At 35.3% G+C, this 62,185-nt stretch overlaps 2 protein-coding genes across 2 annotated transcripts; one reads left to right on the forward strand and one right to left on the reverse strand.

The window, feature by feature from the left end:
* Positions 1-7,358: 7,358 nt before the first annotated feature.
* LOC138312479 (uncharacterized) lies at positions 7,359-8,822 on the reverse strand. The gene is made up of 2 exons (XM_069253338.1): positions 8,436-8,822; positions 7,359-8,207 (listed from the first exon to the last, which is right to left on the reverse strand). The coding sequence occupies exons 1-2, from the start codon at positions 8,820-8,822 to the stop codon at positions 7,359-7,361; spliced, it is 1,236 nt and encodes a 411-aa protein (XP_069109439.1).
* A 14,912-nt stretch (positions 8,823-23,734) lies between these two features.
* On the forward strand, positions 23,735-57,257 carry LOC138312478 (uncharacterized). The gene is made up of 3 exons (XM_069253337.1): positions 23,735-24,014; positions 47,393-47,425; positions 55,603-57,257. Exons 1-3 carry the CDS (start codon positions 23,735-23,737, stop codon positions 56,205-56,207), a joined length of 918 nt encoding a protein of 305 aa, XP_069109438.1. The 3' UTR covers positions 56,208-57,257.
* The last annotated feature ends 4,928 nt before the right edge of the window (positions 57,258-62,185 follow it).

The raw sequence follows: 62,185 nt of genomic DNA on the forward strand, positions 1-62,185 counted from the left end.
ACTATCAAAACAAGAGCAGACGATTTTAGTATTTTTCTTCGGGTACAAAAAGTTACTTTACATCATTACCACCATTAAAAAGTTTGAGCTTCTAATTTTACTTCAAGTTAAAACTATGAAAAAATAATTAATTGCATCCCGAAAAAAATTCCGTGGCACTATATCTTACATGGAATGAAGTAATGATTGCGCATGCACCAAAGGCGAAATAAATTATTTCACATTATTTTTTGTGTTAATTAGGCATATATATACACGATTAAACATCAATTATTGTTCAAATGATGAATATCATTTTTATGCTCTGTCGGCGGGTGGAGCATCTTTTAAATATTACCCTTTCAAAAACTTTCCCAACGGTAGAAAAAGAAGAGCAATGGGATGATAGTTTTATATAGAATGTCTATCTCCTTTTTTAAAGAGAGGCATAACTTTAGCCATTTTCCATACATTTGGAAATATATACAGGTACATTGTAGATAGAGAAAAATTAAAAAGAACCTCAAGAGGTTTACAAACTGGATCAGTCGTGTATTTAAGCATATGGTGACTTTATACCATATTCACCTGAAGCTTTTCCAAGCTTTAAATTAATTAAAACATCACACAAGGACCTCTTTCACGAACAATGGAAATTTGCCCATGTGTTTAGAAAATTCAAAAGGTCCCAGGGGCCTGTGCTGTTGCCCAGTAGAGGTGTATGACAGGGTTCCCTTTTTGATCCAAAAAGGTATCAAAATAATGTTTAATGTCATAAAACTGTATTATTTTCTGAAAAATATAAATAATTACATATTATGATTACAAATATGTAGGCAAAATGTAACAAATAAAATTTTGGTTACATTTTTAAGACAGAAAATGTCGAAATTTTGAGGACATAGTTTGTTTTTTTAAACATAATATTGATATGATTGGAAAGGCTTACAAATTATATAATGTAATGTTGAGTATTAAAAGGAATATATCATATGTGCTAACTACTTAAATCAGATGACACATATACATTTTTGTATGTATTCATTGTTGTATGTATCACTGGACATGATTATTAATTGCTTTTTGAAGGATATTTTCTTAAGTTTCAAGTTCCCACAGCGAAATTTGGCTAAGGTTTGTCGATGTTTATAGTTCATTATTAACGTCACATATGGTTCCGGAGCAAGATTATTTTTATACGTTCGGTAGGTCCTAAGTTTATTTCCTGTTGTCTTGACCAGAGTCGTTCCACATTTGTCTATACCAGTTAGTTACATCCTCCTGTTTGAATACTAGTTTTGCATTATTGAGACCTGATATATAACAAGGGGTAGGTTCTAATAGAGAGTTCAAGTTCCGTATATTTAACATGGGTTCCACTCGTTTATCCCAGCTTCTTCCTCGAGAGAGTGACCAGATATGAATTGTTTTATGAGACGCCGGGGTTCACATCACTTGAGTTTTAGCCAAAGCCTACATACTTCTATTTTCTGTTTCGTTGCACACGAGTTCCACCCAAGGTCGCCTCTTGTCGCCAGGTTTGAAGCATTTTTTCGGAGCCAAGGAAGTAGCGCCCGGCCTTGTTTTGCACGGTTTGAACAAAACGGTAAGAGTTAATTCCCCATATACCGGCACAGTAGAAAAGTACGGGCTCCACTAACGATTCATAAAGGTTCTTAAAAACACCAAACGACATGCCACCCGCGAATCTAAATTTGCTGTATAGTGCGCCGAGTGCTCGACTTGCTGATTTCGCTAGTTCCTTGACAGTAAGCTCCATGTCTAAGTGTTCAAGTATTTATAGCGATCGGTAGTCTGGATATTAAGATCGCCACATGTGAACTGGAAATTCGATTTTGGTACACTTTTGTTTCTAAAGTGAATAAATATGACATATGATACACCACTCTGGTTTTGTGAAAAAATAATCAAATCTTAATGATGAATATTTGACCAATCCATATAAAAACATCAAGCTGTTAGGCAGATGCCCAATTCTGCAGAAAACAGATACTGTAGGTCCTGGAAAATTAAGTTTAATTGAAGGCTTAATTTGCATATCTATCAGCAGTCTAATGTCTGGTGGTCGGGTGACTGACTTTGATATCTGCAATTATTTCAAGAATATTCAACTAATGTATATAATTTGTTTGACATTCTTCTTAATTAAAATTCCTACATAAATTCAACAATTACAAAATAAAGAAAGCATTTAAGTATATATTATATTCATTAAAAATGAGTTTTTGTCCTACACTCTTGACTCTTGTGTTGCACAGTTATATATGTATAGTGAAACCATGCACACATGAGGGCAGCCTTATGAATAATCATTTTAAAACATAACTATAATGTACACAGAAAGAAACTCAGATAAGTTTATTTTTAACTCTAAGAGCTGTAAGCCTTAAGTAATTCCAATTTGTATTTTCATTAACAGTGTTTATGTAAGTTGGACAGAGGAGTGTATATTCTACACAGAGGCTGTGTGAATTCCACCAATCAGAAAGCAGGCTTCCCATGACTGCATACACACAAATGCAGTAATGGGAATGTCACATTTTGATTGGTCCGAAGGAATATTGTTTGACATTCTTTTTAATTAAAAATCCCTACATAAAATAAACAATTTCAAAGTAAAGAAAGCATTTAAGACTTATATTCATTAGATCCCAGAGGGATCTTGGCGCCCACCAAAGAATGATCTATGTCTGACAATGGAAAGAGGGATCTTTTCCCTGCTTTTCAAACTTTTTCAAACACACTACATATAAAATTTGAGACAGATTGCTATAGTACTTTCTAAGAAATAGTGGTAACAAACTTCAACAATGAAATCTAAGATGGTGGCCGGTTGACCATCTTGTTTACCGATCAGACCGAAAGGTATTATGGATCAGTCCTAAAAGGTACTATGCACAACTAGGGTACAAGGGGAAACAACGCATGGAATTTGAGAAAGATACCTTCAGTATTTTCTGAGAAATAGCGATAACAAACTTTAACTATCAAAATCCAAGATGGCCGTCAGTCGGTCATCTTTTTTTTTTTTTTTACCGATCGGTCCCAAAATGCAATATTCACAACTAGGGTCCTAGGGGAACCTGTATATGAAATTTGAGAAAGATCCCTTTCGCACTTTTAGAGAAATAGCGGTAACAAACTTTAACTATCAAAATCCAATATGGCCGCCTGTCGGCCATCTTGTTGACCGATCTGTCCCAAAATGCAATATGCACAACTAGGGTCCTAGGGGAACCTGTTTATGAAATTTGAGAAAGATCCCTTCAGCACTTATTGAGAAATAGCGGTAACAAACTTTAACTATCAAAAATCCAAGATGGCCACCTGTCGGCCATCTTGTTGACCGATCGGTCCCAAAATGCAAATATGCATAACTAGGGTCCTAGGGGAACCTGTATATGAAATTTGAGAAAGATCCCTTGAGCACTTATTGAGAAATAGTGGTAACAAACTTAAACTATCAAAATCCAAGATGGCGCCTGTCGGCCATCTTGTTGACCGATCGGTCCCAAAATGCAATATGCACAACTAGGGTCCTAGGGGAACCTACATATGAAATTTTGAGAAAGATCCCTTTGATACTTTCTGAGAAATAGTGGTAACAAGAATTGTTAACGGACGGACGGACGGACGGACCACGGACCACGGTTTTGGTTTGGTTTATTTTTTACGTCCTATTAACAGCCAGGGTCATGTAAGGACGTGCCAGGTTTGTTATGGTGGAGGAAAGGCCGGAGTACCCGGGAAGTAAAAACCATCGGGACCAGCGGTCAGTACCTGGAAACTGCCCCACATGGGATTCGAACAGGCATCCCAGAGGTGGAGGGCTTGTGGTAATATGTCGGGGACATCTTAACCACTCGGCCACCGCGGCCCCATGAACCACGGACCACGGACGAAAGGCGATTTGAATAGCCCACCATCTGATGATGGTGGGCTAAAAAGAATTTTTGTCCTACACTCTTGACTCGTGTTGCACACTTATGATGTAGGTAAAACCATGCACACATGTGAGATAAGCAGCCTTATCAAATAATCATTTTAAAGAATTATTATGATGTACACAGAAAGAAGCTCTGAAACTGTTTACTTTTTAACTCTGAGGTTCTATAAGTCTTATATATTTATCTCAATTTGTATTATCATTAACAGTTTATATAAGTTGGAGCAAGAGGAGTCACAACCAGATGTTGATTGTATGAACATGTATACATATGTAGATTCTACAGAGGATTTGATTGTGAAATGTACATGTATGTATACACATGTTATTGGAGTATGTGGATTTCCACCAATCATAAGGCAAGCTTCCCATGACCAGCATGACATGCATTAATAGGGAATGCAACATTTTGATTGGTCAAAAAGGAATATTGTTTCAATAAATAATGGATTTTACATGAATGGAAGTTTATGAATTGAAAATGGTTTAAGAGGTCACCACTAGATTGTCATTGTGGGGCACAGGGTTCCTACTCAGTAACAAACACATTATCGATAAACCGGGTAGCATGTAATACAAAACGCCTAAGTCGAGTTGTATTAAAAAATTGGTGTATCATTAATGTTTTTTGTACACACAGAATATTTAACATTAAAATAACATGAAATAAATCTAAACTTTACAACTTGTTTTTTTTTTTTTTTATTTATTTCTAGATATTACACAATTCATTATTTTGAAACATTTTGTGAAATATATTTACATCATTTCTAATGTATATCACTCATTAGCATCGGTGATTTCGATTGTGGATAAATCTCTGATTGTCTTTCACAAAGCTGTTACAAACATATCAGGATACTGTAACGAAGTGAATTGTAGATCATCATACGTGATGAAGTTAGTTGGACTTTTGTTAAAATTTGGTTTATTATATTCAATTTTATAGTTGTAAAAGATCAGATCATTGCTTTGAACATTAAAACGTAAGTTTTAGTACTATAACGATGTGTTATAAGAATCAAAGATCCACATTTCGTTATACTGACGAAGGGACCCTACGACAGCTATGACGGAGGCGGAAATCGTTACAATACATATGAAAGTTTAAGCTTTTATACATAGAATTTACGGCATACATGCATTTTTTCGTATTGAAACTGTTTAACACAAGCCATAAATGAGATACTCGCTTGTGTATAGAAAGAATTTGGAAAGACAGCAAAGACTAGAGATGAGAACACATACACTAACAGGATGCTGACAGGAAAAAATCAACGTAACTGTTACAAGCTGATGCTATATAGCCTAGATGGATATACGCGGGTATTTCATTTCTACGACTGTTTTATGTATTAAAAATCGACGGATTATTGTGCACAAATGTTTTTTATTAATATTTGATAATTTCGAAATTCCGTCAACCTATTATGCTTGCACCAAAACAACAGTGCTGTATCTACGTTTACTCGTTTTTATCTAGTATATAGTGATTTGGACTCGGGACGCAATGTAGACATATATTTATGATTTCAGCAAGGCTTTTGACAAGGTATGTACTGCACAAACTACGACAATATGGGATTGGAGGAAAACTACTAGCCTGGATTAAAGCCTTTTTGGAGGACTAACTAAACAGAGAGTTAAGATTAATGAAAGCTTGTCTGACCCCTTACCGGTGACTAGCGGGTACCCAGGGAAGTGTCCTCGGACCGACACTTTTTTCTTGTCTATGTGAATGACATGCCAGACATTGATCAACTTGTACCATCAAACTATTCGCAGATGACACAAAACTGTCAAAAGGAATCCACTCAGACCTTGATAGACTAAATCTCCAAGATAACATCAATATAATTGTGTGAATGGACACAAACTTGGTTGATGAAACTGAACATATCAAAATGCAAATACATGTATCTGGAAGTAGGTACCACTCAGGGGAAACCATCAATACCAGCTCCAGCAGGACGGGACCACCTCTCTGATACAAAAAGTGTCGTCAGAGAAAGACCTGGGAGTCTACATGGACCATTCCCTTCAATTCTCAGTTCATGCTAACCAAGCCAGCACCAAAGCAAATATGATGATCGGACTTGTTTTCAGAACATTTTCCAATATGAGCCCTGAAATTTTTCCTGACCTTATATAAAACGCTCATTAGACCACACCTTGAGTATGCCACGCCAGTAACATCTCCTATACTTCAAAAGGACAAAATTACCATCAAAATGTTCAAAGAAGTCCCACAATAAGAATACCCACATTAAAAGATCTCTCATATGAAGAAAGATTAAAAAGACTTGGACTTCCTACTTTGGAATATCACAGGATGAGAGCGGATATTAATCCAAAACATTCAAAATCTCTGAAAGGTGAACTAGATATGCCTAGTTGTTGACAAGCTCTTCCAGGAAACAGGTCAAAGAATAACAAGGGGGCACCTTCCATGGAAAATATATTAAAAAACAACGGTCGGATTACAAAGAACTGATCACTTTTTCAGTAATAGAATTGAGTGAACACTTGAGAATTCATTGCCCCAGAAAAGACAGTCCACATTCTACCTCCGTCCTACAGCATCAAATAAACTAAAAGCCTTAAAAAAGTGCATGGCCATCCAGCACAAAGTTAAATTTAAAACCCTCTTTCACAATAGGAAGGCTGACTAGCTGTTTGAAAATTTATAAATTACAATGTAAGCATGAAGATTGTCTAGTAACATACATCGTATGTATGGACTATAGACTTAAATATGTTTACATCATCTCCTTGGATGATATCACTATAACCATCAATGAACAAGCATGGAATAAGCCTGCAAAAGAAGTGAAGAAGTACCTTACAGTGTTTTTCTTTTTAATCACAAGAACTGTACATATATTGTATATATTTATTTTTATCGAGCAACCGGAAGTCCATTCCTAAAGGGCATTTATCAGGACATCTCGGCACTTGGAGACCTCATTCATTTCTAAGTACGCGTTGTACGCTATGCATTAGTAAAGGGAAAGAACTATTAACACATCTAAACAAGTGACATTAAACACTTTGTACCTTGAGCGAATCTTGAGCGAATCTAAAACTCTGAGATGGGAACTGTGATGTTGGAAGAATAACTCTCTCTCAAGATGGCTGTCACATAACTGATTTATTGCATTTACGCGGGAGTCGCTTATGAACACAAAAACAAAACAATGACAGGGCCGCTTAGGCGCTTAAAAAATAGAAGTCAATATGTTACATCTCCCTTTTTAGCACTTCAGTCTGTAATTAAACAGTTAACCATAAATGCAATTACTTTATACGTTTTGTGAACCATTTAAGGAACATTTTAGCACTTTAAGAACCCTTTTAACACAATTCTAACTTTAACGAGAAAAAAGAAAACACTTTTTCTTAACACTGTCAGTCAGTTAGCAAGATCATAGCCATCTAGGTGCTTTGGCGTGTGGATAACCCTTCCAGATCTAGTCGTCCTGGTGGTAGGTCCTTGGGGTGCCGGTGCTGGTGGTTCACAGCATTGATCATCAGATTCGAACTGACATTCCGGAGTGTTAGAGTCAATGTTCGGATTTTTGGACACAATTGGAGTGTTGGTGTCCAAATACGCTTCAGAGTCATTAGAGACTTGCGGCGTGATGCTGACGTTAGACTTCCGCAGGAATTTACGATTGCGACGGATTGCGCGTGGCGTTTTTACCAGATATGACCGTGGTGTCTTATCAACACCTTCGACGATTGCCGGCGACCATCCTTCGTCGGTTTTCAACTGAATCGTCTCCCCTGGTTTTAGCTCGGGTAACACTTTCGACTGACGATCATAATATTTCTTCTGAGTCATTTGTCGTTGCATTAGGGACGACTGTTGATTTGTAGGTTTGACCGATGGATCTAGAATGTTCGTGGCCATGGGGATGGTTCCCCGTAATTGACGATTCATCGCCAGTTGAGCTGGCGACAAGCCTATTCCCTCGATCGGTGAAGCGCGGTAGTCCAAAAGTGCAAGACTCATGTCAATCTTACTGTCCTCTGCCTTTTTCATAAGATTTTTGATGGTTTGGACACATCGTTCAGCTTGACCGTTTGATTGGGGGTATTTAGGACTTGAGGTCCTGTGTTCAAATCCCCACTCAGTGGCGAAATCTGCGAACGTTCGTGATGAAAATTGAGGACCATTGTCGGAGAATACGATTTCCGGGATTCCGTGCCTTGCGAATATGGACTTGAGAGCGGCAACTGTAGCACTGCTCTCTGTAGGCTATGTAGATGAACAACCTCCGGAAACTTTGAATAGTAGTCCACACAGAGGAGATAGTTCTTCTCGTGAAACTCAAACAGATCTACACCAACCTTCATGAATGGACGTGACGGTGGTTCATGAGGGATAAGTGGTTCCTTCGTGTTCGCCTTTTGGTATTTGGCGCAAATTTCACATCGCAACACAATATCTTCGATTTCGGAGTTGAGTCCGGGCCAGAATACTAACTCGCGAGCACGCTGTTTGCATTTCACAACACCTAGGTGTGATTCGTGAATTTTCAGTAACAGTCTCGCGTCGTAGGGTTTTTGGAATGACAATTCGCTGCCCTCGGTACACTAATCCATCGATTACGCTCAACTCGTCGCTGAATGTTGAATACGGCGACAGCTCGGGCTGTTTTTCGTTTCCGGCCATCCGTTGTTCTATTGCAAGTATGAGTCTCTGGAGAGTCTCATCCTTCGCTGTCTCAGATTTTAGCTGCGTCAGCTTTTCTGGTTGTAACACACTTAATGTTGTGCGGATTTCGAGTGTTGCGACTTCGAGTTCCTCGTCAATGAGGTTTTCAGGCATTTCTGGGAGGTAAGCTCTACTGAGAGCATCAGAGATGTACATTTCTCTGCCAGCTTGTAGACTAGTTCTATGTCATACCGTTGCAGGCGCATAAGCATGCGTTGCAGACGAGGAGTTGTCATATGAATCGGCTTTTTATGTATCGCGACGAGGGGCTTGTGGTCTGTTTCGACTGTCACTTTTCGACCAAAGATGTAGTGATGAAATTTTTCGCATCCATATAACAACCGCTAACATTTCACGCTCTATCTGTGCATAACGTGTTTGTGTTTCAGTGAGGGCTCGAGATCCATACGCGACCGGTTGACCTGACTGAAGTAGGGACTGCGCCAAGCCCTTTTGAGCTGGCGTCAACATTGATGGTGACCTCTTCTCTGACATCGTAGAATTTAAGAACAGGTGCCTGTGTAACGAGAGTTTGTAAGTGTTTTATAGGCTTTTTTCCTGCTCTGGGCCCCAGTTGAATTCAATGTCGTTTCGGAGTAGAAATCCTCAATGGCGCGGAAACTTCGGATTTGGTTAGGAATAAATTTTCCAAGATACTGCACCGCTCCTAAGAATCGCCTTACACCATTTTTGTCGACTGGTCTGGGCATTTCCTTTATTGCCCTGACCTTCTCGGGATCAACTTTCAAGCCGTCCTTACTGATTGTGTGTCCCACATACCTCACCTCGGTTTTACGGAGTTCACATTTCAATTTGTTTGAGTTTTAAGTTACGTTCACACGTGCTCGATGTAACATTAAACGTACGCGTTTCGTCGTGTTGTTTGTCATCCTCGCCCCATACCAGGATATCATCAACAACGCACTCTACACCTGGGATACCTTCGAAGATTTCTTTCATTTTCTTGCAGAAAACTTCACTCGAACTGTTAATGCCGAAAGGCAGGCGGCAGTATCTGTAACGCCCAAAGGGAGTGTTAAATGTTAATAGCTTTGAGCTCTCCTCATCAAGCTCGATTTGCCAGAAACCGTTTGTCGCATCAAATTTGGAGAAAACCTTCGCGTTAGGTAGTCGGGCTACCACATCTTCGATAGTCTCCATGGGGTAATGTTCCCTCTTTATAGCCATGTTCAAATCACGTGGATCTATGCACACACGCGTTTTTTCAGGTTTGAGAACGACGACCATACTGTGAACCCAATCAGTGGGCTCATCTTCCTTAACGAGAACACCTAAACCCTCCATGCGTTCTAGTTCTGTTTTTACTCTCTGGCGGAGTGGCTCTGCTACTTTCCTCGGTGGGTGTACACTTGGTGTAACGTTTGGGTCAGTTTTTATGTGATATTTACCTGCGATCTTTCCAAGACCTTCGAAAACATCTCCAAACTCATCCAAAATGTCATTTTTGGAAAGCGGTGCGCTTACAGGTTTCGATTCGACTGTGTGAATTCGTTGAATCGTACCGAGAGAACAACATGCCTTTTTGCCGAGTATAGCCGGACAGTCATTATCGACGACATGGAATTTCAGTGAAAATTCCTGCTCGCGAAACCTTACTGGTAATTGCGCTGTACCGAGTGGTTTTATACGATGACCTCCAAAACCGACTAAACCGTCCCGAGTGGGCTTTAACGATGTTTCACAGTTCATTTTTGTCCATTACGCGTTTAGGTATGACATTGGCGTCCGCCCCTGTGTCCAACTTGAATTTTACAAACTGATTACCAAACTGTAATGTTTCGAACCACTCATTGTCACGTGCCCCTGTGCTCGAGATTGTGCCTAAGAATAAATCCTTTGAATAACTTTTCGTCACAACTAACAGTGTGTAGTTTCTTCTGTCGAGTGTTATTGTGGCTATTATTGCCAGACCTACATAAGTTGGCGAAATGGTTCATACGGCCACACGTGTTGTGACATTCTTTACCGAAAGCTGGGCAAACGGCAGAGCTACGTTCATGTTCATGTCCACAGTTTCGACAATTAACGAGCGAAAGTTTGTTTTGTCGTGCTTGTGGTTGTTGTTGTTGTTGTTGGGCTGGGGTTGGGGTTGTTTTGTCTTTTTATTTCCATACTGTTTACGGCGAGGGCCAGATTGTTTATGTACTGTGTGTACGGAAGCTTCATCCGCTTGTGGATTTTTAAGCATGCTGACCTGGGCACTGCTTATTTCCTGAGCTCTACAGAAATCAACGGCTTTTGTGAGTGGAAGATCAGTCTCACGAAGTAATCTGACACGTGTACCTTCGTCTCGGATGCCACAAACGATCCTATCCCTAATGAGACTGTCTGTAAGCTCGTTGAAATCACAGTTCTTGGCCTTGTTTTTGAGATCTGTGACGAACGAGTCAATCGTTTCATTTACACTTGAGATCGAGTGAAAAACAATGTCTGAGGTATGTTAAATTTTTGCGAGGTTCACAATACTCATAAAACTTTGTTTTTAGTACATCGAGTTTTTCTTTGTCACCTTCAGCGATCGTGAAAGTGTTTATACACACGGCGGGCTTCAATTCCAGCTACGTGGAGAAATGTCTCGACTTGGACTTTACCCGACTTTTCCTCTATACCTGAGGCAGTCATGTACAATTCAAACCCTTGTACCCATTCTTTCCAATTTTCGGACAAGTTTCCTTCTAAATTTAGGGCTCCTGGAGGCTTAAGTTGCTCCATATTTCTTCTTTGACACCATGTGATGATGGAAGAATAACTCTCTCTCAAGATGGCTGTCACATAAAACTGATTTATTGCATTTACGCGGGAGTCGCTTATGAACACAAAACAAAACAATGACAGGGCCGCTTAGGCGCTTAAAAATAGAAGTCAATATGTTACAGGAACTTAGTTTACATGTACCAAACAACCGGAACTCCTGTTGCGCGCTAGGCATTATGGGATATTGTAATCTCGAGTATGACCAGTCCATCGTACTGTACATGTACATTGCTATCTCGACAAGGAAGTGTTTTACGTTAAGACCATAATAGTCCAATGCAAACCGCCAAGAATGGAAAGTTTGGTATCTGTTGTATTTCTACTTGGAGTGCTACTAGGTAAGTTATGTATAACATGGTGTTGTGGTCATAGTATTGTTTCATCTGTTCTATATACTCCAACAATGTTAGAGGTATAGCACGACGAGACACTTTTGGAACATTACGGTCGTGTCTAACCTCTAACTTCCGATAGGCCATTTACCCGATGCTGAGGGTAACATTTTCAAAGTTTGGATTGTGACAATAAAAACATTTAAATCATATATAAATCGTCATCAATGTCAAATACCTACCTCTTTTTCATAAATCAACAAGTATTTTTGACAAAATCAGCAGTAAAATCCATCTAAAACAAATCTCCTAACGTAAACTTTCATGACCCAGACAAAACTTCATGATGAAAGCGATCCGACCGGTAAATAGAAAAAACGAATTGCAAAGTCCCAAAACGCTTGATCTGCCTTTACTTTTACTTGCATGCTGCCCGCTTGAATTCACGTTCCGTTTTTAGCTCACTTGGCCCAAAGGGCCGGTGAGCTTAAATGTCATGGTGCGGCGTCCGTCGTCCGTCGTCCATCTGTCCGTCAACATTTCCTTTAAATCGCTACTAGTCATAGAGTTCTGCATGGATTGTAACCAAAATTTGGCCAGAAAACATCCTAGGGGGAAGGGGAACAGAACTTGTATAAATTTTTGCTCTGACCCCCTGGGGGGCAGGAGGGGCGGGGCCCAATAGGGGAAATAGAGGTAAATCCTATAAATCACTACTTGTCCTAGAGTTCTGCATGGATTGTAACCAAATTTGGCCAGAAACATTCTTAGGGGAATAGGAACAGAACTTATATAAATTTTGGCTCTGACCCCCCAGGGGCAGGAGGGGCGGGGCCCAATAGGGGAAATAGAGGTAAATCCTATAAATCGCTTCTTGTCCTAGAGTTCTGCATGGATTGAAACCAAATTTGGCCAGAAACATCCTTGGGGAAGGAGAATAGAACTTGTATAAATTTTGGCTCTGACCCCCTGGGGGCAGGAGGGGCGGGGCCCAATAGGGAAATTTAGGTAAATCCTATAAATCGCTACTAGTCTTAGAGTTCTGCTTGGAGTTTAACCAAATTTGGCCCAGAAACATCCTTGGGGTTAACAGAATTCCTATAATTTTTGGCTCTGACCCCCTTGAGCAGAAAGAGTGGGGCCCAATAGGGGGAATTAGAGGTAAATATTCAAATTCCTTCAGAAAAGAAACAATGAACCTTACTAGGCATTACAAACCAGGTGAGCGATACAGGCCCTCTGGGCCTCTTGTTTTGTAGTAAGTAGCCCGCCATATTTAAAACTAGGTCAAAATGTTCCGGAAGAGATTCATCATATCTAATCTGCTAAAATACTATTTTATGAGGCCCCAAGTTATGGTTTTCCTAGATAAATGGGATAATTAATACATAACTGTAAGTACACGTCAATGTGTATCACACTGTATAGAGCAAGAGTAATAAATGATTTATTGCACTTTTCATTCCGCCTTCATCTGACGTCAGGAAGCTGCATCAAAGAAATAGGCGGGCTTCGGAAATGAGAGTCAGGCTAGACACAGAAACGTACTCTCTTGGCTGACCATGCATCGACTCTCATGAAAAGTTATGGGTAGTACTGTTTCATAGTACATGTACATGTAACCTAAGTTAGGCCTACTCCAACGTTAGGACAGGTTAGGGCTCAAACCCTCGCTCATATGGGTAACAGTTATGTTACCCATTTGAGAGTCACAGATACCTGTTTGCAGTACATCAATAAGTTACCGCAAATTGAGTACTTATGTGAAAAGAAAACGCATAATGTTGCGCCGTGTGTTTTAAAAATTATTATCAAAAAAAGGGCACGTCATAATTTTTAGAATGCATTACAACTGATCAAAGACTCTTATGTTTCTGTGGGTGAAATATCAAATTCTGTTGTCTAACTTTGTTTTAAGATGACAATTTAGGTGCTCTCCATTGACTTCAGTGTATAGTCTAGCACGGAAATTCAGTGCAAATGTCATGGTTGTAATGAGTTTTACCTGTTTTCTATTTTTAGCACCATAGTAAGCAATGGAGGTGGTTTTTTTTGTTGACTTTTTACCAAAATTGAGACAATGAAGTTTGTCCTATTTTGATTAATAATATAGTCTACTATGTTGTGTTTTACTAATGGTGCCATGTCAAAATTATTACGCCTTTTTTTGTGATAAAAAAGTTTAAAACAACTTCAATGCATTTTCTTACAAAATATTCCTCATTTGGGTAACTTAATTGATTTACTCAAACAGGTAACTGTTACTTTCAAATGGGTAACTGTTACCCATATTGCATTGCAGGGTTGTGCCCAACCTGCTTAATCTAACAAAATCTAAATTTCAACCAATCAGATGCCTCCATTAGGTAACCATGGTACAGCCCACAGCTTTTTTTAAACTGATTCCATTTGATAAGGCATACCTGAAAAAACCCAAGGTACCAGATTTCGTCAGCTTATTCCTGACAACACATTTTAATTAATTTCGACCAATATCAGAAAGGCCTTTATTTCGTTACCATGTGCAATACTGAACTTTTCGAAAAGGCTGCCAGGTTATTCGACATACCTTTAAAATCCCTCATGTACTAATTTTTTCAGCTTAATCGAACAAAATTGTAAAATATCAAACCACATACGAGGCCTCCATTCAGGTTAACGCCATGACAACACTCAGCCGTTTTCAGACTGTGTTGCCATGTCGATAAGCAAACTCTCATAATCGCATGTGTAGCCAATTTTAATCTGATTGCTGAATCAATAACTTAAATTTTGAACCCTATATAGTCCTAAATTGATTATTATATAGTCTACTCAAGTTGAGTTACTAAGGTGTCTCTGCCATGTCTGAAATTAATTATGCGCTTCTTTTTTGTTCGATAAATGAAGTTTTAAAACAATCTTTCATCGCATTTTTCTTACAGTAATAATTCCCCTCATTTGGAGGTAACAAAATTGATTACTCAAACAGGTAAACCAGTTTTACTATAGAATGGGTAACAGATACCAATATGCATTGCAGTGTTTTAGCTCCGTACCTGCTTAATCTAACTCATAAATCTAAAATTTTCAACCAATATTTCAAGTTGACCTCCATTATGGTAACCAAGCACAGCTACAGGCTGTTGTTATTAACTGAATCCATCGTTTGATTAAGCATAACTCCAAAACCCCAAATGTTATGTGCAATTTTATAGATTATTCTGGACAACAATTTTAATTTCGACCTAATCAGATGTCCCTATTTATTTCGTTACTGTCGGCAACTTGAAATTTTCGAATAGCTGCCAGGTTATTCGCACAAGATCTTTAACCCCCCCTTGATACTAATATTTCCATTGGCTTAATCGTAACAAAAGTTTTAAATTTTCAAACCAATAAACGATGCCTCCATTAGTGTATACCATGATTCAACACTGCTTCTCACAAACCTGTTGGCCGATGTCCGATAATCATGAAATAAATAAATTCCCTGTGTTTTGTTACCAATTGTTTAAGCTTGATTCTGACAGCACCTATCTTAATTTTTGAAACCAATCCATGAGGCCCTTTATTTCGTTCTCTCATCGGCAACTGGTATGCTTTTTGAAATAATGCTGCCTATGTGAACATGTGCTCATTCGGCTGACCCACAAATAAACAACATATAAAGACTTAATTTTCATCCGCAAATCTCCAACTCCAAAATCTCAAAACCGGAAATTGGGCTCTGCGCGCACATTCCTTGGACTATCCTGATTAGGAAAAAAAAAAAAATTAATGCCAATCACAAATCCCACACCCTAATGAAGTATGTATGGTGAAGGTTTCGCTGGATAACCTCGGCAAAGTAATTTCAGAAGAAACATGCATGCGGAAAACAATGAGTGCGGAAAGGAAAAGTGGAAGAGAAATACCAGAATAAAAATAATTAATAAAACCTACATAGTATATACCTTGGTCTCATTTAACTAACATAAATAGTGCTAGTTATAAAGGTAATAGAGTACGAATAGACTACTTAGGAGCCAAAGGCCTAAACTGGTTCATTTGTACCTAGAAGCTAAAAGAAACGGAACTTGTTGAAATCAACGCGGGGCAGCTATGCAATAGTTAAAGCAGTAAATGCAGAACAAGCGTTTTGGGACACTTTGCCAATTCTGATTTTGTCTATATACCGCGGTCCGTTAACGCTTTACATCATGATAAGTATTGTCCTGCGGTTCATGAAAGATAAGCCTGGCAAAAATCATAATATAGCGAATTAAGTTGTAGATATAGTCTTGAAATGGTTAGAGCAGTCTCTTCGATTGAGGAGTGCAACCTAGATAAGTAAGTCCATCATCTATGACGTGGACATTTGTTCAGGAACATTTCATGCAAGTTGAGTTTCATGCCAAATCGCACCGGTAAAGATCTTGTGTGTAAGAGTCAAAAAAGTGTGGTTTTATCAAGATGGCATGCTGTTGTGGTTGGCCATCTAGGAATTTAGATCAATCCCGATTAAAAGGCAACACTTTGGGTGTATTGTCCGGACCATGTCAGTATACAGTTTCCATGCGTAGTTGATGTAGCCATAATATTGCACCGTGCCCCCTACCCCCCCCCGAACTTGCATAAGGGGATGTTCATAAATGTATTTTCAAGGAAGGCGACTCGTGGGCGGCCAGCTCCTAGAGAATATTCCGGATGACAAATGCCCGGAAGAGAATAACAACACATTAGTCTTGGTACCATTGTATGGTAATCCGATTTCATGTGGCCTTTAAGACCTAAAATCTGCGACGCTTTAGACACTTGAGAAGAATGTTCAATATGTGTTGTTCAAAGATGCGCGAGCTGTTGTGGCTCATATTTCTCGGTGTATATTGTTGCATGTTTTGAACTTTCCGAAATAAGAACAACACTTTGTCTGGACTCGAATTGTTTACGGAATCGATATCATGAATCGAGTTATAGGGCAAATTCTCTGTCACGATTAGAACGTAGAGCATATAGTATCGAAATATTTGTGTTTCCAAGATATTTTCCCCCCCCCCCCCCCCCCCCCCCCCCCCCCCCCCCCCCCCCCCCCCCCCCCCCCCCTTCTGTCTGTGGCTAGCCATCTTGGATTTCGGGATCGATCCTGAAAAAAATAAGAAACACTTCCCGGTCTAGTGGACCGATCACCATGGATCATTATTACAGTTGAGTATATCAAGTCACTCAAATCCCACTCGGTCAAACTTAGAGAGAGAGAGATTGAAAATGTTGTTGAATAAAGTGTTTCGGTACGGTTGGAATCGGAGATCACAGACAACGGCACCAACTTGGTGACGACGTGCATCATACGAAGAATGTAAGACTAATAGGGATTAGGGTTAGGTGTTTATGATTTAATTCGCTGATCTTGGCGAAGATCAGAGAATGAGTATTATTTGGTGTTGTTCCATGACAAAATTAATGATCTTTTAATTTAGCATACCTTTTAGTGATACAAATCAACTTTTTTATGCTCATCGCTGAAATCCGAAATGCATATAAATTCATACTTGGAATGTGTTTAACACTACTGGTGTTGTGATTCTCGCGTTGAATAACCTATAGCGCCGGATATGGGTGGTGCCATGTAGTTCATATAATATTTGTCATTGTCTTTGATTTCAAGTTATGTGGTATTCTTTTGATATTTTAATATATAGGTTACTATAATCACAAGGTCATCAATATACACTAAGTCGTGTTTGTACATGTGAGATCCAAAGATTTAATTTGAACAATTTCCACAGTGATCATCGGCAGCGTCATATGGAACCGTACTATCACTTCGTTACATAGAAACGTCCTTTTTTGGGGACGTGGATGTGGCCCACATTGAGTAGAAGGCGCAGCTATGTTTTGCTATGTCACAAGGGGGGCACACAGAGCTCATAAATATGTGTATTAATTCGCTTGTTGTTTACAATTGTTGTTTATTTCTGATAGTTTTAAACAGAATACTGTATAACATGTTCGTTTGTTGAGGTGTTTGGTTAGTAAACTATACTTCTTACTCATCGTGTGTCACTAATAATTGTTTGATGTCCAAATGCATGCTTACAATACAATATAGACTGAAGGCGTGTTCGCTCAATTGCTGTCAGCATTTCATGATTATCAATTTTAGACTTGGGCATAACTATTCATAGGAACTTCCTGGTATAATAAAACACGACGTTGTTGAAACTTGTTGGTGTACCCAATCAAAAATGAAATGAAAATGAATCGAACATATTGTTGAACGGGACTATATGAGTGGTGGGTTATTTCTTTCGGGTGCATGTATGGAAAGGGTCAGACATCATGACTGCCACAACCACCATAGACTTGCGAAACAACAAATTTTGAACTTTGGCTGAAAACTGTACTACTTAAAGATGCTCCCGACCGCTGACAAATAGATATTTAGTTCACTATCAAAAACCAGGAGCAGACGATTAAGTATATTTCCGTTACAGTAACAAAAGTTATTTACATATGACACCAATACGCCAAATTGAGAAGTTTCAGCATTTTAAATTTTTTGCTTCTCAAGTTAAATATATTGAACAAATAAATAAATTGATCTCCGGAATAAAATTTCCCATGGCACACGTCTATATACTACGGTATATGGAATGGAAGTACTGATTGCGCCCTGCACCAATAGGCAAAATAATCTTTTTGATTGTTATTTTTATGTGTTTAATTAGGACATAATACACACCTATTAATCACACAGATTATTGCCTTCAAATGAATTAATATGCATTTAAATTTATGCTGGTGGGCGGAGGTGGAGCTATGTTCTTTAAATGATTCCTGACATGGCCAGATACGAAAGTGTTGTAAATATTCAGGTCCGAACCGAAATATTTAATATGGCGTGTTGCTGCATGCAACCAACTGCTATATTGAGTCATACCATTTTTGAACTTTCTTCTCTAGTTCAACCAAGTGCGATTTTGGCTGAAAATCTTGGCCTGAGAGTTTATCCTCGCTCCCTGGGGTTCCGATGAGTGAGTTTGGCTAAAGAGTTTCAGCGCAAATGTCAGCTTGGTAGAAAACCTTGGTGAGCTTTTGCAATCATCTTGGATTTTGGGATTTGACTTCCTTGCCAATAATAAACAGCAATGCTGATTGTTAGAGGCATACACGTGTTTGTTAGAAACACGTGCGCTAATCCATGGGGATGTGTGTATGTTTATAGAACTTCAAATCCGCTCTCTGTATGCAGATAAAGGTACGATAGCGATTTAATAGCGGGCAATGGGAGCTAATTACGGGCAAAGATTTCTTTGTGGTTATATATGACTATATTAAAATGGCATAATGCAAACGATAAAGTTAAATGTGTACATGTTCAAATCGCATCAGGTAATTGTGTGTGCTATAAAATATAACAATTTTGAATTAGCGCTGGATATCATGTTGGTATCTGGTAAGTATAACATACACGATTATAGTTTGTGAGTGGTAGATCACTTAAAAAGAAGGCTACACACATGCATTGTGCACGTACATACACTTTTGCCATATCTTAGTATCCCATTTTGATCCCTGCGTCTAGACAGTGGTATTTTGATAGTGTCTTCTGGCTACGGTAATGGCAGAGAGATTGAATTTCAACCATTTTTGAAAAATAAAATCATGGACTGACGGTGGGATACACTAATTCACAGTTTGATATAAATTAGACTAAACCAGGAGTGTAACAGTGATGCAGGCACCTGTTTGTATAGACACGCAGTTGGTGTTGGTGTTCCAGCTGGGAATGGTAGTAGTCAGGGCTCATCTCGCAAGATATGACCAATCGGGTCAGCTACATTTAGGTAATTTGCTTCAGTTACGTCTCCGATCACTTACACGTTACCTGAAGGGTTGTTATGGACAAGGATAAGTGGACCATGGTAGTATAAGGTGTTAATTGTGAAATAACTCAACAATTACAAGTGTTAATAAGTTAAGTGTATATGCATAATGAATAAAGTGTAGTCAATTTTAATTGAATAAGCAGCTAGTCAATAGTAATTAGTAATATATATAAATTAATGTAAATTAACCCCTTGCACATCCCCTCTAAAAATGTCCTCTCTAATCTCCCATCCCCCCTCCTCCCACCCCCCCCCCTCTGTGGAAATGCGGGAAAAGTGTAAATTGGTGGGTGAAGAAAATAAGAAAAAAATTCAGAGCTAAAATATAGTAATATGCAGGAAGTCATACAAACGTGATCGCTCATTACATAATCCGCCTTTTGCTCCAGTTCGTCGTCTTTCTGTCTTTACTGAGCCAAAAAAATGTAAAATATACAATGTTTGCAACATCATGATCCAAAATGGCTCTGGTAGGAAATTTTGCATTGCAATGAAATTTTGTGCAGAGCGACCATCCATGTCCATGTGAAGTGTCAACAATGATAATTTGTATGAATAATTTATGGTCTCCGTAGGCCCCCAAGGAGCCTGTAGTGTGGATGGGTCAAAAAGGGGTCAATATAACTGGTTAAAACTTCAAAAAACCTTCTTTTGAAATTTCCAGAAATGTGGGGTTTATGGTTTACTAGAAAAGGTCAAGTTTATCAAAATACTGTTCTCTATAGATGAGAAAAGGTTATTGATGTGTTCCTTTAACAAGTAACATTCGTAGAATTATATTACCCCTGGTGTCTATCAGCGTGTTCCCTCTTGGATTGAGGGATGGTGTAAAGTTGTTTACCTCAGTAGTTATATTATTATAAAGCTTCGCGGAAATCAACTATTTTTGAGTCAGTTATTCTGGTCCACCTTGGTATGAATATGATATAAGTGGTAAGTCAAATGTTGTCCCAGCAATTATGATCAGTATGTCAAGGCTCACTTTGAATCCTATTATACAATTTTTTCCAGGTGAGCGTCCACTAGCTGACCCCATGACCAGGGCCTGGAGGTTGCGTGCGTACCAAATATTGTGGGTCGCGACTGTATTTAGGTGTGATAAAAACTACAAATATCTTCTTCTGAAATATCCAGTAAATTGATTAGATAGAAGACAAATACTTACAAGCAAAGAGTGGAAAGCGTCTTAATGTGACAATGTTTAATCCAGATAGTTTTTATAGGATAAAAAAAAATAAAATATGAAATGCGAGCATTGTTTTGCTACAATTATCTAATATGATATTGATTCGTCATACTAAGTTAAGAATTATATTAGCCTTAGGTATAGTAATTATGTGATAATGTCATTATACTCTATATTTGGTCATATCTTGTACCCGCTGGATGTCACTCCAAGGGGAGAGGCCTAAAATGGGATCCATAATATATGATTTTTAATTCGCGCCATTTCTCAAACCGGATACGAATTGAATAAAATATAAGTCATTTCTGTGAAAAATAATAAAAATTCTGATCCATACCCAGTAATTGACTGAACCAGTCTTACTTCTTGTTTATAGGTTTTATCTAACATAAGCGTGACCTTAATGGAAGTCCTCTTAATCCAAAAATTGTTGAATTTCATAGGCCCATATAGCCCTGGGATCGTCATATTTTCCCACATGGAGGAAGTGTTCAAATAATTAAACTATTGCTCTTTGTAGTAGTTAAAAACACTTTGAAATCTCTGTTTTATTTAATACCCAAAGTTTAAGATTATAGCATATTAAAGGATATGGTCTTTGGCAAATGAAATTATAACATGTATACGATAAATTGAGAAATTTGTTATCCTTTTGTCATAGTATGTATAATCTTCAGTGTTATTTTCGATGTGCATACAGTCGAAACAATCATGGTGTTGTCAGTTGCCTAGCTTGACCAATGAAAATATCTTCCTCTGAAAAGATCAGATAGCGTAAGTCAAGCTCATTTGTTCAGATAAGAACATGAGTGTCATTTTTTTTCCAGAACGAATATGGGCAGCCATTGCAACAAATAGAAGCGTGCTCAAACAAAATGTCAGGTAGAACTGACTTTTGATCTACAAGGTAGTTTTCGATCCGCGACCAGCCCGTTCCTATCTTGGGTTTTTGATAGTATAGTAGTTTTGTTTGCTGCTTAGTTCTCGTTAGATAAAGTTTACTGAAGAGTAATTCTCTCTATCAAATTTTCATATATGTGGTGTTACCCTAGACAATTTGGTGTCCCAGTTTTTACATATTTGCGATTTTGTTAATTTCTGAATCTGATCTACTAAGTCGTATCTCTCCGTAGCGACGTCGCCATCTTGGATTTTGATATGTTATTACCGCTATTCTCGCTTCAGTATACAACTGTAGGGGATATTTATATCAAATTGTACATATAGGTAGGTTGTCACCCTTGGAGAGCTCGCAAGTTGTATGCAACATCTATAGATTTCAGATATCATTGGTGAAGTTTTGATAACTGCCTGTCTTATTAGAAAAGGTTACTAGAACGGTCGATTTCTGATCCAAATGAATAAATATTATGGATTTGAAAATCGTTTGAAAAGTAAGGGCAAAGATCCCTCATTTTGTTTCAATTGTCAGACATATGATCATTCTTTGAGTGGTCACCAATGATCCTCTCTGGGATCTACATAGTGAAACCTAGCTCAAACTGCAGGAGAGTGTCAGTGGAGATTATGCCATGCAATAAAATTCTGCACTTAAAGAAAACTATTTGTCTGTGTTTTATTTAAAGCCATTCCCTGACACTATCTTGAAAACCAAGCAACACATCTGGAATCTGCTATCGCTGATGATAATCTACTGTCCCAGATGCCCCGAAAACATTTGACCATTTGCTGTGACATGTGCTTATCCACATGGTCTTACTGGACTTAGTGTTTTAAGGTAAGTATTTGTAAATTTCCTGTATTTTGAAGGCAGATGTATTCAAAATTGATTGTTAGAATTTTTATGCTTGCATTTTAGGTCTGATATGAATGTGATGAATATATACTACTTCAAAATATTACATGAACTGCTTTACAGTTTTTAGCTCATCTGGCCCGACGGTGCCCGGTGAGCTTATGTCCCTTTCATGGCGCCGCGTCTGTCTGTCGTGCCGTCCGTCCGTAACCGTCAACATTTCGCCTTTGCATATCGCTACTTAGTCATATAGAGTTTCTGGATGGATTTGAAAGCCAAATTTGTGCCAGAACACAACCATGGGGAAGGTGCGACAGAAGCTTTGTCATATACATTTTACGGCTCTGGACCCCACCGGGTGGCAGGATGGGGCGGGTGTTATCCCATAGCGGAAATAATGGGTGACAAATCCTAGTTTCTGCAAGGAATTGTTAACCAAACATGGCCATGAATACATCACTTTGGGGACTCGTGTGGAACGAGCACTTTGGGCTTCTGCAGTTCCACCCTAAGGGTGCAAGGAGTGTGGCAGAGTGGGGACCTAATAGCTTGGTGGGAAATAGAGAGGTGAAATCCTATAAATCCGCTACTTTTCTTAGAGTTGCTTTCATGGATGCTAACCAAATGTTGGCCAAAAGGACCAACCTTGGGAGAAGGGGGAACGCGAACCTTGTATAATATATTTGCTTCGGACCCCATGGGTGGCAAGTAGGGGATTGGGCCCCATAGGGAAAAAAAGGTAAAGTCCTATAAATCGCTACTTGTCCTAGAGTTCTGCATGGATTGTAACCAAATTTGGCCAGAAACAATCCTTGGGGGAAGGAGAACAGAAAATTGTATTACCGTTTAAATTTTGGCTCTGACTCCCCGGGGGCAGGAGGGACGGGGCCCAATAGGGGAAATAGAGATAAATCCTGTAAATCGCTAATAGTCATATAGTTCTGCTTGGATTTTAACCAAATTTGGCCCAGAAACATCCTTGGGGTTAACAGAATTTGTATAAATTTTGGCTTTGACCCCCTGGAGCAGAAAGAGTGGGGCCTAATAGGGGAATTCAGAAAAGAAACAATGAACTTGTATTCAGAACATTCCTAGGCATTACAAACCAGGTAAGCGATACAGGCCCTCTGGGCCTCTTGTTTGAGGTGTTGTTTTGTGCCAATAGTCAGATGACCATTAAGGCCCATGGTCTTCTTTTTATGATTCAGCCCCAAGGAGGAGGTCCTACTGTAAGTGCTGCATCATCAACATACTTATGTAATTCCACTGGTAACACCGGATGTACTGACACAGACGCCAACAGTTACACCTGTACCATTACCCCACAGCATGAGGCAGGTCTAGTACATGGGACTACGTACAATATGCACGTTACAGTCAATCTTGACGGGCAGTACCAATCTATAGGATTGAATGACACCATCACCGATACAGATTTCACAGTACAAGGTTAGTGGTCTTGTTAACGTTTTTTTCAGTGTATAGTAGTACAACCTTTTAATCAAACTTACTGGTATGTTATTCTAGCTGTAACATTTCATGTTTTAGTAAATCAAATGAGAGCTTGCATATAATTTTTGTTTGAATACCGTTGTTCTCTTGAATGAACCAGACAAAAATGAAAATCATTATTAGCTCACCTGCCTGAAGGGCAAGTGAGCTTATGCCATGGTGCGGCGTTCTATCGTACATCCCCTGTCCGTCAGTCCATCAGGCATCAACTTTTCCATTTAAATAACTTCTTTCTCAAAAACTTGGAGACCTAGAATCCTTAAAAAAAAACTCATTTAAGGTCACAGGCTAAAATAGGCTGAAATCTTTAATTGACTTTTTTAGGACACCTGACCTTCGGTCATGGTGACCTATTGCGACAGTCTTTTGTCCATCCTCATGTGTTGTTCATCGTGCAATATTCGTCATGAGTAAAAATGCACCGAGATAAATGAAAATTTATATGTAGACTAACATTGGAAAGAGTCCAAAAAATCAGTTTGATTCGACGGTAATTTATGGAGTTATTGCCCTTTGCACTAATATTTATTATTGGACTTTGTGAACACAATAACATGAGTAAATATAAACACAGCTTAATGAAACTTTGTATGTACACTTTCATTGGAAAGATCTCGAATGAGTTCGAAAATGAGTATGATTCCAAGGTAATTTACGGAGTTATTGCCCTTTGCACTAATGATGTTTACTGGACTTTGTGAACGTGATAACTTGAGTAAATATTCATCAAGCTTAATGAAACTTTGAATCTACATTAACATTTGAAAGATCTCGAACAATTTCAAAAATCAGTTTGATTGGATTTTAATTTAGGGAGATACTGCTCTTTGCACTAAATAATTGGACATTGTGAACACGGTACCTTGAGTAAATAAAAACGGAGCTTAATGAAACTTTGTATATAGACTAATATTGGAAATATCTCAGATGAATTTGAAAATTAGCGTGATTCGGCAGTAGTTTACAGAATCATTGCCCTCTGCACTAATAATTATTATTGGACCTTGTGAACACGATAACTTTAGTAAAATACAGAGGATTCCGCTTATTTGAATAAGTCATTTTCCAGAAGAAAATATGCAAATAAACCGGAGTATTCGAATAGGCGGAGATGACCTATTGCACCTTCGTTTGACCTCACACATATGTATGTGAACAGGCAAATAGATATCGTTTCGTTTACTTGATAAATATGTAAATTATTTACACTTAAAACGAACAACAAGTAATTATTTTCGAAGTTGTAAATCGATTTTAATTGTTTAATAACAAAAAATATTCCAATATTAGATTCTTGTTTACGTTAGATCGACACGTGAATATTTGAGAAACAGCTAAACGATCGATATCAAATGCAATAACTAAACAGGATTGAATTTGTGTCTACAATTCTGAACCTAAATAGGTCTAATAAACAAATTTACGTACATTTGCCTGGCAAAATGAACTTACGATCGTGATTAAACTTCAAAGTGCCAATCAACTAGGCCTAGTAGGGTTGTTTTTACACATGTAACAGTTATGAATTCGAAAATAGCGGCAGGTGATGAAGCCATGCGTTCACTGGACCTAACTGTGTTTTGAGAATTCTTTCTGTATTGTTGATCTATACGGCGAAATAGCTTGATAACATTTCAGAAATTAATGCATATTCAAGTAGCAATGAAACAACGTAGCAAGTATCTTTTGTATCCTACATACTGTACGAAACTTGCGGTAGTCATTGCACGCCAACTTTGCATGCTTTTATGTCTCGTTCAACGAGACGCTTGATTCGCACATGTCTGTCGTAGTCAACAAGACTCTGGTTGAACGAGACTACTCATGAATGGCGATTGTTGTAAGGAAGCATGGTTTCTCCAACCGATCGCGAACTAAGGTACGTTACGTTAATAAATAAACATATTTGAAAGTGCAAATGCTTTAATTAGATGTTTGAGTCAGTGATTATACTAAAGTTATGATCAACCGCTGCTGATGTAAATCGTAACAGCATCGAATACCTTTGCAGATTCATGCATAAAATAACAAGCCATACGATAACGTTAATCTGTCACCATGATGATTTCTAGTAAAAGCGAAGTATCTTGAAACATATATCGGCGAATTTCGCTAAAAATATATTGCAAAATTGAAAAATATTTGATTTTATTTTTAGAATTTCCCAAATATTTTATTCAAATAACCGGAGGTCATGTAAAAGTCTATGCAAATACACGGAGTTGAAAAACAAAGATAAAGAAGGAAAAAATCGGGACCGCAGAATTTTATGCAAATAACCGAAATATTCGAATAACTGTTATTCGATTATGTGGAGTGTCCTCTGTATTAGGGTTCTTCTCAAATTTCATTTTTAGGTTCCCCTAGGACCAGAAGTTTCTTAGGTGTTTGTTTTACAAAAGGTCCTTGTTCATTGTATATATATTAGTCCTTTCATTTCTATGACATTACCATATTTTGTCAAAAGGTACTTTTTTGTCACAATACCCAAAGACCTTTTGCTGTGAAATTAGAACAAAGGATTGGTTCATTTCATTCCAAAAAGTCATTTCTTTAGTTATCTACAAAAATGTATAACAGCCTTTAAGTTCATGTGCAGGGCGAAATCAGACCATGTTCGTGGCATGCAAACCTTCATGATATTGCAAAAAGTTGTTCATTTGTATCAAGAACGTCTGTAAAGGTAACATGTGTTTGGAAACTAATGTTGTGATGGTAATGGCATTACTGTTAAACATTAAAGTACTAATTAATAAATATGTGTTGAAAATGGTCATTTTGGGATCCAAAGAAAGTTACCCTTGTTATCTGCCTCAAGAGAAGGGAATGGAATCACCCTGTATCAGGATTGGAAATGACTAGGTTAATTAAGTGTTGAAATACTGTTATTCGCAACAACTGACATTGATAACTACATTAGGCCATTCCAATTTGATTTCTTGTTTTTGGATTTTTATCCCCCGCCCAAACGAAGTTGGCAGGGGATATACAAATGGGTTCCGTCCGTCTGTCCGTCCGTCTGTCCGTCCATACGAATGGTTTCCGGAGCATAACTCTTAAAAACCAGTAGAGATATTTCCACGAAACTTCAAACACACACATTGGTCTTATGGTCTAGTAGTGTCTTTTGCTATTTTAAGGTTGTTTTTTTTTTTCATTTTTTCCGTAACCATGGAAACATTGCTGAAAATATCATATTTTTTTTACCAGGTTCGTTCTGGAGCATAACTCTAAAACCAGAAGAGATATTTCCACGAAACTTCATAGACACATTGGTCTTATGGTCTAGTAGTGCCTTTTGCTATTTTAAGGTTTTCACTTTTTGTACCTTTTTCTGTAACCATGGAAACATTGCTGAAAATATCATATTTTTGTACCAGGTTCGTTTCCGCAGCATAACTGGAAAACCGGTTGAGATATATGCACGGAACTCCATAGGCACATTAGTCTTATGGTCTAGTAGTGCCTTTTGCTATTTTAAGGTTTTCACTTTTTGTACTTTTTCTGTAACCATGGAAACATTGCTGAAAATATCATATTTTTGTACCAGGTTCGTTTCCGCAGCATAACTGGAAAACCGGTTGAGATATATGCACGGAACTCCATAGGCACATTAGTCTTATGGTCTAGTAGTGCCTTTTGCTATTTTAAGGTTTTCACTTTTTGTACTTTTTTCTGTAACCATGGAAACATTGCTGAAAATGGCAGATTTTTGTGTAAGAATCGTTTCCGGAGCACAACTCTAAAACCAGCAGAGATATTTCCATGAAACTTCATAGACACATTGTTCTTATGGTCTAGTAGTGCCTTTTGCTATTTTTTAGGTTTTCATTTTTTGCACTTTTTCCGTAACCATGGAAACATTGCTGAAAATATCATATTTTTGTACCAGGTTCGTTTCCGCAGCATAACTGGAAAACCGGTTGAGATATATGCACGGAACTCCATAGGCACATTAGTCTTATGGTCTAGTAGTGCCTTTTGCTATTTTAAGGTTTTCACTTTTTGTACTTTTTTCTGTAACCATGGAAACATTGCTGAAAATATCATATTTTTGTACTAGGTTCGTTTCCGCAGCATAACTGGAAAACCGGTTGAGATATATGCACGGAACTCCATAGGCACATTAGTCTTATGGTCTAGTAGTGCCTTTTGCTTTTTTAAGGTTTTCACTTTTTGTACTTTTTTCTGTAACCATGGAAACATTGCTGAAAATGGCAGATTTTTGTGTAAGAATCGTTTCCGGAGCACAACTCTAAAACCAGCAGAGATATTTCCATGAAACTTCATAGACACATTTTATGTAGGACTTCTAATTTTGTATTATGCTTTACTTTTTATTTAATATGCATGCAGTAAAACTCAGATATATCAAACTCAATTACTATGAACATTCACTTAATTCCTATGTACATATATATGTAACTTGTCGCTGTTTAAAACAAATCAAAATTCGCACTGTTAGCTGCTGAACTTTGTGAAAGCTAAGATCAATTCTGGTATTTTTCAAAGAAGCAAATGTTTTCAAAGTTGGTTTCACTTTTGTTTAAAAAAAACATATATTCTTCAATTGCAGTTTGGTTTTTAAAATACTTTCCCTATACTCTTACTAGCATATAAAATTAATGCATTAATTGATTTAGCTCTCCATTGGCGGGGGATCTGAATGACTATATCCTTGTTGAATTTTAAAATAGGAGCGAGCCAACGAAATTGTTTTGATTTTAAAAATATTTTGAAAGCAAAAAAAAATTGTGGAGCGAGCAAATATTTTCACAGGATTTTTATTAGACTCATATGTTATATTCGTGAAATAACACTTAATAACCAAGTTTTTGTGTTAAAATGAGTTTTGCTGTTTCCTTCAGTGTTTTCGATACTCATAAATTTTTTTAAAAGATGTTAAAAAACAGGAAGTCTAATATTCAGTGTGTTTGTTGCAGTTTTTGATAAATATGTATTACACAAAATGCTTTCAGTGCATGGTATATATTTCAATTTTAGAGACAAATCATGACATGACAAATTTTTAAATTGAATAAGCAATTGTTTAATACTTAAAGGAAATAGTCAAGAATGTTTTTTCTGTATTGTCAAATTATTTCAATAATTAATTTTTCTGTTGACTAGAGCTATCAGTGTAAAAACCAACAATCTCAATAGAAACAATCAGCGATTAGCATTAATGGAAAATCTTTTTTTAAACCAATTATAGCCTCTATCCGACATGCACATTCTTTTTGTAGTTGTCAATTTAATATTGTATGGAATGACCTTTTTTTTTTAGCATGTTACTTATTTAGCTGCTCATACTTAAAAATGTGATAATGTGTTTATAATGTAACTACAAAAAATATAAACTCAAAAGAGCTATTAATTTTAATTACACTCCTTGATATTGTCTTTAATAAAGAAATTTTTGTATTTGAAAATTATACAGACAATTTGGCTCAAAAAGTTTCACAACATGTATGTTCAGCATTCATATCATAAATAGAAATATTCTTGAATTCATTTTAGTTCACCTGCCGAAGGGCAAGTGAGGCTTATGCTATGGTGCAGCATCTGTCGGTAAGTCCGTTGGCATCAAATCTTTTCCATTTATAAACAACTTACGTCTCCAAAACTTGGAGACTAGAGGTCCTGAATGACTTTTATAGCATGCTGGGATGAAGGGCTACCAAGTTTGTTCAAAATGAATGACCTTGACCTTCATTCAAGAGTCACTGGGGTATAAAATAGGTGAAGAAATCTTTAACAGACTTCTTCAGAAATAACCATGAGAGGCCTAGAGACCTGAAATTTGGCCTGTGACATGCTAGGATGAAGAAATACCAAGTTTGTTCAAATGAATGACGTTGACTTTCATTCAAGGTCACAGGGGTCAAAAAGGCTAAAATATTTAAACAACTTCTCCTTAATAACCAAGAGGGCTAGAGACCTGATATTGGGCCTGTGGCATGCTATGATTAAGGGCTACCAAGATTGTTCAATTAAATGACCTTAACTTTCATTCAAAGTCACAGGGGTCAAATAGGCTGAAATATCTTGTTAAGACTTCTGCTTCGTAACCAAGAGGCCTAGAGACCCGATATTTGGCATGCACTACTGTATAGAATGGCTATTAAATTGTCATGAAAATATCATAAATGCTCTTGCATTAAAACCTCATCAAAATTCCATGAAAAACAAGCATGAATAAGAACATTAATTGTTTCTTAAATCTTTTCACAAAAGATCATCTTTAATGCTATTAAAAATATCATATTAACGAAAAATAACTTAATGAGGTTTTAATTATTTGATTAATGATATTTTAAAATTAATTAAGAATTGATTAAAAAATTGTCCATTTTTAATTTTCTTTTCATTGTCGTCATCACTGGTTTAACAATAATTAAAATCATTAAAATTAATGAAATCAGTGCATGATTAAGAACATTAAAATGATTAATGGTAATGAAAAAAACAAATTGAAATTTTAATAGTTACGTATGCCGTAATTAATTCCTTATTAATCAATTGTTGTTGAAAAATAGCCCACCATGTGCTGATGGTGAGCTAAATATCCATATATATATTCATATCACTACAGGCAAATGTGACCAGCAACTGCCCATTAATATGGTTGCATATTAATGATCAAATTACATTATTTTTTATCAATATTTAATTGATTAATTGCCATCATTTTATAAGCATTGCAAAATAATGGTGCTCAATATCTAGTTTAAAGGTCATAACACAATAACCTTGTAATGACAATCAAATATCAAATTCAGATTATCATGGGCATTAATATTAATTACTGTAATAGCCAGTAATGGCAGTTAAAATGAACTAGACCATTATTTCCTTTTTTTCGTCAGATGATTATCATATATAATAGGTGATTAAAACATCTTAGAGATAACAGTTTTGCAGCTGTTACTTTCATTATAAACAAAATAATTGATGTTTGCCTCAAATAAACTAAGTGTTATAATTGACAAGAATTCAATATTTTTGTTTGACAAACACATAAAAATAAAAACCATATGCATTTTAGGAACACCTTAGAAATTATATTTGTGTGCCCTATTTCACGTTGATAAAGATTTGTAAACACATTTAAAATCTACTGAAAGTGTTCATCCGTACCTTAAGATATTCAGGAATGAGATCATTTTTTCACCAGTTCTCAAAACTTACAGTTTAAGAAGAATGAATATTCCCCTCCAACACTTCAACAGACACTGCAGCCATTTTGGATTTTGTCTGTTTTGGCGGGAAAATTGAAGTCACATGACTTCTCATTTTGATTAATGGCCATTAAAAGATATTTAATGGTATCAAATACATATTTCATGACATACATAGAGAAATAATGGCCAATAATTCTACAAGATAGATTTTCATCCAAAACTAATGGTCATTAAATTTCATGCTGCATTTTCATTGTCTTTAAAGTGAGATAAATTTGAAATTTTGATAAATGTGATTGTTTTGCATTTCTTAATGATAATCATCATGGTCATTAACTTACATTAAATATTTCAATTATCATCAAAACATCATTAATGATAATTAAAACGCAAATTAATGATCTTGAAATTCAAAAAATACCAGAAGTAATGATCATCAAATTGCTGAACTTCTTGAAGCATAATTTTCATGGCCTTGAAAACTTATTTTAATGAGAAATAAGTTGTTCTTAATGAGCATTAAAATTAGGTTTAATGATTTTTAATGAAATAACTGCAGCTCATTAAATGAAGAAAAACATGATTTAATGAGCAGTTTTAATGTAAAAAAACAATGATTAATGACAGTTTAATAGGATTTTAAGTTCATTTAATTAAAGTTCTATGCAGTAGTGATGTACCATGCTGGGATGAAGGACTACCAAGCTTGTTCAAATGAATGACCTTGACTTTCATTCAAGGTCACAGGAGTCAAATAGGCTAAAATCTTTAAACAACTTCTTCTTAATAACCAAGAGGCCTAGGGACCTGATACTAGGCCTGTGACATGCTGGGATCAAGGGTTACCAAGTTTGTTCAAATGAATGACCTTGACTTTCATTCAAGGTCACAGGGGTCAAATAGGCTATAATCTTTAAACGACTTCTTAATAACCAAGAGGGCTAGAGACCTGATATTGGGCCTGTGGCATGCTGGGATTAACGGCTACCAAGTTTGTTCAAATAAATGACCTTGACTTTCATTCAAGGTCACAGGGGTCAAAAAGGCTAAAAATTTTAAACAACTTCTTCTTTATATTCAAGAGGCCTAGGGACCTGATACTAGGCCTGTGACATGCTGGGATCAAGGGCTAAAATCTTTTAATGACTTCTTCTCAAGAACCCTAATGGTCTAGGATGCTCATATTCGGCCTGCAGCATGCTTTGATAAAGGGCTACCAAGTTTGTTCAAATTAATGACCTTCACTGTCATTCAAGGTCACAGGTTAAAATCCTTACTGCCGTTCTATCATAAGATTGCACGATTGTGTTACAGTACTAGTGTATCGACTCACTGTAGTAGATTACATCGCTACATGGTACAGGTGAAGTGTCTATGTAACACGCATTGTGATTGGCTGAAGTGTGTATATAAATAAACGTTACACAACCTAATTGTACTTCCGCGAAAACACCCCAGTTTAAAATGACCCCTATTTGTGCAATCGGGACGTTGTAAGTACGTCGAAACAATTACAAATGTTCAAATAGATAAACATCTGAAAAATTAATATTTGTAAAATAGAAGTATTACGCCGTAAAAAATAACGCTGATATATAGAATTCGCGCTGCAATATACATGACTGTTGGGTGTTTTTTTCCATAGTACACCTAGCACATGTGACGAACTTGACTGACAGAGTTTCCTGAAATAGCTGCTGTAAAATATATATAGATTGTGTCTATAAATAAGATGATTGGAAAAAAAATCAAACATGGAAAGAAATAACACACAATCAGGTTATACTAGCTGTAGAAGAATACATAATATTGATTTAAACATAATAATACTGGTACCGTTAATGAATAAATATGAAGGTCAAGAAGAAAGTATCTGCTAAAACATAACTGTTCAGTTTCATAATTAGGGTAAGGCATATTTAAAATGTTAATTTAACTCTGAATTTTAACTTTATACTGAATAAAAAAAGTGTGGAAGTACTAAAAATCGTCGATCGCCAAGCTGCAAACGCGTGCATATTATAAGTTACCGGTACATGTGTGTTTGCACATCTGTAACGTTACGTTACTATTTTTAATTTCTCGCTAAAATTGCGCTAAAATTAGAAGCGGTTCAGTCGATCACAGCCAAAATTAGAAGCAGTCTCAACCGATCATATGTCGACATGTCAAAGCCACGAACCGATCTAAAAGTACGCGAAAGGGTAGTGAAAATGTACAATGATGTGTCCTATGGAAATATATCTAAAGCGGCCGACGTTTGTAAATCCACCTGTCGGAAACATCGCAAAGTTGTACGAGGAACAACATGGTCCTCTTCTTCCACGTGTTCGGCCTATCATGACACCAACAAAGGTCAGTGAAGAAGTTGTTAAATTCGTCGAATATCAGAAGAAAATGAAACCAAGCATGGCAGGCTAAAAAAGCAGCTTTATTGTGCACACACGTTTTTCTCTTCTATTTTTAGATCAACCCAGCCAATCACAATGCGTGTTACATAGACACTTCACCTGTAACATGTAGCGATGTAATCTACTACAGTGAGTTGATACACTAGTACTGTAACACAATCGTGCAATCTTATGATAGAACGGCAGTAAACGACTTGAAAATAACTAGGAGGCCTAGAGACCTGATATTAGACCTGTGACGTGCTGGGATGAAGAGCTACTAAATTGTTCAAATGAATGACCTTGACCTTCATCCAAGGTCACAGGGGTCATATAGGCTAAAATCTTAAAAAAACTTTTTGTGAATAACTAAGAGGCCTATAGACCTGATATTGGGCCTGTGACATGCTAGGATGAAGGGCTACCATATTTGTTTAAAGAAAAATGACCTTGATCTTCATTCAAGGTCACAGGGGTTGAAATGGTTAAAATTTTTAAATGACTATATGTTGTATAGTCAGATGACCGTTAAGGCCCATGGGCCTCTTGTTTTTATTTCATTTTTGGAAAATAGGAGCGGGAAATCCGACGAATGGGAAATCAAATTGGAATGGCCTTAATGTTGGATTATTTACATTATGTAGGATTATAAGCCTTGTGAAGGGTATGAACAATTATTTGTAGAATGAGAATGCTGGATTATTTAAGCAGTATTCTCAATATCTTTTTGGGTTATGAAGTCATAGACAAAAAATGGACGGACATTCTTTTTCATACACGCGAACTTCATAACCCCAAAATACATTGAGAATAATGCTTTTAAAGGGACAATTCGGTCTAAGAGAACATTAAAATTTGTACATATATCGGGATCCAGTTCTAATGGAAATTAGATCAGGCGGTTTTTACTGAAATATGCCTGAAAAGCCCATGGTTGTGACATGTGTGTAGATGTTCAAACTCGCTCGCTGTCCGCCATTACACATTGTGGTCGAACTTCTTGTATGCCGAAACCTGTTCCTTGATCGTTAGAGTAATGCAACTTTTGTCTAGAACTGCTCAAATCGCTCTGAGAGTAGCGTGTTAACATTATTAGGTGAATTGTCTTGCCTACAAATCATTTTATCACCTTCTCAGTGGCTATGTAGTTTATTATCCCCTGCCCAACGAAGTCCGTCCGTACGAATGGTTTCCGGAGCATAACTCTAAAACCAGTAGAGATATTTCCACGAAACTTCATACACACATTGGTCTTATGGTCTAGTAGTGCCTTTTGCTATTTTTAGGTTATCATTCTATGCATTTATTCCGTAACCATGGAAACATTGCTGAAAATATCATATTTTTGTACCAGGTTCGTTTCCGGAGCATAACTCTAAATTCAGAAGAGATATTTCCACGAAACATCATAGACACATTGGTCTGATGGTCTAGTAGTGCCTTTTGCTATTTTAAGGTTTCCACTTTTTGTACTTTTTCTGTAACCATGGAAACATTGCTGAAAATGGCAGATTTTTGTGTAAGAATCGTTTCCGGAGCACAACTCTAAAACCAGCAGAGATATTTCCATGAAACTTCATAGACACATTGTTCTTATGTGTTCTTATGGTCTAGTAGTGCCTTTTGCTATTTTTAGGTTTTCACTTTTTGTGTTTTTTTCTGTAACCATAGCAACATTGCTGAAAATATCATATTTTTGTAGCAGGTTCATTTCTGGAGCATAACTCTAAAACCAGCAGAGATATTTCCACGAAACTTCATAGACACATTCTTTTTTATGGTCTAGTTGTACCTTTTGCTATTTTTAGGTTTTCATTTTTTGCACTTTTTCGTTACCATGGAAACATTGCTGAAAATATCATGGTAAATGGTAAATGTTACTTTGCAAAGTTCCACCCATCTTTGTGTATATAGTCTAATATAAATGTCAAGGCTGTATACCTGATTCAACAATTGCAGCCCCGCTCTACTTGAATTATACTCCATCTTTCTTTAGCTCAACTTTCTTTTTCTGTTTTTTTCATACACATAAGTCTCCACAATCAAACTTACTTCAGCTTTGATATCTCCATTGGCGGGGGAATCTGAATGACTATGTCCTTGTTAAACCAGAGACATAGATAATTTAATTACTATCTAAATCTCTGATTAAACTAACGATATGTATTTGAATTATAATTAAAACATAATAGAAAGTAATGTCTAGAAAAAGTATTTTCATTTAGATTGTCAACAATTACTTCAGTGAAATTCAGTTTAAGATTTAAATAAGCACACACCATTAACTTTATTTAATGAAAAAAATATGTCTATGCTCTAGAAATAAATGGTATAGTCATTATATGTCCCTAATTTATCAAACTTTAAAAAATATTTGTAAATTATTGGTTTTGATTAGATACGCATGCATTAAAATATGATATGATTAAGATTCTAATGGCCGACAAAAACTAATTGATCAAATATAGTAATTTGCAAATTTATCTTAACCAAAATATATCAAACTGGTTTTTTCCCCACACGTACTTGTACATACTCAGCATGCTATGTTATGTTTCTTATGGGTTTTTTATATAAATGTAATGTATATGTCATGTCAAGTTTATGTTGATGTACCATGTATTTGTAAATGTGTTAAATGCAAAAAATTGAACAAAAAATTAAAAAAATATATATAATATACATTTATATATACATGTATATTGCATTTTTCATAAAATTTCAATTTTGAAACAAAAATACAGTACATATATTATGTACCGGTCAGCTAGGATACAGAGTTACTGTTCTTGATCGTCATGATCATAGAAGAAACCTGGTCCACCTCAGAATTAAAACCACCTCGCTATTAAGACCACTTTTACTCAGACCACTGGGTGGTTTTCCCAGTGGTTTTAATAGATAGGTTTTAATGTAAATACTGTTATACATATTCTCAACACATGTTATATAATGTTTCTGACGTCCCTTGCTCATACACATTTTCATTTACAGCGGTTCGGAGCGGTAGGGAGCTGGGTTTTCGAGAAAAATATTTCAAAGATTATAGGATAGATAACCACCCCATATATACATCTCTTCGTATCTGTAGCAGTGTGCAGCCAAGCGTGGTGAAGGTGTGATACATTGATCATGACCACATCAAAACAATAAGCAGTGATCTAGAGTTGGCTGTTCTATTGTTTAGAGGATTAAGTGTCATTTTATAACGAAATCTTATCGTTCGGTTGTTTATGCAAAGTAAATGAAAAAAATTCGGAGGTGTTTAAAATATAAATGAAATTGTAATACATGTACGTACTATTCTATACTAGGCAAATGTACTTATATAATTTGTAACACAATGTTTTTTTTCAGAGTAGATTATCATGTCAAAGTAAAATTGCTGAGTGAATCTAGCTGCTATAATATATATTGAAACCACTGAAGCTTATAATTTTCGTTACTGTAAAGGAAATTTTAGAAATATCAACCCATTTCAAATGATTCGACTGAACTAATTAAGTCTTCCCATCTTCTCCTCCCGGTAGGAGTTATGTTATTTTTTCATTACATTGTACAGATCAATATGAAATATTTAATGTAAGTGGGAAACAAATTTGACATATTTCAGAGTCAGCCTAATTCAGGTATACTCTGATAGCAGATAATAAAACCATGATATTCCACAAAATTAGTACTAATCTGATAGATTTGTATCAATTCATCAAAACAGTAAAAAGTAAGCGTGTCACTATCCTTCATTAAATCATATACTACAATTATGTTTTTCTTGAACCAAGCCTTATAAGAACAGTTTTTCTACCAATATTCATATTTCAAAGTAAATTATCATGTCCAAGCCTTATGAAAACAGTTTTGGAACCAATAGTCAAATTTCAAAGTAAATTATCATGTCCAAGCCTTATGAAAACAGTTTTGGAACCAATAGTCAAATTTCAAAGTAAATTATCATGTCAAAGTAAAATTTCTGAGTGAATTTGCGATCCGAATTTTGGACCTATCCTTGCTCCAAATTTTGCTGAACAACTTTCCATAATGTTTAATAAGAAGATATTTACAAATTGTAGTTAGAAAAGGACACACTGATGACAATATGTGTCATTTAGGTAACCCGTACCGTTACCGTTTGTTAGAATATATGTTGTGATGTACTACAAACTTGATAGACATAGAGAAAAATATTAACATGTTTTGACAAAAATCATCCTTCGTGACATTTACATGTCGTTTAGTTAATTAACTCAGGTTATTTAGTTTTATAGTTAATAGATATACATTCATGTACTTGAAACTTGATAAAGCATATACCGGTAAACAGCTGATAGCTGACAGAGATTTTTTTCTCTCTATCCCTCTCTTTCCCCTCTTTCTCCCTGATATGTTGCCAAAGTAGTATTAGTGAAGTTATGAAGCATGAAAGTCATCCTTTATGACAATATACGTTAGTTATATATGTTACACGGTCTGACAACCATTAATTTTTGTAGTTATAGATAGTATGGTGTTCTTAAACTTGCTAGATACATTTTTGTTAAAAAGGAAATCCTTGATATCATTCATATTAGTCATTAAAGGTCAAATATGTGTATGGTATTGCTTAAACATTATATGAGATTTTATATGATATAACCAGTAAGTTTTTTCTTGATATCTGAAGAATGCCTGTTTAGTTTTTAACAAAAAAAAAATCAATTCAATTTGACATTACAAGTCACCATAATGCTGAAACGTTTCTTTATATAAACTTGACAACATAAATACTTCCTCTTTGATTGAAGGTTCTGCACTGAAATGCATTATGTGTATTTAGAATAACTTGACCTGTACAAAATGTGAGAAAATAAATCAATGTGATAAATTATTACGACCAAATAAAAAACAATTATTTGTATTAGTTTTTCAGCCTTCGTTTAAGTCCTGTCTTCTTTGGATCGTTTTCCAATTTGCAGTTATACTGATAATATAACCATTGACTTATCAATCTTTAACACTCGAATCAACTCCTATCATCCAGAAGTTTTACCGCAGCAGTATTTTCAGTACTTTGATTTTTTCATACACATAAGTCTCCACAATCAAACTTACTTCAGCTTTGATATCTCCATTGGCGGGGGATCTGAATGACTATGTCCTTGTTTGTTTAACATGCGTGACTTTGGCTCAGGTATGGGTTAAAGCGTCCATATTGTACCTGCTTAATTGTATTGATCAACGATTTGATATTTCAACGATATTAATTAAAATACTAAACAATGACGTGGTATTTGTCAAAATTTTATGTTAAATGTTTCATAAGAAATGTAGTAAACAATACATTTATGCCATATTTTGCTTCTTGCTTATGTAAAATAACTAGCCTGAGTGAATTGTCCCTTTAATTTAATTCAGATAACTCAATCAGGTAATAATTTGGCATAGATATCCGTAATTTTACTTACTTTTACAATAAAACAAATTGAGTTGTGGCGCATTGATATCTTATCCAATAATTCAGTTTGGCCAATGGCTGTACCTCTTTTAAAAATATTCTGTGAAAACATTTTGTATTTATGACATCATAATTTTTGACTTACCATTCTTTCGGTCTATGGAAAAATAATCTCAAAGATCTAACCAATAGAAATGAGAGTAACTTATGAAATTAAATTATTTAAGAATGACAAGAGGCCAAATGAGCGGAAATGACCAGATTAAAGTTTTGGTGCAAGTGTGGAAATACTGTTTTGAATTTCTTGTTAAGTTCTACCATTGAAATTTACCTAAAATTATCCCAACATGGTACCAACCAAGTGTTGTTATTTTCTGGTTGAACTGAAATCCAAGATGCCAACCACAGCCGCCATTTAGAATTTCTTAAGTTCTATCAGGGCATGTTGCCAAGGTTATCAGATGGACTGTTAAGGCATCACTTCAGGGCCTTTTGTTGTTTATGGAAGGCTTAATACAAGTTAAAATAACTAATTCATATCTTTTACTTATATAACCTAAAACAGATTTGAAATCATGGCATCTAATTTGATTGTAATTAAGACATTTACTGCCTTTGTCTAACAGGGTGTTTTGGGTTGTATTCCACAGGTACACCCACTACACCCGCACCAAGTCCATGTCGCTGTGGTTGGGACTGGCTGCCTTGTGATTGGGAATGTTACTACTTTTACATTATCATAGCCGCTGTGGTAGTGGTCGTGGTGTTTCTCCTGGTGGTCGGGGTGTGCTGTTGTTGTCGCTGCGGTGACGACGATGCAGAAGCCTATGTGTGTTGTATGCGTAAGAAAAAATCACGTAAGGATAGTGTGAACTTAAATGAAAATGGTCAAAAGAATGTTCCAAGATCTTCTGAAAATGGAAGACAGGTCAATCCTAGTGAAATTGGAAGGGAAAACACTTCTGAAAGCCCTTGCCATAATAACCCAGCTTATTTTGAATCTGAGGGAACAGATATGTAAAGCTATTCTACTTTGTGTTCTGGTACATTGGATCAAACATTGAATTTGGACTTTTGAACAGTTGTCTGCAAGTTTATGTGAATCATCATCAAATCTAAGTCCTTTGCTCCAGATTGTGGTTTAGAGGTTGTGGTTACTCCTCCATACAGGACTTTCAAGTGTGCCTTGTTTGATGTTGTTACTCAAAAGTTGGGGAGAGGATTTAGTGTTAAAGTGCTGTTTATAAAGATTTGATTTTATATGATATTGTTAAGTTTTGTTATTTTGTAACGTACATATCTGAAAAACATTCATTTTGACATAATTTATCATAGTCAAATTTTGATGGAATTAAAATAGAGGCAGATATTTTCTTACAGAACACCACAAATTTATGATGTCTATCACTTCATTGTTTAGACTATGTCATCACATTGGATTTCTGTCAAACTAGAACAAACACAAAACATTCAGGTTATAGTTTTGAATGGAAATGTGCAAAACTTATTGCTTCAGGCAGCTGAAGTTATTGACATATGTACATATACATGTGTTATCTCCTTGCCATGAAATGATAAAAAATATAATGTAATATGTACATTCATTGTGTCACATTGCTTCTCTTTGTTCCCATTCCAAATTTTTATGTGCCATACATACCTGTATTGTTTTATTTTAATGTGAATGAATTTGATAATTGATGTAAATATGTTTTATGATTTTGAAAAGATCTCGGATTCTAATTATATAAGGTTGTTGGTCTTTTGACCCTTAAGACTAATGAAAACTATTACTGCTTTATTGTAAGTCAATGTGACATGCCTGGGATTATCTGGTTATAAGTCCTGAGTAAAACTACACCAATAACAGAAGACGCGTACACAGATATAATGATAGATTTTATTTCCATAATGTTTCAATTCAGTAAATCTGACTTGTTCTCATGAACCACCTAAATGTTTCTACCTAAACACAACCTGTATGGTGTCTACTTGTACAACTCATATGTTTTTCTAGATCAGACATCCAAGATGGCCACCAAATACTTATAATTTCATAAAGACAGGGACATCAGCAGGTCTGCCAACTTTAAAAAAAATGTGGCATTTATTTTTCAGTAGGGGGTTGTATTTGTACATTAATGTAGTTAAACCATTCCATTTTTAGGCACAATATCACAAGGGTCTGTGTATATAATGTTAACTAATACTTTGAAATGTTTCTTAATTAGGTTTAAAATATAGCATTATTGCATAACATAGTTACATGGAGAAAATCAATTTCTATATATTGTGTGACCATTATATCTGCTGAGGTTAAAGGTCAAGGTCACTGTTACTTAATAAAAAAAATATGCTTTAAACTTACTTCCCTGGACTAATCAAGCACAAACTTCATAGGCATCTTAATTATCAAAAGTAATTGCTTAGGAATTGTGTTTAAGGTTTAAAGATCAAAGGTCAAGATCACAGTCAACTAAAAATAAAAAAAAAAAAATCCATAACTCTCCTTGGTCAGAGTAAGCTCAAAATCCATACAAACATCTTGATTTCTTAGCAAATGTGCTTTGTTGAAGCCATTTCACAGTTTAGAAGGTTACAGGTCAAGGTCATTGTTTCAAAATGTAGGATATTAACTAACATGCAGGTGACATGTCCATTCTTTATGGGAGATTTTTATATGGAAACTGGTTGCTATCTGCAGATTTAGAGAAAAACAGAGTCTCTAGATTATATAATCATAATTTGACCTTGAAGTAAAGCATAATTAATTCATTAACATATCTGAAAATGTATTTACCCTAGAACCCGCTTATAGTATTCAAAAGAACAAAGTCTTATACTAATTATAATATGCAAAAGTTTGAATAATAAGTTTGTGATCAGGTAACATTGATATAGACCTAACATTCCTGTATGATTTGTAGTTATCGATGAAAAAAACAGGGACATCTGAGGTTCACTGCGAGAGAGACATTGGTTGTGAAGAAAAAAAAAGTTCTTCTCTTCTATAGGGGAAGGGCTACATGTTAAAGTGAACAGTCGGGCAAGGATGGCTAAAGTCGGTAAAAATGGTGTGAATGTATCCAGTATAATTTCTTTATGAAATGAAAAAATAAAAATCTCTCGTCAAAATATGTTTGCGTACGAAGAAATTAATTTAAAGTATGGGAATTCTAAAACGTCCTCCCGGCTCACTATATCCATGGTTAGATTTCCACACAGCCTCGCTTTCAATGCTTTCAACTTTTCTTTACTTTAATGGTCAGAACTGGGAAACTAAGCAGAACTTGACCGTCGTATTAATATGTGAGAACTTTTGGAAGGCCAATGAACGCATTTAGACTGGTTTTCTTTGCCCGACTATTCACTTTAATTATTCTGTGTTGTGAGGATTTGTTCTCCTTCTATATTGTACCATTAAATTCAATTCACTGGAACTTTGTTAATTTGAACTGGAAGTTCATGTTCAATATGTTTGTTCCTTGATCACTGTTAATTCAAATGAACCTCAAAAATTATGCTCATTTAAAAGTTATTTTATTTTCGTTCCCAACTAAGTTGTTCAATATGTATTTAGTCAACTTAGCTCGAGTACAATTCTCCGATAACTTATGAAATATTGCCATTGTTCCATCAACAGTTCAGGTTTGGGTGGTTGAAATTACATTAAATGTTGTTACCTAATATAAATTCCCTTACAGAAATATAAGGCCTCTGGCACACAGTTGCAGCAATATTGCAGCAATATAGCAGCAATATTGCTGCAATACATACTTTTCGTATGCAAATGAGTTTGCCGCACGCACTTGCCGCACCATAGCTGCACACACTTGCCGCACCATAGCTGCACACACTTGCCGCACCAAAGCAGCACACACTTGCCGCAATAAAGCCGCACATAGTTGCAGCAATATTGCTGCAATACATACTTTTCGTATGCAAATGAGTTTGCCGCACACACTTGCCGCACCAAAGCCGCACATAGTTGTGGCACCATAGCCGTTAGCTTCCTGGTTTATATTTAAATAAGTACAAAGGTATAAATAGAAAAATTTGAAAAATCACATGAGTCATTCTTTTGATTTTTGGTACCTGCATTATGCAATGACCTTTTGAATTCATTTGGTGATGATCATGAAATAAGTCTTAATCTTGAAAAAGAATTACCTTGTCAGCATCAAATGAAAATTATTGTTCCAGGACACATGAAGTAAATATATAAAGCTATAGATGCATGTACCTGCATTTAAGTGTTTGTGACATAAAATGATTATAAACCAATAAAAACAATTAATATATTATATTGCTTTAAATTTCACCAACAAACCTTATCAAATCCAAAATACTATCAGACTACATCCACTTGTAACTTATCATAAATCCAATGGAAGAAGTTTTCTATACTATTGGGCCCTGTTCCTCTGTCCTTCATACACCACAACCTCTTGAATCAATGTTTGAATTGAAGGTCAACTGATTTTAACCTTTGCAAAGGATTATGGGAGTACCCATAATTCTTTATTATACTGCCGCAATATAGCAGCAATATTGCCGCAACCTTCCTAAAGTTTTCTGTGTAGGATGCTCCTAGTACATTTTGCGGCACTATTCCTGCACACAGGTTTTTAAAGAAAAGTTTCTTGCACAAAAGCCGCAATATTGCCGCAATATAGCTGCAACAAAATGTTAGTGCGGCAATAGTGCCAGAACGGTGCGGCTAGCCGCACTAACCTGCTCAATTGCTGCAATAACTTGCTGCACACAGATCAGTGTGCCGCAATATAGCTGCTATATTGCCGCAATATTGCTGCACACTTAAGCTTTCTGTAAGGGTTATCATATCAGTATCAAAACTATTATAGACAGATTTTACATGTTTAGCTTCATTTTTAAAAAGAATATATTTATGATGAAACTTAATATTTTTAAGTGTTGACTAATGATTGAATGGCTGCTTATCATAATGATTGTTGGAAAAAATTGTTGACGTTAATATTCACACAGAATTCTATCAATATATATATATATATCTATATATCATATATTTTTAATAAATGGTTATTCTATGACAGAAGAGTGTTTTTGGTTTATCTAAAATATGAAGAATTTCATTTTATATTTGTAAAGAAGATCAATGTTTATGTTTGAAAATTTGAACTGTGATGTACAATATATTATTAGGTCCTATAGTAATCATGGGCTTGCAGTATGCTGGGATGAAGGGCTACCAATTTTGTTCAAATAAATGACTTCAAATGAATGACTTTGACTGTCATTGAGGTCACAGTTTTAAATAGGCTAAAACTTTATATGACATCTTGTGAAAAATTAGCTAAGAGGCATAAAGACCTGATTCTTGACGTGCAGCATGCTAGGATGAAGGCTACCAATTTTGTTCAAATGAATAACCTTGATTGTCATTTGAGATCACAGGGGTCATATATTAGGCTAAAACTTCAGACTTCAAATGAAAAACTAAGAGGCATAGAGTACTGATATTGGACCCTGTAGCATGCTAGGATGAAGGGCTACAAGTTTGTTCAAATGGATAACCTTGACCACCATTCAAGGTCACAGGGGTCAAATAGGCTAAAATCTTCAAACAACTTCTTGTGAATTATTAGGCCTCTAGCTAGGGTACTGATATTGGGCCTGTAATATCTATTCAAGTCTATTCAAGTGATAAACTTTACTAACATTTAAGGTCAAATTCATTAAATATTTTGAAAACTTCAAATAAGGAGTCTGTTGTCTTATATTACTACTATTATGTGACTATGTTGTTTTGTGCCAATAGCCAGATAACCGTTAAGGCCAATGGGCCTCTTGTTACTTATATATTGATCTCATATATTGATCTCATATATTGATCTCTGTCCTGTATAACACTAAGGGGAAGTTACCTAGGTATAAATACCTATTCCAATTTTGACTTAACAAGGCCACGTATGGTGCTTAGAAATTGAAAAAACTTAACAGCTGATAGAAACCATTTTCCAAGTTTTGTGGTTTCCACACAACATCAGTTGAGATATGGTTCCTTTGTTGCAGTGTAAATACCTGAATTTGGCATAAACTAACACATTTTAGGACCAGACATATTTTATATCCAATGAACATATAAAGTACATTAACTGAGTTTATGTTTAGGGAATTTGAACTTTCTGTTTCTTTTATGAATATTGGACGACTGGTTCGCCTATTGTCAGTGTAATGTGACCGGGTGGAGTTTGTTGCTTGGTGTCTTCGGCGGCATGCTTCAGTGATATAGCACTATTAAAAGGGCAAAAGTTCCACTATACAAGAAGACACAACATGAATATACCGCAGTCTCCCGAAACACGCACATCGCACAACATACACGCAACACACCGCATACATGGGAGGCCATCCTTACATGACCATAGCTGTAATATAGGACGTTATAATTAATCAAAGCAAACAAAACAAACAAAATTGTTATGCAATATAAAAATGCTTTATTTTGGAGTTTGATATTTATACTGTTCTGATGTGGTAGAATTGAGGATAAGATGGTCAATATCAGACATTTTCTGAGGCTATTATGATTTTGCATGGCATATGTATTTGATCACATATATACATGTTTATGGTGCACATGTATTTAACATCGATACTGGCTTGTAAAAGGAGTCTAAGAAAGAGAAAAATCTGTCCATCAGTTCTGCATGGTACTCCTCTTTCATCTTACAAGTTATATTATCCTAGTTCACAATAACCTTGACCTCTACATCAAGCAAATGTAAATTAAAATTTGCATCCTCAAGGCTCGGTTATAACCAGGACAGTTCAAGGACACCCTTGCAATCGCTTCACCATTGATAGAGCAGTTTAAGACATAGCGACAAATTGTGACAATTAATTGTGTCGTATAATTTAATCACTTGGAGGGAAGTTCATCAGTGCATCATTTGTACTGAATTCAATAGTTTGGCCTTGACCCAAAGTCAACTAATAGCAATTTTTAAGTATTCAGTAGAAACACCAAGGTTAAGCTGATGCTATACATAGTCCCCTTGCTTTAGAACTATATATGGATGTCAAATTGGAGGGACTATCATTTATACATGTACATTGTTGAAGGTTTTGTGTGTGGGCATTATTCTTGTAGGTAGAAATGTTACAAGGTTTACAATGTTTATAAGGTACAAATCATTCCTATCTGCTCCAATTCAATACCTTTTAAGGATTTTCATGAGGTGGTTAATACTGCCAAGACAAAAGGTATTTTCAGCTAAGGAGTTGTGATAAAGGTATTGAGGTCCAATGATTAAGATATAAATGTATTGATACGTAACGGTATAGAGATCTACCGTCTGGGAAGTCTGATAAGGTGGTATATAATCATGTTTGATTGGGTGACGAGACTTCCTGGTATGGAAGGGGAACCCCCTACTACCTGGATACAGGTTTAACAAAACCGATGGTGACTGGCACGTATCCCAACTATTTATAGGTATACCTATACACCCTGGGACAGGAGCCATATCTGTATGCCAATTATTGAAGCATTCATAATATATGTACCACATATTTGGTGTGGTACATCATCAAGTTTCCTCACAAAAAGAAATTATTCTGAGAATTAGCTAAAAGATATATTTATTCCTCGCTGCACCAGTATGATATAACTAGATATGTTCCCATTCTTTATATTATACTCATTAGTATTGTAACGTGTTTGTTGACTTCGTAGTACAACCAGTCTATCATATACACATAAAAATATTTTATCTTTTTGTCTCTAGTTTTATTTATGCAGTAACAAAACCGGCAAGGTGACACAATAAACAAACATTAGGATGTATATACATTGACTTTGTAGTAGTATGCATTTTCTATTTCCATATTAAAGAGTTATCTGTCCTTTTGGCTTGGTTTAAAGTTATGACACATAATTTGTGCTCACATATTAAACATCAGAATTGATACTAAAATGCACAAGGGCAGATAAATCTAATATTTTAATATGGTTTGTAATGATACATAATTAGTACCCATATAATAAACATCAAAATTGATACTTGAAGATCCACAAGGGCAGATAAATCTGTAATTTGTTATTATGAAGACAGTTAATTGAGGTCATTTCTGTGATCAAGGACATGTATACTTAGTTATTTATTCCTACCCAGTATATGGTAAAGGTATTTGTTGTATATTTTGATGGTTTCATTTTTCATTTATTTCAGATATTTTTGTTTGGTTTTTATATTTATTTTTTTAAGAATTTAGTTCAATAACATTATGTTTTCTGACCTATTTTGTCTGAATGTTGATATTTAGGCACAACCACTAGTATTCCTACTACAACCCCAGGTAGGTACTGTCATAAGTTCCTCGTTAATCTACCTGAACCTTTTGTGTACTTATAATTACAGGTATGACATTGGACATAGAACATAGTTGAGCCATATAGGTCAGAATTCTAAGTTGGATCCCTATTTATAAAATTTTGATATTTTTTCTAATTTCATGTTCATATTATATCTCTCTTGAACATAAATGAAATAGGAATGTGTATTGATTTTAAAGAAAATGATTATTTTAGTAATGCTTTTTTAGCGAATTGAGATATCAAAAGGCTCAACAAAATTAGAGGGAGATGAATTGTTGCATTTGATTGAAGGCTCAGCTGTGTTCTTTGTACAATTTGTCAAATCCTGGAAATTATGCTTCATCCTTTGTTTAAATACAAGTTTCCTTGATACAAATCCACAGTTATCTGTATACAAGCTTTATATATTTACATATGCCCCTATATAGTCAACGGGAGGGGAGTTGCGTTCAAATTAGCGTAAACGCAATGACGTATGAATACAAACGCAGTGCAGGTTCGGACTATTTCTAGTTCACGCTTCGATAAGATTTTGTGTCATAAGTTGACGGGTTTTTAAAATAACAATGAAGAGTTTTTATTAGATCCAATTAAATATGTATTTGACATCAAAACAAAACATGTGTTCAAGCATTGTAACGGTAATAAACTACAAAATGAATCGCTGGGCTACACAACCGGGGGGGGGGGGGGGGGGGGGGGGGCTTTCCTCAGGAATGTACGGGGAATCCCATAGTTACGTCAGATGTACATGTGTGTACGGTCACTCATCTCACCTAAATATACAGAACATCTGATTGTCGGTGAACAATTCTGGGAGCGTCTAAGCGAACAATAGCTTTAACAGATCATATACAGGTTTCCAGAAAAAAAAACATTACAGGTAGCCTATCCGAAACAGTATCATCAGCTTAAAATGGCCTCGTCTTTGCATTCAAAATAGGCCTACACACACGCAAACACTTGTCTATCCTCTGTACAATAAAACAAAAGTCATGACTATGAAGAATTTAGTGTATATCGCGTTCTTAGACCGATACATACATGACAAACATTCAGCAGCTCAACGGTCATACCATCAATAGGCTTTATCACAGTCACTTTCCTCGGTTGAAAATCAAATATGGCGGCTCGCTCCACTTCGGACCGCATCACTACCCTGACAACGATACATACCGGTAGTCGTTCCGCCTTGGTTATCTCAATTTTTATTCGAAATGGACATTATTAATATATATTATCAAATTGAAAAAAAATATATGTTGAAAATAATTGAAAAGTGTCATTGTTGTATTTCAAACCCAACTGCAGCTATAACATTCAACAATCGGGAACTATATCTTCGGTCATCCTGACTACCGTAGTTACCCAACTTAGCAACCATCACCGTTTTAAATTTTACGTAAAAGTAGATTTATTTATGTAAATATATAGATTGAACAGTGTTTTGATTGCGTTAAAGGTGGTAATGAACGCAATGGGATACAGACATATTCTACATGTAGCGCTAACGCGCTACATTGAATATGTCTGTATCCCATTGCGTTCATACCACCTTTAACGCAATCAAAACACTGTTCAATCTCTATATGTGACACCTTGTCTATTGGGAGGGGGCTGGGTTAATTAAGGAATTATCTTTCTCAAGGTAAACTTATTTGCACTGCATCCTTGTGAATATTAGGCTCTATAAAACATCTTCCGAGAGGAATAGTCATCATTCATTAGCTAGCTTTTATAAGTTGACAAAGTTAACCTTGAAATATGAATTTATTTAATTTAGAAAACTTTTCAAATATAAGTATCCTTAATTGAATATATTCCCAATTCATCATTAGATAATCTGTAAAGACTCTTGCATAATATATTTTATTGATATAAATTCTCTAAAATAAATTGAATAGGTAATAAGATATGGTCTTAATCGGTTACCCCTAGAATTTTATAATGGACTTTTGGATTCTCAAAACAGAAGAGTCCATTACCTAATCTTTGGGGGTAAATAAGTTATATATGACACGTCTGTACTGCTGATCTGCTTTAATTTGAACCTATCCTGCATTTTCTTAAAGATATTGAGATTGACAAATAAAATTCTTAAGTGTGTTTTTTTTTATAAAAGATTATCATAAGAAATTATTATCTATTCTCTGAATTAACAAGATGTTTCAGTTATATCCATTATGTATTTTATTCTGTTTGTTTGGAATCTGTTGAATTACTAATATCATTTTCTCTACATATAAAATATATGGAGTGCTGTAGTGTATACGTATATATTATCATAAGAACATGTATTATCTTAAGTTGATAAGTAATTATTATTAATTTCGTTACGTAAGTATTTTAAATATGCAGAGTTATCTTTTGTTTGAAGGAGTTGTTGTATTGGTCCTTGAGATGCTTTAAGGATACCATGCTTTGTTTTGGCAAAGTATTGACATGGCTCTGAAATTCAATTTTCAAATATGGCTGTCATATTTTCTCAAGGGCAGATAACTCTATCTTTAAACAAGACTCAACATTTCTACATACATGTATATATACAAGGTCTCTGTTGATGATTTTGAATCAGCATGAGGCTTATACATAACCTATGATATATAGTCAAGACAATATTTCGTCTTTGCATATTTCAGAGTTACTTCCCTTGCAGGTAGATAATCATTGTGACGTCATTATTTAGTGAGGTAAACTCACTTTTTATGGTTAAAGAAAGAGTCAATTAGCCCAATAATAGTCTTTATGATTTTTTCTGACCTATTTTTGTCTGAATGTTGATATTTAGGCACAACCACTAGTATTCCTACAACCACCCCAGGTAGGTACTGTCATAAGTTCCTCGTTAATCAACCTGAACCTTTGTGTACTTATAATTACAGGTATGACATTGGACATAGAACATAGTTGAGCCATATAGGTCAGAATTCCTAACAGTGAAATTTCTTTAGAGAATGTTTGGTATCATTAGATTTGAATGAATGTTCGTATTCCTATCTTGAAAATCAATGAAATAGAAATATGGCATTCAAAATTTGTTTCACAGTGTTTTTACAAGCTTCGTTCATTTTGTTGAAGGATTTGCTTATGATGTCAAATTCTATTACTTTTTTATGTATTGGATTTGAAGAAAGTGAATATTTTAGTAATGTCTTTTTTAGTGAATTAAAGTATTATAAAGGCTATTACAATCACAATAAAAACAGAAGGTGGAAAACTCTTGATTGAAGGCTCAGCTGTGTTTTTATTAGTACAATTTGTCAAATCCTGGAAGTCATGCTTCGTCCTTTGTTGAAATATAAGTGTTCTTGCTACAAATACACAGTTATCTGTATACAAGATACATTTGTGGCACATAGTCTATATCGGAGGGCACATAGTCTATATCGGAGGGGTCTGAATTAATTAAAGATGCTCCACCGCTGACAGAGCAAAAATGATAATCGTCATTTGAACATTTAATTGGTGTCTAATCGTGTATATATATGCCTAATTAACACAAAAATATATATAAAATAATTTATTTCGCCTTTGGTGCATGTGCAATCAGTACTTCATTCCATATAGGATATAGTGTCACGGAATTTTTTTCGGGATGCAATTAATTATTTTTCATATTTTTAACTTGAAGTAAAATCAGAAGCTCAAACTTTTCAGTGGTGGTAATGGTGTTAAGTAAGTAACTTTTGTAACTGAAGAAAAATACTTAATCGTTCTGCTTCTGATTTTGATAGTGAAAAAAATACCATTTGTCAGCGGTGGAGCATCTTTAAGGAATTATCTTTCTCAATTAAGATAATTAAAACTTGTTTGTGCTGCATCTCTGTAAATATTAGGATCAGTAAGATTGAATTGAATTGAGTACTCATCATTCATTATCTTTTATCAGTTATTGGAATATCATTAATTTAAAGAAAAAAAAATCAATTGTGATTATATTTAATTGAAAAACCTTAACTTTATTGCCATACATTTTCCCCAATTCGTCATTAGATAATATGTAGACTCTTGTATCAGATAATTATATCTATAATTGCTGTAACTTAAAGTGAAGAATAAGATCTTGTCTAAATCAGTCACCTCTAGAATTTCATAATGGACTTTGTGATTTTCAAAAGAGTTCATTCCTTAATCCTGCTTTACCCTGAAAATATCATGATTGTTGACATAAAATTAAAAAGTGGTGTTTTAATATATAAGATTATCATAGACAGGATTATCTCTTCTCCAAATTAACAAGATGTTTCAGTTATATCCATTATGTATTTTATTCTGTTTGTTTGGAATCTGTTGAATTACTAACATCATTCCCTCTACATATAAAATATACGGAGTGCTGTATTTTATACGACGGTATTATCTTGAGATGATAAGTAAGTATTTCTTAACTTAAGTATTTTAAAAATGCAGAGGTATTTTTGGTTTAAAGAAGTTGTTATTTTGGTCCTTGAGGTGTTTGTAAGGAGATTATGATGGCAACTAATTTTTTTAGTAATGTCTTTATTAGTGAATTGAGATACCATTAAAGCTACTACAATCAAGATAAAATCAGAGGTAGGAAATCTCTTGATCAAAGGCTCATTTGTGTTTTTAGTACAATTTTTCAAATCCTGGAAATTATGCCTCTTCCTTTGTTTAATATTATATATATATAACTACTGTAACTTAAAGTGAAGTATAAGATATTATTTAAATCAATCACCCCTAGAATTTCATAATGAACTCTGCGATTTTCAGCAGAGTTCATTCCGTAATCTTGAGGGGTAAATAAGTAAGATGACGTGTCTGTACTGCTGACCTGCTTTAAGTTGAATCTTTCCTGCTGTTTCCTGAAGATATGACGATTATTGACAAGAATTTTTAAGTTTGTTTTATATCAGATTCAAATTTAACAAGATGTTTCAGTTATATCCATTATGTGTTTCATCCTGTTTGTTTGGAATCTGTTGAATTACTTATATCATTTCCTCTGCATATAAAATATAGGGAGTGCTGTTTTTTTTATGGTACAAGTATATATTATAAGTGTTATTTAGAGATGATAAGTAAGTATGCAGATGTCTTTGGTTTGAAGGAGTTGTTGTGTTGGTCCTTGAAGTATTGGTAAGGAGATCATGCTTTTTTCTGGCAAAATCGTGACGTTGCTCTCAAAGACCATTTTAAATATGACTGTCAAATGTTCCTAAGGGCAGATAACTCTGCCTTTATAAACAAGACTCAATATTGCTATGTATACAAGGTCTCTGTTGACGGGTGTGAATCAGGATAAGGCTTGTATATAACCTATGATCGAGACATTATTTCGTCTTTGCAGATTACAGAGTTACCTCCCTTGCGAGTAGGTATCCATTGTGGCTTTATTATTTTGTGAGCGTAACATATTTGGTTTTCTCTGAAAAGTGTCATGTTACACTCGATCCCCAGTCTGAGGCCTCTATTGGGCTTCTTTGTCATACATTGGTTCACTTGTTTTTACTCCATGTTTCCAAGCTTTCCACACCACTTACACTTGACAACCCATCCTGTCTGTAAACAAGCAAACAAAACACGTTCTTGTTCTGTGATCGATTATGTCATTATCAGTCGTAATCACATGACCTCGATTCCTTAGCTGTTACATTTATGATTTATCAACCCATGTATGTCATATGTTGATGACACCTAACCTATTGCAATAATAATGTCTGAGTCAAAAGATCTTCAAGATAATAGTACCAATTACATTAAGTATTAAACACAGGTACTTTAGGGATTTGCTGACTTCTCCAATCACTGACACATATATAGTCTATCAGCAGACTATCATTTACTATAGTTAGGTTATATATGTCACAGCATTGAGCTGCTTTGAGTTGACAATTTATGGGATTATGAATGCCATTTAGAAAGAGGTAATTACATTCAGTGATACCTGCTAGACAGTATTTCATGTCTTTGTCTGCAATTGGTTTTCGTTAGGCCATAACTGCCAACTGAAAACACAGTTCAAAGTTCATATCTGCAGATGATGATTTTATTGGAATATTTTAAATGAGTTTGATGAATGAATGACATAAATTATCATAATTTCAAAGTAACTAAAATAAAAACATCATATTATCTGAAAGAGAACATATATGTCACAATTCCAAAGATATTTTTGCAATAGCTTTATATCAAGAATTCCAGGGGAAAATTGTGACATCGTAATATTAATGTTATGAGAATCAGTTTGAATTGCCATATGAGCTGAATTCCTTTTACATAGAGGATATTAGGGATAATTAATTATTTCATTTTTGACTTCTAAAATCGACAGACCAAGCTGCAGAATCCCATGCCCATATCACAAGTAGGTCCACATTCAGTCCTGTTGAAATTTAATTCCACTTAAATTCAAATTCAAGTTTTGTTGAATTTTTATTGTAATATTTCATTTTTATTTTGTTTAATATTCATTGTCATAGTTATTCAAGTTTTGTTTTTCTTTCAGCACAATCTGTTTACTTAATTTCAATTAATTTGTAATTATTGCTTATACCAGTGGATAATCTCATATATGTTGCTGCTTGCCAAAACATATGTTAAAAAGAAGGTCTCATTACACATCATATAATGTTTGTAATTGGATAGAACTAGACATAATGGCTTAATTATTTAACACTAATAGTGTAATTTTATGAATTCACTGATGCATTATTATTTTATTCTAACTTCTACTAACATATAAGCATCCAAGTCATAATCATTTCACCTCCATTTCGCTGTGGTGCTGCAGTTTCATTTCTTTTCTCTTGTTTTTCTACTTTTATTTAGCAACCTTTCAATAAGCAATAGTACATCAACTGGGGCACTGAGGTCTAAACAACATTTTTAGTTTTCATTTAAATAGGACTTGAATTTATTAAATGACTTCCCACTTAAACTCAGAAACTTGATTTATGGTCAGTCATTTATGGAGAAGAACTACTGATCTGATGCATGACCTTGACCTTCATTTGAACTTAATGTAACTTGGCTGGATGTTATTCTTCCCATTACAACCTCCATCAGGTTGGTGATGCTGGCAGGCCAATCAGGTCATCATTTTCAAATGATTGTAGTCATTTGCCTGTAAATCATTTTCATTTTCTGCTAATTAGTATCAACATGTTTTCCCCATGTTATTTTCATAGTTATTCTAGTAGTAAATTAATTTTTTTTTTTTTTTTTTTTTAAATTAAATTATTACCAAAAAATTTTTTTTCTCAATTACTCATCAAATTTTTTTTGCAACTTTGACTTTTTTTTCTTCTGTACTTTCAGTTTGTTTCTTTCATTTTGTTTTCTAAATTAGCACCGACAACACCATCTACGACACAGACGACGACCCAAACCCCTGGTGTTGGACACACATCTACTAACACTCAAGCTTCTACTAACCATACAAGTCTATCCTCTACATCTGCTGCTCCCCCGACCAAAAGCCCGTCCTCGGACTGGCAGACCCCTGTTATTGGTAGTGCGTCGGCTGTGGTAGTTATCATAATACTGGTGATAATCGTAGTAGTCTGCCGGAAGAAACATAAGACGAAAAAACCAAAATCTGGGTCAGGGCTGGCAGCAGTTGGCAAAGGACAAGTCAATGCTGCCTTTGAAAATTCTGGTGGGAAAAATGATGACTTCCAGGAGCGTGGTCAAAACAAAAGTGCTCAAGAACAATTTAACAATCCTAGATATTCAGAGGCTGATCATCGGGTTTCATACAATCCACCAAACTCTGCCTATAGCGGCTATAGCACTGGCGGAGAAAACCCTTCCTCTAAATCAGAAATGACGAGTCCTAGGCCCTCTGTTAATTATTCTTCAAAACAATCTACCGAGGAGCAGTTCTGGGAGGAAAAATTATAACTACAAATATAAAAATGGTAAATCAAAGAATAAAAAAAGTCATTCAGTGACATAAAGGTAAAAAAAGAATACATAAAGTGTGATTATTCAACATTATTTTCTAAATAGAATTCTTGGAATTTATTACTTGGGTATCTATTCATTCTTGATCACTGCTTACTACAATGCCTCATACACTCATTGCAAAATATCTTTCTAAAGATTAACAAGAGCCTCTTAACCTTTATTGTCTTAATTAGTCTGTTTTATGGTTCACTCTTAGTAATTAGAATTTTTCCTCATTCTGTAGGTCCACCTACTACTACCACTCCGACTACCACTACCACTCCAACTACCACTACTACCACTCCGACCACTACTACCACTACCACTACTACCACTCCGACCACTAGTACCACTCCGACTACCACTACCACTCCGACTACCACTGCCAATCCGACTACCACTGCCAATCCGACTACTACTACCACTCTGACTACCACTACTAACACCAGTCCAGCTACCACCACTGTACCTATCATTACAAATCAAACGTCCAAGTTAACTGATGAAGAGATAGGGGCCATCATAGGAGGGACTTTAGGAGGCATCTTACTTCTCTGTTGTATTGGACTTGCAATCTTCTACTTTTATCGTGTGCACAACAAAGATGCCCCAACAAAGGATAGACAGAAAAGGAATGCGATGGAAAAGAGAGACAGAAATAGGCCTCAACAGAATCCGAGGGATTCTTTCGGACGGATTGAAGCAATGCGAGCAGAACGCTACCACTCCAAAGAAAGCACATGGCAGACTTACCACAACCCAGCCTTCCAACATAATCCTTACAATGGCTATCCCCGACAACACCACAACAAGAGGAAAAGGTCAAAACGATCACTATATCAGCTCTGAGAGTTACAGAGGTCAAAGGTCAGACCCTTATAGACAAAACGGCAACCCATACAGTCAAGGAGGTCAAAGGTCAGACCCTTATAGACACACACCGGTAACCCATACAGTCAAGGAGGCTATAGGACAGCCCCTCGTGTGTACCATGATAACAGAATGGCTCAGAGGGTGTATTATCCGGGTGGTCAAACGTATGGTGGCCAAAACATTTATCCAGACCTTGCTCATCGCAATGATGGGTACATGTATTATTAAAATGGTCTGCACTGTGTTGGAATACCAAACTGAATTCCTGGGATATACATCTACCATTGGATAATTATCATAATCTTGGACTAAACTTCAATATGCAAGGAAGGAACTGGAAATACATATATATTCATATCAGAATTGACTCTCTATTGTGATATAAGGGAAGTGCCATGGAAGTTGAGAGCTGAGATGTTGTGCCCTCATTCTTTTGTTTGATGATATATGTGTTAAGACTAAAAAAAAGTGTTCACCATTTTCCATACAGATTCTACTCTGAAACTATTGTATTTATACTATTTTGATCTCAGAGAAATCAAAATTTGTTCCCAAAAGAACATAAATGTGATATTGACATAAGATATATATGCCAGATATGTAGCTTTACTGAAACTCAAGAAGAAAGAGTTTTCCTGGATTAACACCTGGTTTTAAGGTTGGACAGTTAACTTGCTCTCTTGCACTTTAATGCATGCAGTCTGTATGGATAAGCCAAATGAGGATGGATTTTGATAAATTTTGACTTGCATTTTTTGGCACTTAACAAAAGAACTTCAGGATGCTATAGTGATGTGATATACTCCATGCACATGGATTGTGCCCACTCAGGCACCAAAAGCATAGACCTGTAGACAATTTCAGTTGCGGAATTTTGAAACTTCAGAGTCGTTGGATATGCTTTAAACTTTATATTATAGTCACAGGATAAACTTGGAACTCCAGACTTGTTCAGTCATGGATTATATACTTGGTATAGATGGAATTGTGCTCTGGTAGTAATTGGTAGAAGATTTTTCCATTCTGTATTTTTTTTTAAACCGTTTTGAACGTCATGAAATCCAACATTGACTGTAAGCTTGGTATCATCCGTGTCTGCGACGGCGCACCTTGATCATCTCATCTGTCCAGCATCTCTGGTGGTCATGCTTTGATTTTTAATCTTCCATTAACTTTGTTCACTAGACCTTCAGAATGTTAGCTAGATCATATAATATATATTTTTCTAAACCTCTTAGTGTTTGAAATCATAATTCAGTTTTTCTCATCATGATTTTATTTTAACCTAAAAATAACCAATTGAAAGTATCTCCATAATGTCATTAACCTTTTACTAGAATTAAACTCTGCATTGTGTTCTGTGAAGAATATACTGCATGTTTTGTTTTCCTGATAGAATAGAAGCTAATACATTTCAATCCTACCTGAGTTATATGCATCAGTGATATACAGTTGATCCTTGTTATCTCAACACCATTATTGCAACCTGGGAGTTCCAACCAGTCTAATTCAGGGTATTTTATTGGTTATAACTTAAAACAACATCACAACATATGATATAATAAAATTTGAACTTGCTATATACAGCAGGATTTTCCGTAAAAGGGATATCTAGTAGTATTTGTCAGCTAAAGTATATTGTGCGACACCTAAATATCAGCTAAATGCATAAGAAGGCATATACTGTCAACCAATTTCCTTTCACGACTACTAAATTTCGCAATTTTTGATTCAAAGCATTTTTGCAGAGAATACAAATTTAGCTTCATAAAATAAAAATTGAATAGAAATACCTTTTAATTTTTAAAAAAAAAGTGCAAAAAATATGGAGCATATTTATTTCACAAGGAGAAACTTTTTCAAATTTACATTGATGGCAAAATTGGTCAAAAAAATTGGACATGAATTAAAGTCTATTTACATTATATTGGTTATAGTGCAAATTTGGATCTCCTGAAAAATTATCAATGATTAACTACGTACCCTGGTGTTCAGCCACTGTATTACTGACAACAGATTCATCTTGTTAGAATTGACTCTTGAGATAACATGGGTCCATTAGCATGTGTTTAGATGTTTCCTGTCTTGTGAGTTTTTTTCATCAAAGTTTTAAACTAACATAAGTGTTGAAAGAATGTCTGGAAGTCTGGATGTATACTTTCATTGGCAATATTTGATATTTTTAGAGGTATGCAATGCAATTCTGAATATCTCTATGTACTTTACAACTTCTAGAATATGGAAGCATTTATAAAGCTTTCCATGTCAAAATTTATTTTCATAAGATATTAAATCCATAGATCATAGAGATTGAAATTATAATGAGATCATATATTTATAGTTTCACTGATTATTGTGTTTCCGGTAATTGTTATTAAAAATAACAATTAATTTCATTCCCCCTAATTGATACATTTTTCCCAATCAAAAATTATAGTACAACAGGGTAATGAGTTGTGATTATCATTCTTGAAAGATTTTAAAGCATTTTTTGTTCTGTCAGACTTCCCAATTTTAATTTTTTTTTTTTTTAAATTGTTTGTTGAAATCCTTTAATCTTGAAAACTTTTTTTAAATATATATATATACACATAAGTGCTTACATATGTTTTATTAAAATCAATTGTTGTGATTTTTTTTTATTGTGTTTTCATATTATGATTGTGAAGCAATACCTGTCTCAATAGACACCATATATAAATATATACATATGTAAATACATATCAGAATTACATAATTGTATGTAAATGTTTTTGCCAGGCCTGTGTCCAAGACACAATTAATACTCTGGCGTTATTGTGTTAGTTTGGCGATTTTTTTAAAAGCTGAAAGCTTACATAAACTAAGATATGCTTCATGTTGCAGTGTGATCAAATATGATGATGTACACAACAAATTTCAGGCACACTTTCGATGGAAAAGTGCTTAAATGTATGTTTTTGCTGATTTTCAAAAAAAAAAATTGTAGTTTAGTCCATCATATCCACAATAGCCTTCTGGAAAACAATTTCATTCAAAATTATGTAGTTTTAGGCCAACTTTGATACATGTGGATACATATTGCATGGATTGTCATTTTAATGTGTATTTTACTCAGTTCAGTGTATCTACCATATCAGTGTTAGTCGAAAAACTTCATTGTGGTGATAGAAATTGCTCTTCAGGATCATGATCAGTTCAGTAAAACATTACTTAATACAGTACATTTTCTGACCTGAAGCAAGCCAGAAATTTGTGTTTGGCACCCTTATGTGGTTTCCTCACACTGTACTGAAGATCAAGTAAAAATACAAACTCAAGACAAAATGTCTTCAGGTAAATTTGACCAAATTTATCAAGGCTTGAATTTACCTGAATATATGTTGCCTGTGTGTTAGAGACAATCAAGCAGACTTCAACTTTGAACCTTAATCACTATTTCATGTTCAATATATATCACAAATTATTAACAAATAGTAAATATAGCAAAAGGTTTGAAAATTCATAAAGTTTTCCTGTTTGATTATAATAAATGTAACTATTTGAAGGATGACAACCCTTAGATTTAATTGAGTTTTTATCATCAATGTGATAATACAACTAATGTAATTGATTCAAGTATTACACTGCGGTATATTTAGGATACAAATATATATTTCTTTCATAGCAAAAAAGGAGAATTGATTTTATCAAGTCAAGTGTAATCCGGTAATGATTTGAGATCTAATATTATACACAATCATTCTGTATAGATATCAGTAGAATTGTTGAGGAGCATTAAGTGTGTATAACTGTAAAAACATTCCAAGAAACATATCAAAAATGCACTATCTTTATTATACATACATTAGTGCTCCTATAACTGATATACTCTATCTAGTATATATGTGCTTGAATAAAATTTACTTTATAAAGTGACCCAAGGTGTACTAGCACTTATTTCACATTTCATATTTATAAGTTATAAGTGTCCTTCACTGAGATTATGTTGATGAAGGAAATATGTGATTGCGTCAGCCATATCTTCCTGTCTACACTTACGACTTCCTGTGTACATGTATATTCTACAGTTCGGCTGCAGTCGATCTAAATATAGACATGTATATTTTTACAGTATATAATCTGTAGTATGTGCATATTATATAAAAAAAAATTCCAAAAATGAAAATGATAAACTACAGAATCCGATATTAATTTTGAAATGTTGGAAAATGACCTCAATGGACGATTGTTTTTGCAGAAGTCTAAAATATCCTCATCTGCTGACTGACACACAGATATATATAGTTACATGTCAGTTTCTGTTAGCTTTATGTACACCACCAAGAAAATAATAAATAAGATATGATGACATACATGTTAAATAGCAAGTCATGTAGATCAAGTGGGTCCTTTTCAGTCTAGTATTATATTGCCTGACTGATATTTTGTGTACCTGAAGATCGACTGGTGTCATTTACTGAAGGAAAGGAAGTACATAGTTAACTCATCCACCCCTGAAGACACATTTGAACACTCTTCTAATTCATAGCTCAGGAAGAGTTTTCATTATGAATTTCAGGGGTGAATGTATGATTTTAATGTTCCAAATTCCATCAGAATGGGAAAAGTATGATGTCCAGCTAATCTGAACATAGAATTGATGATATCTTTAAAAGAGACAAACTTATTCAATGACACATTTGCTTTTTTGAGATTTAGAGAAAGTAATCAAGCTCAAATATCATGGAAAGTCAAGAAAGATTTTTCTCTGACAGTGTCCCCTCATGCCATTCAAGAATAGGCGTTTTATTTGATTGTAGCATAAGATACCCCAATATTTATATATAAACTGGACAAATAGTGAACAGAAAAAAAGGAGGAAGCGGTATGTCTGTCTCAAGAAAAAGTTTGCTCCTTTGTGACTCAACATCCTGTATGACTTGAATCATTTGTGACGATTAAAATGTTTGCTTATTTTAACTTTCATTAAATCTATGGGAGTATGTCTATATACACCAATAATTCATCATCAGCAAGATGCAATTTTTGACATCTGAATAATTTAATATAGATGGCGTCACGAAAATTATTACTATAGGAACAGTAAAATATTTACTTTTTAAGCATGCAGAAATATCCACGTTGACAGTAACAACCACATAAACCTTCAACTCAGTAAAAACAAATATGTGATTTATTAAGCATTGAAGTCACTATTTTTTTAATTTCATCGGGGTATGAAATAAATTTTGTTTTTGCAAACGGTGTTAATCCCCCGCGTAAAAAAGCCGGATTCTCACAAAAGTAGTGCAAACAAAATTTATTTCCAACCCCGATGAAATTAAAAAAATAGTGACTTCAATGCTATAAATTTAATTTTCCAGGCTACTTTATAAAACGAAATACGTTTACACGTACGATTCCATTGATTTTTTTCCAAGGGATTATTTTTCCAAATCAATACGCAACGTCAATTTTCTATTGTGACGTCACGATAACTTCGGGTTTCCGCGCCATTCTCGGATATTTTTTTCATCGTGGAATGAAAAAAATGAATAGGCCAATCAGAAAGCCAGAAACAAAAAAAAATTAATTATAAACTCATAAGGAAATATCATGGTATTGTAAAGACCATCTAAAACCACGGCTCTCTGGTTTTATTTCAATAAAGACAAGGTTCTCTGGTTTTATTTCAATTGAAGACAAGGTTCCATGTGCTCAATTTTGGCCAAAAAGTTAACTAACAAACATTGGAAATAACAATTCTCAGCACTGGGATAAAAAAAAGGTCAATTTCTCTATGACATTGCCTAAGAAGAAATCATCTGCTCAGTCTTATCCCTTAGATTTTACAGACACAGGAATAAATTTGGATTGTATCAATTAATGCAGTGTATACGAGACATAAAATACAGACGTTTTACAACATATAGTTTATAGTCTGGTATTTATGTGGGTCAAAATGTTCGCCGATTTTAAGTAACAATGAGGTA

The sequence above is a fragment of the Argopecten irradians genome, unplaced genomic scaffold (genome assembly GCF_041381155.1).
Source record: "Argopecten irradians isolate NY unplaced genomic scaffold, Ai_NY scaffold_0334, whole genome shotgun sequence".
In the NCBI taxonomy this organism is placed as follows: Eukaryota; Metazoa; Mollusca; class Bivalvia; order Pectinida; family Pectinidae; genus Argopecten; species Argopecten irradians.

Coding starts and splice junctions, on each gene's coding strand:
- LOC138312479 (XM_069253338.1), bottom strand. CDS start 8,822: ATGTACATCTCTGATGCTCTCAGTAGAGCTTACCTCCCAGAAATGCCT. Junction 8,208..8,435: donor TGCAAACAGCGTGCTCGCGA/GTTAGTATTCTG, acceptor TCATCTACATAG/CCTACAGAGAGCAGTGCTAC.
- LOC138312478 (XM_069253337.1), top strand. CDS start 23,735: ATGACCATTAAGGCCCATGGTCTTCTTTTTATGATTCAGCCCCAAGGA. Junction 24,015..47,392: donor TACAGATTTCACAGTACAAG/GTTAGTGGTCTT, acceptor GTTGATATTTAG/GCACAACCACTAGTATTCCT. Junction 47,426..55,602: donor TATTCCTACTACAACCCCAG/GTAGGTACTGTC, acceptor CTCATTCTGTAG/GTCCACCTACTACTACCACT.